At 43.3% G+C, this 72,089-nt stretch overlaps 2 protein-coding genes and 1 pseudogene across 2 annotated transcripts; 1 reads left to right on the forward strand and 2 right to left on the reverse strand.

Moving 5' to 3' along the window:
- The first annotated feature begins 22,806 nt into the window (after positions 1 to 22,806).
- LOC115561033 (heat shock 70 kDa protein-like) lies at positions 22,807 to 27,609 on the forward strand (annotated as a pseudogene).
- Positions 27,610 to 30,722: 3,113 nt separating this feature from the next.
- LOC115532862 (heat shock 70 kDa protein-like) lies at positions 30,723 to 35,123 on the reverse strand. Its single transcript, XM_030342852.1, has 4 exons — positions 34,442 to 35,123; positions 31,537 to 31,625; positions 31,115 to 31,225; positions 30,723 to 30,746 (listed from the first exon to the last, which is right to left on the reverse strand). The coding sequence occupies exons 1-4, from the start codon at positions 35,094 to 35,096 to the stop codon at positions 30,723 to 30,725; spliced, it is 879 nt and encodes a 292-aa protein (XP_030198712.1). The 5' UTR covers positions 35,097 to 35,123.
- Positions 35,124 to 37,641: 2,518 nt separating this feature from the next.
- On the reverse strand, positions 37,642 to 38,051 carry LOC115532870 (heat shock 70 kDa protein-like). The gene has a single exon (XM_030342862.1). The coding sequence runs from the start codon at positions 37,912 to 37,914 to the stop codon at positions 37,642 to 37,644; it is 273 nt and encodes a 90-aa protein (XP_030198722.1). The 5' UTR covers positions 37,915 to 38,051.
- Positions 38,052 to 72,089: the final 34,038 nt, after the last annotated feature.

Consider the following 72,089-nt stretch of genomic DNA (forward strand, 5'->3'; position numbering starts at 1 on the left):
CCGCATCCTGGGGGAGAGAGAGACAGACACACAGGTTGAGAGCAAGACAGGCAGGAGGACATACAGATAGACAGATGACAAATGGAAAGGAAGGCGGGCAGACAGACAGACAGACAGACAGACAAGACAAACGCACAGAGAGGCATACAGACAGACATGCACATGGCGAGGCTGACACAAACAGACAGATTGAGAGGCAGCCAGACAGGCAGACCATATATAAACAATCAATTAATACACAATATCAGTGGCGATTTTGGTTTGGAAACTCTGGTGGGGCCCATGCAGGAAAATATTATAACGCAATCCAGAAATACCACATATTACTACCATCACAAAAAAAAAAGTAGCAAGTGACAGAGGGGACCAAAATTGCAGCTGAATAATGCCATCACTCAAACGCGAATCTGACGACATATATTAGGCTATTATAGCAATAGCACCACCAAATGGCAGCGTTCAAGATCTCACAATATCAAAACTCAAGAAAACAACAACGTGGCAACAATAAAAACACAACGGCGCACACCCTTTACACAGCAATCAATATACAAAGCCACCACTCACAATATACCAAAAAAAGAAGAAGTATGGTTTAAGTTGCATTAAGTTTGCAGGCCACCATACTGTACAATTAACAATGAATCTAGCCTGATAGACTGTATGCCTATTCAGACCTGGATAATCCTGGGTGAAAATTTAAGTAAGTTTGGGCTAAGATGGTAATTACCTGTGCTTTAAGGACAGTGCTGTCTCAGGTCTCCTTTGTGTGGCTGAGGTGAAACACAAGCATTTTTTTCCGCTTGAACCACTCCTGGTTGAACGATCTATTCTTGTCCTTTCCCTCTTGAATAATGATTAAATCCGTCGGGCGATGTGGTCCCAAACGTTTTATCTCCAACTTCTGTTCAAGTGCTAAATCTCACATGAGACAGATACTCAACACGATTCATCATTTAATGAATGAAACGTCCATTTGTTGTTATTTACTGTAACAGTAACTACGTTAGCCAGCTAGCAAGATCTGATCGGCTCCCGCCGTAAACCCCGCCCTTTCTACAAATCAGCCAATGAGAAGAGCTTTGGGGCACTAAACTTCTGGCCCCACCGCCGAAACAGAAGCGGGCGCTGCGCACGCGCTTGCTCGCGCAACAGCACCAGTTTTCTACACTGCAGCAGACAGGGCCATAGGACAGGGCCATCTCGGCTGTGCCCCACCGAGCGGAAGCGGAACAGACGAGACGGAGCAACGAACTATTTCACACACAACTACTACACTACAACAATTGCGTTCATCAAATTAAAACTGCGGACATGTAATCAATTATTAACAATTAACGTATTATTAACTTATGCTCAATGACATTTTTGAAAAAAAAAAGAAAAGTATAATCGTGCCCTGCACGGCAGCGTTCTATGGTGGGGCCGTGCCCCACTGGCCCCTAATGCAAAGACGCCACTGCACAATATACACAATATTATTCTGTACACCTTATTACTTTTAGGCATACTCAGTCAGGGGGTAACCAATATACTATAGCGGTGGTCCCACATTGCCAGTAGCTGCTGTTGGTGGACATTGGACAAACTGCTGGGTTAAGCCCTGCTCCGGCGCCCTCTGGTGGTCCACAGGCTGCAGTCCACAGCCTGCGTTGCGTTCCTGCTGCAATACAGAACAATCCGTTTTGTTCATTTTTTAAATATTATTAGTCACACGCGCATTAGCGAACTGGAGCAGAAGTCTGTGGTAGCCGTGAACTGCTTTGAGTCAAGGCATCCTCATGTGTGAAACAGGTAACATAACCGTGTCATTAAAATATACAGATAAAGGATATGCAGGGGATATAGATGTGCTATATGGGAGTTTACAGATAAAATATAAGTGTTAGAATTTAGGGTTATGTCTTCATAATAGCAACATTTATAAAGAAATTAACAAAATGTTGACAGTTCGGATCGTTACATTTAAACAATAATGTAATCTGAAAAAAAATGTTGAAGTTGAACACAAACACGCACGCACGCACGCACGCACGCACGCACGCACGCACACACACACACACACACACACACACACACACACACACACACACACACACACACACACAGCGGCACACCAAGTTTAATACAATGAACACACAAAGCATTTTTAATTTACAGCTAACCCGTAAATAATATAAATATTATAACCATGACCAAAGTGACGAGGACACCAGCGAGCGAAAGAGTTGAGGAAAGCCCTATATACAATTTCCTTTAATCGACATTTTTGACTCATTTTACACTTCGTATTTTAGTTTGTGCAAACATTTTAATGTCCTGATTGTTATAAACAATTAAAATGTGCCCGTGGTGTCTGAGCAGCAAGGTACGTTTTATTACTCTGTTTCCTGGGAATAATTGACGCAAGCAGAAACCAGAAAACAAGCCGTTTTTTCGTTTTTTCGTTTTGACAAGAAAACGAAAATCTAAATTTCAGTTTGTTTATTCGTTTTTTGGTTCTTACTGAGCGAAACGAATTTACCACTCAATATCTGGTTTCCGCCGGTGGGCGGGTCCTCTTATTGGCTAGCGTGCTTCATTGCCCTGTGCTCTTCATAATAAAAGTTATTCTGTTTGATAATGTCGACAAAAATATTACTGTATTATAGACACTAGCAGACACAGAGGACCACACCACCCACAGTCAAGACTGACACGGCTTCAAATAACAATAATAGTATTCATAATCATTTGAAAATGAGAACTTATGAAGTTATGATGACTTCAGTGCAGTTGATGTTTAGCCACAGTTAAAGGCACCCAGTGCAACTTTATGTAAACATTCAATGAAAAATAAACATTCAATTTCTAGTCTTTTTTACACGTAGTAAGTTTCAATAACTCCATACCATTACATATTAACATTCAAGGAGCAAAGATGAGATGTCGCTGTGTGGTGAGAACTGATAGAAAATCGTAAACAACAACAATCGCCGGTGGGGAGAAGCCATTTTTCCATTGACTGGAAGCCTGCTTTATTTATTGTAGGTTACAAAAAATAAAGAAAATGGCGGCATTGCTGTTGTTATCGATTTTCTATCAGTTCTCACCACACAACGACGTCTCATCTTTGCTGCTTGAATGTCGGTATGTAATGGTATGGAGTTATTGAAACTTACCACGTGTAAAAAAAGACTAGAAATTGAATGTTTATTTTTAAGCCTCGAAAGTTGCACTGGGTGCCTTTAATACATGCAGAGTAGACCTGAGGGCTTTACTAAGACATCATTGTCCGGCTCTGAACTATGCGCTCTGTGCGCGTTCACATCAATGGAGCTGCGATCGCGGGCTGCTGATTTCCTCAGTGATTACAACACATTTCTGACAGCTGAACATTGCGCAGGGCTCTCCGTGAGACGCACGCAATTCAACCCATTCACACGCCACACAACTTGCGCCGCTATTTAACAGTGGAAGGGTAGGAATCAAATGCGTCCGGGCGAAATTTCAAAATCGTCCGGGATTTTATTAAAGCCTCAATACATGTTCACATTTAATTTGCGTTGCGTTCCTCTGGGTCTGTCACAAACTAGTTGGGCTACGCCCTCCCCTACTCAGTTCTGTTCGCTTTGCATTGGTGGAAGTGAGTAGGGGGAGTGGTTAAGTAAAGCCTTCAGATTGGACGGTTTGACTTCAGAGTTACCGTCATGTTTTCTCTCTCATGTTTTGATTTTTCTACCATTATTGTTTTATAGGGACAAACATTAACACATTTCTCCATTCTCCTGCAGGGGATTGATAAAGTTCTATCTATGTAACAGAAGGAAACACTTACTCATATCCATCAAATATTCATACTCATACTATGCACACTTTACCACAGCATTGGCCTACTGAATGCCACAGATATATTTTTAAGCATTGGACTGAATGCCACATAAATATAATGTATGTTTTGCACGTTTGCAACGTTTAAAAGTTCAGGGAAAAGTATATGCCTCTACTGGTGTTGCTTAGGCCAATATCCTTTTGAGGCAGTGTTGTTTCTGAATATTAGTGTTAAGGGCCAATAATGCCTACTATCATACATTAGTCACCATGTCTGTGGACAAATTTGTATGCAGTCGCATATTAATATATATCTCACTCTGAACTCAGTTCAAAAATGGAGAGCCCTGCATTGCGCATCTGTTGACCTTTATCCATTTACAGTAAACAGATAATTTTTTCTTGCTGGAAGATATTTTATATTGCTTTCATATTATTATTAACTGACAGTGATTACAGAATGCGAGTGTGTGTTATATTGAAAGCGAGGCTGGGTGTGCCTATGAATATAGGCTACAGTGAGTTTTTTAAGGTGCTGTACAAGCAAATCACATTGACTACAGTGACAAAGAGTGTACAGTAACCTACTTCATTCAATATTGAATAGGCTTCTGTAGCCTACACTATGTACAAATGGTTTTGCTCTTTGCTCATGGCAGTTGTGACAGTCATTTTAACATGTCAGCAGGCAAGCTTCACTCATTCCAGGATGTATTATGCTTTGTCATATAGCCTACTTGGAACGTGTTTTGAAATGGATCTATAGTAGCCTATAGAAATTTGCCAGCTGGAATACAAAGCAAACTCCTTCAAATGCACATTCATGGAAGTCTTGTATTGTCATCCCCAAATAATGCTGCAATGTAATAATATACATCTTTAAATGAACAATAATGAGTCATTATTTTTATTATGACTTATCAAAGATTTTTATTGGCTCCCAGAATGCAGGTCTGTTAGTGACTCCCAGTATCTCTAAAAACAGACTGGGAAGTAGAGCAATCAGTTACTGGGCTCCTTTACTGTGGAACCAGCTCTCCCCATGGGTCAGAGAGGCAGACCCCCCCCCCCCCCCCCCCCCCCCCCCCTCACCTTTCGCACCTTGTAGTTTGAACCAGTCTGAACCAACTGCAATTTTTCCCCTTGATTTTCCTGGGAGTTTTTACTCAGTCGATGTGAGGGCTTAAGGGAAGAGGATGTTGTTATGATGCTCATGCTATGTAAAGCCCTTTGAGACAAACTGTTTGTAAAAACGGGCTATAAAAATAAAAATGCCTTGCCTTGCCTAACCCGCTTGGACTGTAATTAGGGGTCCAAGCCAACAGGTTGGATCCCTATTGTTTTTGTAAGGATTTTTATTAGGGGTCCAAGCCAACAGGTTGGATCCCTATTGTTTTTGTAAGGATTTTTATTATTATTATACTACCTCCCCTTGAAAGTGGAACCACAGCCCAAACCGTAAATGGTGCCGACATGCCAATTGCATGACTAGATCCAGGTCCGGCACCGCTACTCAGATAACAAAATCCAGACATGCCGGCCACTAGGTGGCGCTATACCAAGGAATACGCGTTTGGGGCTATAACTCCCACACCGAACCTCCCACATTCAAAACCTTGCACACACAGATTCACTGGAGTCTGATGCATCTTTTGGCATAGGCCACGCCCATTTGCGTCTAAATATTTTTTTCGCAAAATCGCGAAAACCGCAAAAATGTTTTTTCCCTACTCCTCCCACATTTCTTGACCAATCGACACCAAACTTTGCACACGACATCTTCAGACGCACACGCAAAGGTATCGTGAGACAGTTTTTTGATCCGACCTTCGACGACGAAACGGTAGAATTTTGAATATTGGTTTATGAGCTAAATTAGACGTGGAAAATCAAAAATCTAAAGAAATCCGAAATTAAATATCGGAACGAGTCCAAATTGTACACACATGTTAGTGCTAACCTAAATGTCGTACGATAAAAAATTCGGAAAATTTCGCCATTAGGGGGCGCAATAAACGAGGAAATTGTATATCTTCTAATTGGCCAAAGGAATGTTCTTCAAACTCAAGGGAAACCACCAAGGGGCAAACCCGAGTCTATATAGAAAATATGGCCAAGAATTATTAATGTGGGCGGGAGTTATTTGGCAAAGGAAAATTGTCTTTGGAAAATTTCGCCACAGGGCAGCGCCAAAAAACGACGACATTGTCCATCTCCTATTTGGCCAATGTTCTGAAAACGCGTTTTAGGCTATAACTCCCACACCGAAGCTCCCACAGTCAAAACCTTTATATCCACATGTTGTTCACGGTAGCGTTTTGAATACTTGCTTCGCGTTGTGCCGGCGAAATGCACATTTCTTGTCGCGTTGTGCCGGCGAAATGCACACTTCTTGGACCCCTGCATAACTGCTTGCAGTTCTAGTTATTATTCCCGCGCTAAAAGTGGGCCCACAGCCCAAACCGTAAATGGTGCCGACACGCCAATTGCATGACTTGATCCAGGTCCGGCACCGCTACTCAGATAACAAAATCCAGACACGCCGGCCACTAGGTGGCGCTATACCAAGGAAAGACGCGTTTGGGGCTATAACTCCCACACCGAACCTCCCACATTCAAAACCTTGTACACACATATTCACTGGAGTCTGCTGCATCTTTTGGCATAGGCCACGCCCATTTGCGTCCATCATTTTTTTTCGCAAAATCGCGAAAACCCCAAAACTGTTTTTTCCCTACTCCTCCCACATTTCTTGACCAATCGACACCAAACTTTGCAGACAACATCTTCAGACGCACACGCAAAGAAAGCACGAAACACTTTTTTGATCCGTCCTTCGATAACGAAACGATAGCGTTTTGAATATTGGTTTATTAGCTAAATTAGACGTGGAATATGAAAAATCCAAAGAAATCCAAAATTAGACATCGGATCGAGTCCAAATTTGACACACATGTTGGTGTTAACCTTAATGTCGTTCGATAAAAAATTCGGACAAATTCGCCTTTAGGGGGCGCAATAAACGAGGAAATTGTATATCTTCTACAAAATTTCGCCGCGAAAACGCTACACTGACTTCTCGCTACTCCTACCACAGTCAAATCCTTTGTATCCACAGGTTCAGGGTAGCGTTTTGAACACATGCTTCGCGTTGTGCCGGCGAAACGCACATTTCTTGTCGCGTTGTGCCGGCGAAATGCACACTTCTTGGACCCCTGCATAACTGCTTGCAGTTCTAGTTAGGGGTCCAAGCCAACAGGTTGGATCCCTATTGTTTTTGTAAGGATTTTTCCTATTATTATACTTACCTCCCTGAAACTGTGCCCACAGCCCAAACCGTAAATGGTGCCGACACGCCAATTGCATGACTAGATCCAGGTCTCTTCGGACTATGCAGACGACAAAATCCAGACACGCCGGTCACTAGGTGGCGCTATACCAAGGAATACGCGTTTGGGGCTATAACTCCCACACTGAACCTCCCACAGTCAAAAACTTGTACCCACATATTCACTGGAGTCTGCTGCATCTTTTGGCATAGGCCACGCCCATTTGCGTCTAGAATTTTTTTTCGCAAAATCGCAAAAACCGCAAAACTGTTTTTTCCCTACTCCTCCCACATTTCTTGACCAATCGACACCAAACTTTGCACACGACATCTTCAGACGCACACGCAAAGGAATCGTGAGACAGTTTTTTGATCCGACCTTCGACGACGAAACGGTAGCGTTTTGAATATTGGTTTATGAGCTAAATTAGACGTGGAAAATCAAAAATCCAAAGAAATCCAAAATTAGACATCGGAACGAGTCCAAATTTTACACACATTTTGGTGCTAACCTATCTGTCGTTCGATAAAAATTCCGGATTTTTTCGCCATTAGGGGGCGCAATAAACGAGGAAATTGTATATGTTCTAATTGGCCCAAGGAATGTTCTTCAAACTATAAGGAAACCATCAAGGGGCAAACCCGAGTCTATATAAAAAATATGGCCAAGAATTATTAATGTGGGCGGGAGTTATTTGGCAAAGGAAAATTGTCTTTGGAAAATCCCGCCACAAGGGGGCGCAAATAAACGACGAAATAATATATCTCCTAACTGGCCAATGGAATGTTCTGAAAACGCGTTTTGGGCTATAACTCCCACACCGAAGCTCCCACAGTCAAAAACGTTATATGCACAGATTCACTGGAGTCAGTGGCATATTTTGGCATAGGCCACGCCAATTGGTTTTGAACACATGCTTCGCGTTGTGCCGGCGAAATGCACATTTCTTGGACCCCTGCATAACTGCTTGCAGTTCTAGTTATTAGGGGTCCAAGCCAACAGGTTGGATCCCTATTGTTTTTGTAAGGATTATTATTATTATTATTCTTACCTCCCTAAAAGTGTGCCCACAGCCCAAACCGTAAATGGTGACGACACGCCAATTGCATGACTAGATCCAGATCTCTTCGGACTACGCAGACGACAAAATCCAGACACGCCGGCCCCTAGGTGGCGCTATACCAAGGGAAAACGCGTTTGGGGCTATAACTCCCACACCGAACCTCCCACATTCAAAACCTTGAACACACAGATTCACTGGAGTCTGATGCATCTTTTGGCATAGGCCACGCCCATTTGCGTCCATAATTTTTTTTCGCAAAATCGCGAAAACCGCAAAACTGTTTTTTCCCTACTCCGCCCACATTTCTTGACCAATCGACACCAAACTTTGCACACGACATCGTCAGACGCACACGAAAAGAAAAACTATATACTTTTTTGATCCGACCTTCGACTACGAAACGGTAGCGTTTTGAATATTGCTTTATTAGCTACGTTTTACGTCGATACGCAAAAATTCAGAAAATACCAAAATTAGACATCGGATCAAGTCCAAATTTTAGACACATGTCGGTGCTACCCTTAATGGCGTTCAATAAAGAATTCGGAATATTTCGCCATTAGGGGGCGCAATAAACGACGAAATTGTATATCTTCTAATTGGCCAAAGGAATGTTCTTCAAACTCAAGGGAAACCATCAAGGGGCAAACCCGAATCTATATAGAAAATATGGCCAAGAATTATTAATGTGGGCGGGAGTTTTTGGCAAAGGAAAATTGTCTTTGGAAAATGTCGCCACAGGGCGGCGCCAAAAAACGACGACATTGTCTATCTCCTATTTGGCCAATGTTCTGAAAACGCGTTTTAGGCTATAACTCCCACACCGAAGCTCCCACAGTCAAAACCTTTATATCCACATGTTGTTCACGGTAGCGTTTTGAATACTTGCTTCGCATTGTGCCGGCGAAACGCACATTTCTTGTCGCGTTGTGCCGGCGAAATGCACACTTCTTGGACCCCTGCATAACTGCTTGCAGTTCTAGTTTTTATTAGGGGTCCAAGCCAACAGGTTGGATCCCTATTGTTTTTGTAAGGATTATTATTATTAGGGGTCCAAGCCAACAGGTTGGATCCCTATTGTTTTTGTAAGGATTATTATTATTATACTTCCCATCTAGAAGTGGTACCACAGCCCAAACAGTAAATGGTGCACACGCGCCAATTGCATCACTAGATCCAGGTCCGTGAACACTACGCAGACGACAAAATCCAGACACGCCGGCCACTAGGTGGCGCTATACCAAGGAATACGCGTTTGGGGCTATAACTCCCACACCGAACCTCCCACAGTCAAAAACTTGTACGCACATATTCACTGGAGTCTGCTGCATCTTTTGGCATAGGCCGCGCCCATTTGCGCCTAGAATTTTTTTTCGCAAAATCGCGAAAACCGCAAAACTGTTTTTTCCCTACTCCTCCCACATTTCTCGACCAATCAACACCAAACTTTGCACACGACATCTTCAGACGCACACGAAAAGAAATACTCAAACACTTTTTGATCCGACCTTCGATTACGAAACGGTAGCATTTTGAATATTTGTTTATTAGCTACGTTTTACGTTGAAAATCAAAAATCCAGAAAAATACCAAAATTAGACATCGGATCAAGTCCAAATTTTACACACATGTCGGTGTTACCCTTAGTGACGTTCGAAAAAGATTTCGGAAAGTTTCGCCATTAGGGTGCGCAATAAAAGAGGAAATTGTATATCTCCTACAAAATTTCGCCGCAAAAACGCCACACTGACTTCTCGCTACTCCTACCACAGTCAAATCCTTTTTATCCACAGGTTCAGGGTAGCGTTTTGAACACATGCTTCGCGTTGTGCCGGCGAAATGCACATTTCTTGTCGCGTTGTGCCGGGGAAATGCACACTTCTTGGACCCCTGCATAATTATTATTCTTACCTCCCTAAAAGTGTGCCCACAGCCCAAACCGTAAATGGTGACGACACGCCAATTGCATGACTAGATCCAGATCTCTTCGGACTACGCAGACGACAAAATCCAGACACGCCGGCCCCTAGGTGGCGCTATACCAAGGGAAAACGCGTTTGGGGCTATAACTCCCACACCGAACCTCCCACATTCAAAACCTTGAACACACAGATTCACTGGAGTCTGATGCATCTTTTGGCATAGGCCACGCCCATTTGCGTCCATAATTTTTTTTCGCAAAATCGCGAAAACCGCAAAACTGTTTTTTCCCTACTCCGCCCACATTTCTTGACCAATCGACACCAAACTTTGCACACGACATCGTCAGACGCACACGAAAAGAAAAACTATATACTTTTTTGATCCGACCTTCGACTACGAAACGGTAGCGTTTTGAATATTGCTTTATTAGCTACGTTTTACGTCGATACGCAAAAATTCAGAAAATACCAAAATTAGACATCGGATCAAGTCCAAATTTTAGACACATGTCGGTGCTACCCTTAATGGCGTTCAATAAAGAATTCGGAATATTTCGCCATTAGGGGGCGCAATAAACGACGAAATTGTATATCTTCTAATTGGCCAAAGGAATGTTCTTCAAACTCAAGGGAAACCATCAAGGGGCAAACCCGAATCTATATAGAAAATATGGCCAAGAATTATTAATGTGGGCGGGAGTTTTTGGCAAAGGAAAATTGTCTTTGGAAAATGTCGCCACAGGGCGGCGCCAAAAAACGACGACATTGTCTATCTCCTATTTGGCCAATGTTCTGAAAACGCGTTTTAGGCTATAACTCCCACACCGAAGCTCCCACAGTCAAAACCTTTATATCCACATGTTGTTCACGGTAGCGTTTTGAATACTTGCTTCGCATTGTGCCGGCGAAACGCACATTTCTTGTCGCGTTGTGCCGGCGAAATGCACACTTCTTGGACCCCTGCATAACTGCTTGCAGTTCTAGTTATACTTCCCGCGCTAAAAGTGGACCCACAGCCAAAACCGTAAATGGTGCCGACACGCCAATTGCATGACTAGATCCAGGTCCGGCACCGCTACTCAGATAACAAAATCCAGACACGCCGGCCACTAGGTGGCGCTATACCAAGGAAAGACGCGTTTGGGGCTATAACTCCCACACCGAACCTCCCACATTCAAAACCTTGTACACACATGTTCACTGGAGTCTGCTGCATCTTTTGGCATAGGCCACGCCCATTTGCGTCTAGAATTTTTTTTCGCAAAATCGCGAAAACCGCAAAACTGTTTTTTCCCTACTCCTCCCACATTTCTTGACCAATCGACACCAAACTTTGCACACGACATCTTCACACGCACACGCAAAGAATGCATGAAAACACTTTTTTGATCCGTCCTTCGATAACGAAACGGTAGCGTTTTGAATATTGGTATATTAGCTAAATTAGACGTGGAATATCAAAAATCCAAAGAAATCCAAAATTAGCCATCGGATCGAGTCCACATTTTACACACATGTTGGTGCTAACCTTAATGTCGTTCGATACAAATTTCGGAAAATTTCGCCATTAGGGGGCGCAATAAACGAGGAAATTGTATATCTTCTACAAAATTTCGCCACGAAAACGCTACACTGACTTCTCGCTACTCCTACCACAGTCAAATCCTTTGTATCCACATGTTCAGGGTAGCGTTTTGAACACATGCTTCGCGTCGTGCCGGCGAAACGCACATTTCTTGTCGCGTTGTGCCGGCGAAATGCACACTTCTTGGACCCCTGCATAACTGCTTGTCTTATTAGGGGTCCAAGCCAACAGGTTGGATCCCTATTGTTTTTGTAAGGATTTTTCTTATTAGGGGTCCAAGCCAACAGGTTGGATCCCTATTGTTTTTGTAAGGATTTTTAGGGGTCCAAGCCAACAGGTTGGATCCCTATTGTTTTTGTAGTGTTTATTATTAGGGGTCCAAGCCAACAGGTTGGATCCCTATTGTTTTTGTAAGGATTTTTCTTCCTATTATTATTAGGGGTCCAAGCCAACAGGTTGGATCCCTATTGTTTTTGTAAGGATTTTTCCTATTATTATTTTTCCCCCCTAGAAGTGGGTCCACAGCCCAAACCGTAAATGGTGCCGACACGCCAATTGCATGACTAGATCCAGGTCCCTGAGTTCTAGGCAGACGACAAAATCCAGACACGCCGGCCACTAGGTGGCGCTATACCAAGGAAAGACGCGTTTTGGGCTATAACTCCCACACCGAACCTCCCACATTCAAAACCTTACACGCACAGATTCACTGGAGTCTGCTGCATCTTTTGGCATAGGCCACGCCCATTTGCGTCTATAATTTTTTTTCGCAAAATCACGAAAACCGCAAAACTTTTTTTTCCCTACTCCTCCCACATTTCTTGACCAATCGACACCAAACTTTGCACACGACATCTTCAGACGCACACGCAAAGAATGCATGAAACACTTTTTTGATGCGACCTTTGACGACGAAACGGTAGCGTTTTGAATATTGGTTTATTAGCTAAATTAGACGTGGAATATCAAAAATCCAAAGAAATCCAAAATTAGACATCGGATCGAGTCCACATTTTACACACATGTTGGTGCTAACCTTAATGTCGTTCGATAAAAATTTCGGAAAATTTCGCCATTAGGGGGCGCAATAAACGAGGAAATTGTATATCTTCTACAAAATTTCGCAGCGAAAACGCCACACTGACTTCTCGCTACTCCTACCACAGGTTCAGGGTAGCGTTTTGAACACATGCTTCGCTTTGTGCCGGCGAAACGCACATTTCTTGTCGCGTTGTGCCGGCGAAATGCACACTTCTTGGACCCCTGCATAACTGCTTGCAGTTCTAGTTCATATTCATGCTACTAGTTTGATCATTGACTGACTACATGAATAGAGATTCTTATAGAGGTCTTATAGTCAAACGGTATAGGGTATATACAATTTTTTATGTGTTTAGGCCAGTTATGAGATCTAGTTAACATCATTAAAAGTCATTTCCAAACACATTAAAGAAAAGAAAAAAACAAAAGCAAAGAGATTTTGCAGCAGTAGCACACTTTTACTTAAACAGAGTGGGATAGGAATCACGTTAACAAAACATAACATATAAGTTGTCTAACACATTACCAACGCAACATTGAAACATCATAAAACATCACAAAAAAAACAGCTGGAATACAAAGAGTTTGCTTTGTATTCCAGCTGGCCTGTTATGAGCAAATTTCTATACGCTACTATAGATCCATTCCAAAACATGTTCCAAGTAGGCTATAGGACAACGCATAATGCATCCTGGAATGAGTGAAGCTTGCCTGCTGACACGTTAAAATGACTGTCACAACTGCAATGAGCAAAACCATTTGTACATAGTGTAGGCTACAGTAGCCTATTCGATATTGAATGAAGTAGGTTACTTTACACTCCCTGTCACTGTACAGAGTAGACAATATGATTTGCTTGTACAGCACCTTAAAAAACTCACTGTAGCTTATATTCAAAGGCACACTCAGCCTCGCTTTCAATATAACACGCACTCGCATTCTGTAAACACCATCAGTAAATAATAATATGAAAACAATATAAAATATCTTTCAACAAGAAAAAATAATTTGTTTACTTTAAATGGATAAAGGTCAACAAATGCGCAATTTTCAGCTGTCAGTAATGTGTTGTGATCACTTGTAGGCCTATTCCTCATAGCTCTCAGGCTTTGAGGAAATCAGCAGCCAGCGATCGCAGGTCTGCTCTGCATGTATTAACTGTGGCTAAACATCAACTGCACTGAAGTCATCATAACTTCATAAGTTCTCATTTTCAAATGATTATGAATACTATTATTGTTATTTGAAGCCGTGTCAGTCTTGACTGTGGGTGGTGTGGTCCTCTGTGTCTGCTAGTGTCTATAATACAGTAATATTTTTGTCGACATTATCAAACGGAAGAACTTTTATTATGAAGAGCACAGGGCAATGAAGCACGCTAGCCAACAAGAGGACCCGCCCACCGGCGGAAACCAGATATTGAGTGGTAAACTCGTTTTGGTAAGAAGAACCAAAAAACGAATAAACAAACTTAAATTTTGATTTTCGTTTTTTTGGACAAAACGAAAAAACGAAAAAACGGCTGGTTTTTGGTTTCTGCTTGTGTCAATTATTCCCAGAAAACAGAGTAATAAAACGTACCTTGCTCCTCCTAAATGCATGGGCAGTTTGGTTTAAAATGTGCTGGGGACAGAGATGCATTCGGAAGTGCATTTTCAGAAGTGCTGGATGCACTCGTTTTTCTCTCTTTAGTGCAGTCAATGAAAGATTCTGAAAGACGGCATACCCATGTAGCTAATACTAAGGAATACACAAAATCTGTCTGGCACGTTTTATGAAGAAAACGTTTCCAAAAAATATCGGACATATGACCCACTATGTTCTGCTCCATGTATCCAATGTTGACAACGTGACATGACATGGCCAAGGGCGTAACCATGGTTTAGACATTGGGGGGGTCCAATTTTTTATTATTATTTGTTAAGTGCATTGCCTACAATTCTATATTTATATATGAAAATGTGGACATTTAGAACATAGTTTCGAGGACTACATTGACCATTTGAATTCACATCTAAAGGAATAGTGTAATAATGTAATGTCTGCCCCGCCCCTTTCAGCATGCCTGTCTCTCTCCCTGTCTCTCTGTGATGCCTGCATTGTGACCACACGTCATTTTATCAGAAAAAACAGCGACTCATATTTTAATTAGGCTACTCGTTTTATTTGCTCACACATTTAGCTCGGTATCAAGCTACTAATTGTCTGGAGAAAAAAAAAACGTGTACGCTCGGCTGCTGGTCCAGTTTTATCCGCTTTTTAAGTAACCTTAAATTGTTCGTTACCTCCTCTCCAACACGTTAAATAACGTTACTTACATTCAAATGACTCACCTGATCACCTGCATGTTCAGAGCATGTCCCTGTCTGGCCAATGCTTTCAGCATGCCTGTCTCTCTCCTTCTCTCTCTGTGCTGCCTGCATCGTAACCATGTCATTTTATCAAAAGAACAGCGACTGACCTTCATGAGCTATATTAAATATTCTGCTTTTACGAGGCTACTCGTTTTATTTGCTTACTCAAAGCTCGGTATCAAGTTACTTACTGTCTGAAAAAAACTGCGTATGCTTGGCTGTTGGTCCAGTTTCTTCTGCTTTTTAGGTAACCTCAAATCCTCCATTACTCAACTTTACTTTCTTGGCTCTCACTGAAGAAAGAGTGTGGGGTAACCATGACGACGCAGAAAGTCGCGAGGTGGTTTCAAACTAAATCGCACAAGTGTACAATTCACACACTTAACAAACGGAAATAAATTGAAAATAAATAAGGCATAACAAGAGACCGATCCATTGACAGGGTTCATAAAAAGAGAACATATATTTTACATTTTATCCTGCTGTATATTGGGGGGGACAGGTTAGTATTTTCTCAACATTGGGGGGGGCACGACCCCCCCAAAGAATGCGTGGTTACGCCCTTGGACATGGCTAAGCTACCAACATAAACAAGAGGAGCTAGGAAAGGAAATTAACTGCGTGTTCAAGTTCAGAATGGGGCAAACGTGCACACAGCACTACAAAAGTCGTCAAGATTGTATTTGGTGCTGCTTAGTGTGAGAGAGAGAGCCAGAGAGAGAGGCCTGATTCACAAATTAACAAATGCCAGTGACAGTAAAGGTGTTGGCATGCTGTAACAAATATGCATTAGCAACCTTTGCTGGTTTAAGTGAATTCACCATCCCAGTGGCGCAAAAAGTGGGTATGCACTATATGCGGGGCATAGGGGCGCCGCACCAGAGGGGGCACCAAAGCGATGGAAGTAAAAAAAATTAAGTCGGCATTTTCTGTTTTTAACAGCGTTTGTGTACGTGATATGATGATCAATAACAGAGGAACGTCACTGATAAGGCGCCCCCCCCCGCACCTTCGCGTCCCTCCCCCCCTCCTCCGCACACGGCGCTCCAGTGGGCGCCCCCTCGACCACGCCCTGGAGGCGAGCGCCAGAGTGTCTTCATTTGAACAGTATTGTCATCTGATGACACGTACCTCAATATGGAGAGGCAGAGAAGAAAGCCCTCAGGGTCACAACATAGAAAAAGAAGGATTGGGAAGGAGAAAGGGTGCGCAGGGATGAAGAAATCTTTTCAAAGTGTTTGAAAGACGTTTTTATCAGTGTATCAAGTGGAGGCTTGTAAATATTCAGGTTGGCTAAATCTACTAGTAAAACAACAGGTTACTGTTGTCTTGCAACTGTGTACTGATCAGAATGGGGCCTACAATATCACGGATCATTACAAGAAAAATAATGGAACTTGTTTGTGGTTATTTTGTTTTACTTCAATCTCTATGCAAGTCTTTGTTTTATGTCAATAGACCCAGCAAACCGGTTTGGTGAAGCTAGAGTTGCTGACACGCGCCTTGTGGTGGGGAATAATAACTGGCAGTGTCTTTCAAAGATACTGAAGCACCATCAAACAAGTGGTTACCACATAAATGCTTATCTGATGTGGAAAGAATTGGCATCCCGCTTATGCCTAGGTAAAACTATTAGCGAATTGCAGAGAGCCTGTTGACTCGAGTGATCGACTGCATACTCTTCCTTGCAGAAAGAAACCTGCCACTGAGGGGGACAAAATGCACAGTTAGGAAATCCTAGAAGTGGACATTTTCTGGGTATCCTTGATCTCTTATGCCGCGTTTCCACTGCAGGGTGCGGAACGGATCGGTTCGCAAAGGTGCGGTAGGGAGGGGACTGTATAGCCCAGCTCAGTTCCGAGGTCGCGTTTCCACCGCCGACAGTACCCTTTAAGGTAGGCCGGATGTCGATCAGCTACGTAAACATCGTAAACAACGTCTTCCTCCCCAAGAATGCAGAGGAACGTCTCCACCTCCTTGTTCACCCAAGCAAGCATGACATTCAAGCAGAATCCTGTTAGCACCCATGCATATAGTGTAGGGTTGTCAAAAAAATTTATACTCAGATACTAATCGTTTAAAATTAAAAAAAATAATGTCGGATTAGATACTTATGTGCAACAGTATCGATACTAAAATCGCTGTCTTCATCATCTTCATCTCTTTTTTGTTCTCGCCTCCTTCAGTTGACACACAACTTTACACAGCAGCGTTGCAGTTGCTAATATAGCAATATAATAATTATTAAGTCAAGTTTCATTCAAGGTTACAAAACATTGTATAATGTATGTATTCATAGATTAATCCATAACTCAGAAAACATTTAGGTTATGTCCTTGACATGTCTAATTCTTTAACAGTGCATCATTCAATACGGCTAATGGTTCCACCATGAGATTAGCTCAGTGCGCTCTCTCGTGAAACTCATCTATGTACTTATTAAACAAGTGGTTGAAAATATCAGAAAAATATCGATGTTTTCTGAGAGGTAACAAAAGTTTTGGGGTGACTTCTATTTAGGTCCATGAGATAGATGCACCTGGGTGGGTTTTACTCAACATTGGCAAATGTGATGGTTATGCAATAAAAAATGTAATGGAAGTAAGAACTGGCTGGATTTTGTGTCTTTGTTGTGGTGGTGCAGGTGTTTGTTTGTGTGTGTTTTGTAAAAAAGGCAAAACATCAATGAATGTAATGTGGAAAAAAAAGGACTGGATTGGTTGAAATATTGAGGAGCACAAAATGTTATATTTAATTTAAAAAGTAAAGGAAAACAGAGCTCTGAAGTATATGTGTGTCAACCTTTTCCTAATTTCAAGTCTTCCACACTCCCAGACTATTTGGTCACATCCAGTATTAAAGTGTTTTAAACATCCATCCCCAAAAAGGTCTTCAAAATTAGGTGCTAGGTATTGAGATTTTGCTCTCAGAGTGCACCAGATTAATGCATGTTCAAAATCTTTGCCTGGGGGGGGGGGGCGGACTCCGCCCCCAGGCATTTGTCCCCCCCAATGTTGAAACCATGGCTACACCTCTTCATAGGCGCAGCGGCCATATACATTGGGGGGTACAAGTCCCCCCCAATGTTCAGATATGCCCAAAATGTCCCCCCCAATAAATCGCTGGGAATAGGGATAAAGCAATTCAATATTTCTATGGGTAGAACACTTAGGTTTTCCCTGAAGTACACTCCGTTCGCTGAACGCATCTCTGCACAGAGTGCGCGCCGCACACCCTAAATAACTCAATCCGATTCCATCTACAGCTCTTACAGCCAATGAGAATATGGCTGTTCGGGCTAGCTAGCCAATGGGATAGATCCATGATTTGATTCGTCCCCGCACGTGCGGCTCGGTGACGGTGACTTGTCACTCGATTGCATTGGTCATCAAGCGTCTTTTTTACATGACCACGGAATCAAAAACATCAACAACAGCAAATGAGTGGCGTGTTACGATCGAAAACACTGGTAAGTTATGAAGCTTTTGATAGTGTCTCTCAAATTTCGTGGGTTGTTGTCACTTCTCTAGCGAGCAGCATCATTAGCTATGTGTTACCTATGTAATAAGCCAGCTAGATGACGTTGGCCCCGGCCCCATTCCGTAATTCCAACGCCTCATTATGCCGATGTCTCAATGTTCCGAAATGTTCCCCATTAGATCTAAATGCATGGGCAGTTTGGTTTAAAATGTGCTGGGGACAGAGATGCATTCGGAAGTGCATTTTCAGAAGTGCTGGATGCACTCGTTTTTCTCTCTTTAGTGCAGTCAATGAAAGGCTCTGAAAGACGGAATACCCATGTAGCTAATACTAAGGAATACAATGTATACAAAATCTGTCTGGCACGTTTTATGAAGAAAACGTTTCCAAAAAGTATCGGACATATGACCCACTATGTTCTGCTCCATGTATCCAATGTTGACAACGTGACATGACATGGCTAAGCTACCAACATAAACAAGAGGAGCTAGGAAAGGAAATTAACTGCGTGTTCAAGTTCAGAATGGGGCAAACGTGCACACAGCACTACAAAAGTCGTCAAGATTGTATTTGGTGCTGCTTAGTGTGAGAGAGGGAGCCAGAGAGCCAGAGAGCCAGAGAGAGAGGCCTGATTCACAAATTACCAAATGCCAGTGACAGTAAAGGTGTTGGCATGCTGTAACAAATATGCATTAGCAACCTTTGCTGGTTTAAGTGAATTCACCATCCAAGTGGCGCAAAAAGTGGGTATGCACTATATGCGGGGCATAGGGGCGCCGCACCAGAAGGGGCGCCAAAGCGATGGAAGTAAAAAAAATTAAGTCGGCATTTTCTTTTTTTAACAGCGTTTGTGTATGTGATATGATGATCAATAACAGAGGAACGTCACTGATAAGGCGCCCCCCCGCGCTCCTTCGCGTCCCTCCCCCCCTCCTCCGCACACGGTGCTCCAGTGGGCGCCCCCTCGACCACGCCCTGGAGGCGAGCGCCAGAGTGTCTTCATTTGAACAGTATTGTCATCTGATGACACGTACCTCAATATGGAGAGGCAGAGAAGAAAGCCCTCAGGGTCACAACATAGAAAAAGAAGGATTGGGAAGGAGAAAGGGTGCGCAGGGATGAAGAAATCTTTTCAAAGTGTTTGAAAGACAGTCGTTTTTATGTCAGTGTATCAAGAGGAGGCTTGTAAATATTCAGGTTGGCTAAATCTACTAGTAAAACAACAGGTTACTGTTGTCTTGCAACTGTGTACTGATCAGAATGGGGCCTACAATATCACGGATCATAACAAGAAAAATAATGGAACTTGTTTGTGGTTATTTTGTTTTACTTCAATCTCTATGCAAGTCTTTGTTTTATGTCAATAGACCCAGCAAACCGGTTTGGTGAAGCTAGAGTTGCTGACACGCGCCTTGTGGTGGGGAATAATAACTGGCAGTGTCTTTCAAAGATACTGAAGCACCATCAAACAAGTGGTTACCACATAAATGCTTATCTGATGTGGAAAGAATTGAAATCCCGCATATGCCTAGGTAAAACTATTAGCGAATTGCAGAGAGCCTGTTGACTCGAGTGATCGACTGCATACTCTTCCTTGCAGAAAGAAACCTGCCACTGAGGGGGACAAAATGCACAGTTAGGAAATCCTAGAAGTGGACATTTTCTGGGTATCCTTGATCTCTTATGCCGCGTTTCCACTGCAGGGTGTGGAACGGATCGGTTCGCAAAGGTGCGGTAGGGAGGGGACTGTATAGCCCAGCTCAGTTCCGAGGTCGCGTTTCCACCGCCGACAGTACCCTTTAAGGTAGGCCGGATGTCGATCGCCGCGGCAGCTACGTAAACATCGTAAACAACGTCTTCCTCCACAAGAATGCAGAGGAACGTCTCCACCTCCTTGTTCGCCCAAGCAAGCGTTTTACGGGACATGTTAATTGTAAAGGATAATACCTCGAGGCTACTGTTTGTTTGTTTTTATCCCCGCGTCGCCCAGAAGTGATGATTCTGTCGACCAATCAACGGAGGGGGTGTGTAGCTAGAATTTCCCGGGACCCTTTCAGGCATCTCGTCTCGTTTTCAGTACCCCACAGTGGAGTTCTGAAAACGAGGCCAAAACGGGTACAGCTAAGTCCGGGTGTTACCAGAATGAGCCTTGCGGCGGTGGAAGGATTGGAGGCAGTGGTGGGATGTGAGCAAGGCCGTTGGCCTGAATTTATTCAGGTACAAAAAATGGTCCGTATGGAGGCAAAAATGAATGACCAAAAACCGAAATCAATAATTCAAAATAACTCAACATCTAAACATTCAATACTCCAAAAAAACGTCTTCCCCTCGGCACTAATGAAGCCCTTGGCTGGCCTAAGAGCCAGGTGTTGTCACCCGCTCACCTCAGACCCTTCTGCCCCACCTACATGATTTGGACCTGAATATATCCTACCCGGCCTGACCCATACCCCTCTTAATTCAATTAACCCTCCCCTACACATTTCCGATTTACCTATACCCACCCCTAGTTACCCACCTTACCCCAGACCTATTAGTCTAAAACCTATCCTTACCCTCTACTTCCCTGACACCTTAAATATTCCCCAAGTACCCCAACACACCCCTCTCCTCGCACACACTTGGTCTCGCCCGTCTGACGTCACCCCCACACTGCACAAATGTTCTTCCGGACTTCACGTCGGGTCCTCCCGCAGCCCCCGGCACCCGGAAGCCAGCGCAACCGTAACGTGAGTGTTTTTACGTTGTCCGTGTTTGTACCGTGTCCCCTGACCGGCTTCCTCATAACGCATGTTTTTTTGTGTGTTGCAGGTGGCGTCATGAACGTGTTGGAATGATCTGTGTGTGTTGAAATAAAAGGGTACTTGTAAATCCCGGTGTCAGTCCTGTTTTTGTCCATTGCCTGTGGTAACGGGCAGCCGCACCGTTACACCGGGTCACGCCCACTTTTGGCGGTGGAAACGCAACCCGTACCGCACCTTTGCGAACCGATCCGTTCCACACCCTGCAGTGGAAACGCGGCATTATAGCACAGTATGATGTTACTCTGGCAGAGCATCTTAGAAAGGTTGCCTCTAAAAAAAACACTGGATATCTGTCCTGGTGCACTCAAAATGAATTTTTGATTCAATATCAGAGTGTGTTTTAGGTCAAATTTGTTCCCAGATCAAAGAGGGGGGGGGGGGGGCGCCTGCTATGTGTCTGCATACCCCCCAGAAAGTAGGCAGTTGCGCCCCTGCACCATCCTCTTTAGGGTAACTAGGCTTGGAGGTGTGGAGAGCGAAAGAGAGGAGAAGAGCAAGGGATTGGGAGTAGGAGAAGGGAGGTATTGATGATAGTAGAATCTCATGTTAGCCAGGCCTGCCTCAAAATTGGCTCTGTGTCGCACACACGCACTTGTGTATGTCACCATGGGTAAACCTTTCACATGCACTGTAGGCCTACAAAGTGCACAACCATTCTCAGCACTCCATTTTAGGAACTATCAATGTTGTACATTGTAACAACAAGCCTGCGAGAAGTTTTAACTTGTCTCTCATGATGTTAGTGCTGCTTGTGTTATTTCAGTCGTCATGAGCAAGAGGAAGCAAGAGGGTTGCAGAGACATTCGGCAATGTTTTGCCTCGTCTCAGAAAAGAAGCAAAGTAAGTAAAGAGGGGTGATAAAATGAGAAGTGTTAACCTATCAGTTGTAGCATTACAGTACAGTAGAGTTAATAGACTACAAAAAACTAGTCATAGAATTATTGTCATTCAGATCAAAAGTGGTTTGTTGACTATCTGAGAAAGGAACAGTACTTGTTATCTGATAATATTTCTTCCCTGTGGCATATCCACTTTGGTGGATGAAAGGATAAAAGCAGTGTCAATCTGGTAGTGACATAGAGGTGAGTAGCCTAGAGGAGTTCTGGAAACTAGAGCCTTGGCTTTTCCTATGTTCAATGCAATTTGTAAGTTACTTTGGATAAAAGCGTCTGCAAAATGATTGTCAAAGAGTAAATATTAATGGTTTAAACCGAATTGTGACATTAGAGCAGAATCCTGTTGGCAGTGGCACTGATGTCTATAGTGTGTGTAGATATATATATCGTGCCACGATATCTATTTAGCCTAGTTTCTCACAAGGAAGGAACTTATCAGACAGGATGACACAGCATTAAAAGAAGGCTATGCCTTATGGCCTAGGCCACGTCACCCATGTGGGCCATGTGGGCGCTAATTAGGACCATGGTTTAGTATAAAATAACCAACAGTGCTGTCTGCTGACTACAAGAAGCCTGAAACGATCAACAAGACTGAGAAATCCAACAAATGTAAGTAAATCCTTATTTCGACATTCCATGTTTCGTTAAACAATAGGTCATTCACTTGAGACTGGAGCTATGCGATTTTGATTACATTCACTGAACTTACATTTAATTGAGAATATTGGAGGTATTTGTTTTCCTATTACCCCTGTTATGTACGCTATCTTTCCTCTGATGTGGCTGAGTTCTCTTTTTATGGATGGTATTTGGAAGCAGAGCTGCAAGCTCAGGAATCAATGTGACATAAGGAAGAATCAGAAAGATTCATGATTCAAGATTCATATTTAGATACACAGAGCACAGTTTGTTCAAGGGAAGATCCTGCCGCTGGCATGAAGACTCAAGAGTCTTCACAGTTATCGTACAGAGCTTTAGAACAGGCACAAATAAAGCTCACCTTTCTCTGTTGATTCGCCGCTCCCTTGCGTTTTTTAGTTGCGCGTGAAAAGTTTTTAGGGAAAATAGCACTACGGTTGTTCTTATTTCGTTTTGATTAAAAAACACGCGTTTTGGAAGAAGAAAATACAGTGTTGGTTAAGGTCTGAGGGTGCAAATAAATGCCTCAAACTTGTGCAGTCATTTTTAAAAAAAAAACAATGTTACGTTGTTTTACTACTGTTGTTTTTTTAATGCAATGAATTACTCCGCTATTGGGTTTCATTTAGGCCTATTATTAGAGCATGTAGCCTACTGCTCAATGCTTCACCTATAATTATGGCCAGGTTATCAAAATTAACCAGAAGATCTATGTGATTCCCAACATCTGAACAAGAGAGAAAGATGGCGAAAAGTTACCCTTTCAGAGAACTTCTCTTAAATGGCATGATCAATTAAAAAAAACCTCTTCCAGTCTCTCTCTCTCTCCCTCCTTCCATGTTGTCTCTCTACCTCTCTGTGTGTGGACTGTGGACCTTGTTGGAATTAAACTGGTTAGTTTGGCGTTACTTAGCTTATATTTTATTTACATAACCAGGGCCTTTCGAGCTAAGCACGGGAAGAACAAGTCAATATAGGCATTATAATATGGGTTGCCAATTGTAAAAGTTTGGTTCCAATAATTAACTGATACGTTTTCAACATTTAGCTCACTTTCCTCACATTTAGCGCATTTTCCTCACATTTGAGACAGAAATTCATGTAAAACCACACGTTATATTTAAGCAATAGATCACGACAGGCTGTGGTATGTGCTCATTATACCACTGTTAAGGGGCGTTGTCCGGCCCCGACGCGCAGCTTATTTGAAGCTGCCCCGACACCCAGCTTCAAATAAGCTGGAACACAGCTTATTTGAAGCTGTGTTCCATAACATTTAGTTCGTTTCTACTTCTAGGCACGGAGTGATATGCAAACTTTTACAAAAATGATTGAGCGTCATAGCAGTTAGGCTATGTATACGCTCATTATACAACAGTTAGGAACCAATCCGATCTATGGATTTAAGACACCCGTTGTATAAGGGCTACATAATCCATAGGCTATGTAACAGTTTAAAATAATTTAATCAGGAGATAGCATTTGAATTCTGATTCAACATTAATTCCATGTTATTATTATTGTTGTTATATATTTATTAATATTTCGTACTGTTCTATTTGTTCTTTTCATTCATTTACTTATTTAAAAAAAGCACTGAACAAGATCTGCACCTTAATTTCGCTGTGTAAATACACTGTATTTAATCCAATGACAAATAAAGATTCTATTCTATTCTATTCTATGTTGTTACTTTTCAATATCTGTCTTTTGTCAAAATAAAGTCACGTTTATCAATGAGCGGGGTCCAAGTAACCTATTCTCGCAATATAGATCCTAAAGGTTTTCTCATGGATTGACCTGCCTCCTCAAAACAAAATTACAAGGTTTCTTAATGAAGTCGAGGCTATCATCCAATAACCAAATTACTAAACTAATTAAAGGACATGATGACACAGTGTGACCTTCTGTTAAATTCCTTCTTTCTGGGTCGGACTGGGAATAAATTCTGAGGTCTTGCTATATCTATAGCAGCAGGTGTCTGACTCAGTGTACAGCTATGTTCCAATGTCAATGCATGATTAAATGCATGATTAAAAAATATCTTCACACATGTTGAATGTCCTACGTCAACAACAGCCAATGGCTTATATATAAGCCGTCCTTCAATTTGTTCAAACTACGTAAACGAGGACTGTTAGGGTTATCAGAAATGTTGGCCGGGCGCACGCTCCGCGCGTGACCACTGATATTTTGCAGAGTCTCACTCCAGCCAAAGTCCCAAAGTTGGCAACCCGGCTGCATATGTCGAAATATAGTTAACATTTTATGTATAAATAGATATAAAATCAATACTCCGTATAGATTATAAAATCCCTTTTTTAATTTAAAGTTTTTTATTTTTAACACAATTATAATTTCTAACGCTTGTCTTTTAACTGCTAACTCCCTGACAGCTATCGTCAGGAAGATGTCTGCTGTAGCAATCGGTATTGACCTGGGCACCTGCTACTCCTGCGTGGGGGTCGTCCAGCACGGCAAAGTGAAGATCATCGGCGACGACCATCGCAAACGGACCACCCCCAGCTACGTGGCGTTCACAGACACGGAAAGACTCATCGGAGCCGCGGCTAAGAACCAGGTGGACTCGAACCCCACCACCACCGTGTTCGACGCCAAGCGCCTGATTGGCCGAAAGTTTGACGATGCGGTGGTGCAGGCGGACATGAAGCACTGGCCATTCATGGTGCTGAGCGACGCGGGGAAGCCCAAAATCCAGGTGGAGTACAAGGGGGAGAAAAAGTCCTTCTACCCCGAGGAGGTGTCCTCCATGGTCCTGGTGAAGATGAAGGAGATTGCCGAAGCCTACTTGGGCCACAAGGTGGAGAACGCCGTCATCACGATTCCAGCTTACTTCACAGAATCCCAGCGTCAGGCTACCAAGGACGCAGGAGAGATCGCCGGCCTCAACGTCCTGAGGATCATCACCGAGCCCGCAGCTGCCGCCATAGCCTACGGTCAGGATAAAGTTGGGCGCAGCGAGCGCAACGTCCTGATCTTTGACCTTGGCGGGGGCACCTTCGACATCTCAGTCCTGAATATCAAAGACGGCAAAATTGTGGTGAAGTCCACGGCCGGAGACACTCATCTGGGTGGAGAGACTTTGACACCCGCTTGGTCAACCACTTTGTGGATGTGTTCCAGATGAAGTTCAAGAAGGACATCAGCCAGGACAAGAAGGCCATGAGGAAGCTGCGCACGGCTTGTGAGCAAGCCAAGAGAACCCTGTCGTCCGAATTCAATGCCTACATCAACATCGATTCTCTGCACTTGGGCTTGGGCTTCTACACCTCCATCACCAAGGCACGCTTCCAGGATTTGTGTTCAGACCTCTTCAGCAGAACCCTGGAACCCGTGGAGAAAGCCCTGATGGACGCCAATATGGACAAGAGCCAGGTCCGCATCGTCCTGGTGGGAGGCTCCACACGAATCCCCAAGATCCAGAAACTCCTGAAGGTATTTTTCAACAACACGGAGCTCCACAACTACATCCAACCAGACGAGGCTGTGGCTTACGGCGCCGCCTTGCTGGCCGCCAAACTCAGCGGCGACACGTCAGCGAACTTGCTGGACCTGCTGCTCCTGGAAGTGACTTTCCCTTTCCCTGGGAATCGAGTTGGTCGGAGGAATCATGGCGCCCCTGATCAAACGGAACGCCTCCATCCCCACCAAACAGACTAAGGGGTTCACCACCCACAGCGACTACGCAACCGTTGTCCTGATCAATGTCTTTGAAGGAGAGAGATCCATGACCAAGGACAACCACCTGCTGGGCAAATTCAAGCTGTCGGGAATCCCGCCCGCTCCAGCAGGGGTGCCTAAGATCGATGTCACTTTCGACATTGACGCAAACAGCATTTTAAACGCGTCTGCTGTGGAAAAGAGCACGGGCAAACACAACAGCATCACCATCGAGATCGACAAGGGCGGCCTGAGCAGGGAAGACATCAACAGGATGGTGCAGGATGCAATCCGATACAAAGCAGAAGACGAGCGACAGAGGGAAAGGATAGAAGCCAGGAACACCCTGGAGTCCTACACCTTCAAAATTAAGAGAAGAGTCAATATGAGTGAGGAGGTCAGGAAGAAGAATGAGGAGACCATCCTCTGGCTGGAGAACAACCAGCTAGCGGAGAAAGAGATGTACCAATACAAGCTGAAGGAGTTGAAGAAGCTGTGTGAACAGTAGGCCTACTCGAGTTTAGGGGGGATGGGGTCGGTTAGGGTCTCTTGGCACCTCTCGACTCAATTCCGATTATGAGGTCAACGATTAGATTCTAAAACGATTATCGATGCAACAAAAATGTGTACATTTCCATGTGTGATTTTCAATATATACACGTGAAAATAGAGTTAATTTTTTTTGCTGATCACTTCCTACTATTGTGATGATCATTTAAGACATCACAGATTAATTACCTTATCTAATATTTCATCAGAGAAAAACCTTTTGTCAAAAATATGACTAAAGAAATATGAATATTTCTATGACCAATGCAATAATCAATGCAGCTGGCGTTACAACACAATAAGGAATTATGTGAAAAATAAAAAACTGAATTGGTTTTATTTTCTTTCTAATCTTTCTCTTCTATGTCATTAAAGAAAAAGCTGCTCTTAGTACATTAGAAGGAGTTCTTGTGTCTGGCTGTGGATTTGAGTGCATGCTATACGCTGAATCGCAATTGTGTCAAGACAAATCCGATTGCCCAGTACACACTGAAGATTAATTAAATAATTATAAAATTACTAAAATTATCCCTCTCCGGTGAACATAATGTTGCAGCAGGCGAACAAATAAAAAAAAAGGGGATGTTTTTCGTTCCGGGCGGGGTAGCGTGGCAGCGGGCGGCGGAGCATTTCAGAAGTTAACAGGGCGCATGTTAAGGCTCGGACATTAAAGACGCAGTACACACACACGTTTAAAGACAAAGCACACACTGCGCAAACATGGAGAAGGGTCTTTGGTGAGCTTGTGACAACACCTAGCTGTTGGACAAGCCAATCGTTAATTGTGAATGCCAGAGTGAAGAACTGTTATTTTTGAGGTTTTATTATTGAAGCTATTCTGATCTGAATGGAAGAGCCCGGAAAATGTTCATTAATGAATTCATTCATTCATTAATGAATTGCTTCTCCTTTTTTGTCTTTTGTTTGGCCACTTCAATTTTAAGAAATGTCATGTATAATTTACAGATTTTGTAAATGGTACATTTGTTTACTCCATTTGTTCTTCACTTGAGAGGATTCATGTTCATTTACAATGTTTTGTGAGGTTTGGTTTCAACATTTAATAGATGAATTTCCAATAGATGTATGTATCATGAGTATGAAGTTGCACTTCTACCCAGTGGGAAAATTTGTCCTCTGTATTTACCCTAACTATGTAGGGGACCAACTCCAATTCTGAGGTGCCTTGGTCAAGATCAATGACAAGTGTATCTGACAAGTAATATATCAATAGCATGCATGTTGTTTTAGAGTAATATAATATAATAATTATTATCCATTATTAGTTATGGATTAAAAGGTTATCTCTTGGTGCCCCCCCCCGTGGTTCACCGTGTAGAGTGCGTACCATTAAGACCTCTCCTGGGTGATGTCCCACAGCATCCAGGAGACTCCTTACCACAGCGACCGGGGTTCGATTCATTTTTTGGTATTTGCTGCATGTCTATTTCCCATACCTTTCTGTCTATCTCAATCGTCAATAAAAAGGATAACATTTTCACAAAAAAAAGAAAAAGGCTATTTCTTTCAAATGCTGCATAATGATTAAGCACTCTGCCACATGTTCACGTGTGATGTAAAAACCATGCAAGGCCACAAAATCAATAAATAGCTGTATAACCAGAACTAATTACTATTTTTTTTAATTTCTATTATTTACTAATATTTATGCTACTGATTTATGAACAATGTTACATCTTTCAATTTTGTTCAGTCTGTGTGTTGGCCAACGCATAACCGAGGCCATACACTGCACCTTGTTTTTACCCTCCGTGTAGAAATATCCACTGTTAACTACTCCCTGGACATGACTATTTCTGACCACAAATGTATAGCTTTTAGCTGTAATCCACCTGCTATTGAAAGGATCTCACCCCGCTCCTCCTGCACCCATATCTTCAATGAGGTTAGTGCCCCAAAATTCTGTGCATTATTTGATGGCCATTATCCAACTTTATTAGAACATCTCTGTACTAATGATCTTACTGAGCATTTTAATTCCATATGTTTATCTTCTCTTGATATAATCGCACCTCTTAAAATCAGAACCAAGTCGTCGGAGAAAAAACAGCCTTGGATTAACAAAAATATTTGTAGCTTTAAACGGGAATGCAGGAAAGCAGAGCCTAGATGGAAAAAGTTTGATCTCCAACGTCCAAGCTATTTGGGAACTTATTGTATAACTCCCATTGAGCCACTGATAAACCTAAACTATAGCCGCATTCACATGGGCAAATTTTTTATTGATAAGCATACAACATCCAGAAACCTCCAAGCACACTTTTCTCAAGTGAATTAAGGGTTTTCTTAAAAGTATATAACTGAACATTTTTGAAATTCTGGGGAAATTAAACCTTTGTAGTCAAGAACACTAACGGAAGAAATGTAAATATGACAGTTAATTATGATGGAAAATGGTTAACGAAGAAGTTCCCCTAATGCCATAATGTTTCTTGGCAGACCGATTCTTGGAAACTAATGAGAATGAATGTTGATTGCCTGATGAATTTCAAGTGCTGTTCAATGTTGTGTTTCTTAAATGAGTGGCAATGACAGAATGTCTAGTTCAGCTTTTTCTTAATACTTTAATCAGGATTCGATCTCTCAACCTAAGGATCACCAGTTCACGGCAATATCCCGTTGAGACACTGACATTACTGAACTGCAAGAAGCCTCATTCTTATCGTGAAAATGTCGATTGATAAGCACACAACATCAAGAAAACTCCAAGCACACATTTCACAAGAGAATTAAGGGCTTTCTTAAAAGAATACAGATCTGAAAATTTGCACTGTTAATGGTATTCACCTACTGAAAGCCGTATGGTGGTTATACATTAACGAAATTTGGTCATATAGGCAAAATGGGTTCAGACTGTCGATGTTTAGCTTTTCTATGAAATTGTGGGAAAAGTAAAAAAAATTAGAGCAGAAGACCAGGGTGGAAAAGATGCATCTGATTTTAGAGATTAATATGATGAAAGAATTTTGAGTCCAGGTCAATCTCGTAATGAGAAATTAGGGTAGTTCATAATTTTTTTAAAAAGCGCCACCTTTGGGTGCAGTACCAGATTTTGGGTTTATTAGTAGTGGGGGGTATTGGTATCCACATAAAAATGGTTGTATGTTTTTTTATACAATAACAAAATGATCATATAAGAAAAATGGGCTAACTGCTCCAACTTATTGGCCAATATTCCTCAAATGGAACTAAGTAAAACAAATTCTGTGTGATGATTTTTGTGAGGGTTGGTCTAAAGATTTTATGTTGCGATTTTGGTGAATTTTCGATTATTTTTGTAGCCTGTGAATCTTTTTTATCATGTTTAGCTTGAATATGACATTTTGGGAAAATTTAATTATAAAACAGGGTTTTATAAATGCGTCTGATTCTAGAGATTAATATTCAGAAAGAAGTTTGAGTTAGATGCAAAGTAAGAACCAAAACCTGCCGGTTATGTTGGTATTCCAGATGATTTGAACCTTAAAGTGACATCTTTTTGTCAAGACATCGTGTAACTTGAGTATAAGGGCCTGAAACAGACACCTAAATCATTGTGTCTTGGTCTAACTGCCATGTAACAGATTAATCTAGACAAGGACAGGGGGCAGCATGAGACAGTTGTCTGTCTAGACCAGGGGTCACCAACCTTTTTCAACCTGAAAGCATGCCAGGCGGCTAGGTGGTGCTGTGCTACACTATCACACAACACCGCCATGTCTGAGTGCATGCGTAGAATCTTCCTTCTTCTCTTCTCCTAAACGAACGGTCCAACTTCTTATCATACCAAACATATCCCAAATCCATTTTACACCGGATTTGTCCTCGCTATGTAAATATAAATACGTTCATGCAAGGTCACAAAATGACTGCATAAAGTTGGACTGAGTGGAATGTTTGCAAAAAAAGAAAAGGATACATTATGAGACATGACACTGGGGATCAGAGTGAGCGCTACCTCGGGAGTCATCCTGCTGATGGTGGGAACGTCGTAGCCAGAGTTGATGAAGTTCCCCGTGTACTGCTCCAACTGGAACTCCCTCAGCCACAGGTAGATCGCCTCCGCATCCTGGGGGAGAAAGAGACAGACACACAGGTTGAGAGCAAGACAGGCAGAAGGACATACAGATAGACAGATGACAAATGGAAAGGAAGGCGGGCGGACGGACAGACAAGACAAACGCACAGAGAGGCATACAGACAGACATGAACATGGCGAGGCAGACACAAACACAGATTGAGAGGCAGCCAGAAATGCAGACCATATATAAACAATCAATTAATACACAATATACACAATATTATTCTGTACACCTTATTACTTTTAGGCATACTCAGTCGGGAGGTAACCAATATACTATAGCGGTGGTCCCACCTTGCCAGTAGCTGCTGTTGGTGGACAAACTGCTGGGTGAAGCCATGCTCTGGCGCCCTCTGGTGGTCCACAGGCTGCCTGCGTGGCGTTCCTGCTGCAATACAGAACAATCCGTTTTGTTCATTTTTTAAATATTATTAGCGCATTAGCGAACTGGAGCAGAAGTCTGTGGTAGCCGTGAACTGATTTGAGTCAAGGCATCCTCAAGTGTGAAACCGGTAACAAATAACCATGTCATTAAAATATACAGATAAAGGATATGCAGGGGATATAGATGTGCTATATGGGATTTTACTGATAAAATATAAGTGTTAGAATTTAGGGTTATGTCTTCATAATAGCAACATTTATAAAGAAATTAACATAATGTTATCGGTTCGGATCGTTACAACATTTAAACAATAATGTAATCTGTAAAAAAAAAAGATTTGAAGTCGAACACAAACAAACACAGACGCACGCACGCACGCACGCACGCACGCACACACACACACACACACACACACACACACACACACACACACACACACACACACACACACACACACACACACACACACACACACACACACACACACACACAGTCTCACTCCGCACTCCAAAACAAAACCAAATAAACAGATCAGTCCAAGGGGCTGATCCTGCTGCTGGGATGCATGGCGCAGAACCAGATCTGTGACAGAAACAAGAAACGTGACTTACTGAATGATACAGGCTTCATACGCCCTGTCACCATACAGGAAATTGAGAGATAACTGATAACTAATCGTCCAGCGGCATAGGCCTACCAAGTTTAATACAATGAACACACAAAGCATTTTTAATTTACAGCTAACCCGTAAATAATATAAATATTATAACCATGACCAAAGTGACGAGGACGCCAGCGCGCGAAAGAGTTGAGGAAAGCCCTATATACAATTTCCTTTAATCGACATTTTGGACTCATTTTACCCTTCGTATTTTAGTTAGTGCAAACATTTTAATGTCCTGATTATTATAAACAATTTAAACGTGCCCTTGGTGTCTGGCTCCTCCTTGGTTATTCACTGTTGCTTTCCACCCGATCAGAGGGAATCCTGTAGGTTTTCTCTTTCCTTTCCCCCCAACCTCCTTACATATTTTCATATTTTTTACATATGTTTATTTTATTTTTTTACATATGTTACATATTTTTTTTACATAATGTTTCCCAGTTTTATTCAAAGGGAGTTATTAAATGGAGAACCCTATCCAGAAGGGTGTCGGGGAAATCCAGAGGGAACAGCGCCTCCCCGAGTGCCCCCGAGGCAATGACCCCCTCATGTGTGAGAGGTTATTCTTCATGCTCAGTGTGTATGATCATGGCAAGCTGCATTATAGGAATAAGGAATAGAGAACCAGATCAAGGTTCTAATTTCTTAAGATGGAATGTGGGATCTACCGGAATTTTCCACATTGAGTGTGAGCAGACGGAAATGTATTCTCTTAAAATGTGTGTGTTAACCTTCGTAATAACAAACACAAACGTCAAACCCCATTTTAATGCTGGATCCATCTCAAACAATTGAATCCAACTGGGAATATGTCAGACATATTTGCTTTTTCAAACAGAAACAGTCACGTGACATAGACGCAGGCCTATAAAAAAGCATGGGCCAAAAAAATGAAGATCGATTACTTATGTTATTATATCTCTAGTTCTATAATTGTCGGCTTAGCCATCTAGGCTTCGCCTTATGGGCATGTCCGATGCACGTGCTCGCGCAAGAAGATTTAAAACATAAAATGCTTGTAATGGTTTAATATTCTTATTGTATTTTAATGCTTATATTTTTGTACGTTTACCATGGTTAATTTTGTTGAGAATTTGCTTTACAGAATGGTTCTTGGGTAAAGTATGAAAACTAGAAATGTTTTTGAGTTATGGTAAAAGATGTGTACAAAATGTATTCAATTTAAAAAGTTTTATTTTTGATAGAACAAATCAAATTTGGTTACAACAGACATAGAGTCTTGAATAATGCCAGCCCCCACCAACACGTGGCGGGCTGTGGGGTTTGTGTACTCTTTCTTCTGAGCTGCTGGTCAGGCTCTACTTTACATGTTAAAAGTGTAGATGAACATTTAGTTTATATTTACATTTAGGGCATTTAGCAGACGCTTTTATTCAAAGCGACTTACAACAAGTACATTTGTCAGAAGAAAAGTGTGACTGTTTGCTTTTCCTTCATCGTCTCTTGGTTCCTATAAAATCCTTTTACACACTTAAGTCTTGCACTCAAACAGGAAGGTCCTCTCCTAAGCCGGTGGTGATTGGAGGAAAGGTATTGGGATTTGTGGTAAAATGGATGCAACGATGATCAGAGCGGGGGAAAGGGTCAATGGATGTAATTCTTACATCAATATCCCTAGTAAAAATTAAATCCAGTGTATTTCCTAGGTTGTGGGTGGGTTTATCCACACGCTGAATAAATTCCAGGTCATTAAAAACATTCAGGAAAGGCTTACAAGGTTTCTTGTTGACATGGAAATTAAAATCCCCAACTATAATGATTTTAGAATGTTTGGGCCACATGCGGGACAACATTTCCCTAACCTGAAGATAGAAGTCTTTATTAGAACATTGGGGTCTTTTTGGTTTACTTTTGGGTGGCCGATAGACAGTCACAGTAAGCAGGTCTTCAGGCAGTTCGATCTTCAATGCTATGTATTCAAACGAAAGAAATGACCCAAATTGAAGTGGTTCCGATACTGAATATCTCTCAGAATAAATAACGGCGACCCCACCATTTTTTCTAACTTGTCTATTGACGTGATGAGAGGTGAAACCATTCGGACAAGACGCTCTCAACGTATTGTCAGCATTACTGTCTTTAAGCCAGGTTTCAGTTAAAAACATAAAGCTAATATTTTTTTCAGAAATCAAACCTTTCAAATGAGCCATTTTATCATCATAGAGGCCTCGAAGATTCAAAAGTGCAAAGTTTATCGGCATGGGGATGATGGGCTGACACAGCTTCTCCAACTCCTTCAGCTGGTGTTGGTACTCCTCTTTCTCCGCTCGCTGGATGTCCTCCAGCCAGAGGATGGCCTGCTCACACTTCTCCTCCACCTTCTTCCTGTCCTCCTCACTCACTCTGTCCTTCAGGTTGTCCTCCCGCAGGCTGCTCTTCGTGTTGAAGGCGTAGTATAGCAGGGTGTTCTTGGCCGCTATGTTCTCCCTCTGTTGCTCGTCTTCTACCTTGTGTTGGTCTGCTTCCTGAACCATCCTCTCAATGTCTTCCTTGCTCAGGCGGCCCTTGTTGGTGATGGTGATTTGTTTTCCCGTGCTCTTGTCCACAGCAGACACGTTCAGAATGCCGTCTGCGTCGATGTCGAAGGTCACCACGAGCCGATGTACTAATCCCAGAGCGGGCGGGATCCCCGACAGCTCCAACCTGCCTAGCAGGATGTTGTCCTTGGTCATGGCTCTCTCTCCTTCAAAGACACGGATCAGGACTCCGGGCTGGTGGTCGGTGTAGGTGGCGAAGTTCTGATTCTGTTTGGTGGGGATGGTGGTGTTCCGTTTGATCAGGGGCGCCATGACTCCTCCGTCCGTCTCGATGCCCAGGGAAAGGGCTGTCCTGCCACGGATGGGGTAGGCAGCCTGCATGGAGGCCTGCATTGCGGCACCATAAGCCTTGGATGAGTAAGGGAGTATGGGGATAGCTGTATGGGAGTTTACAGTTAAAAGATAAGTGTTAGAAATTCTTAATCGTTATGTCTTCATAATAGCGACATTTATAAAGAAATTAAAAGAATGTTGACAGTTCCAATAGTTACAAAATTTAAATAATAATGTAATCTGTAAAAAAGTATGTTATAATCTATAGGGTTTATCTAATAATACAGCTATACCAATATTTTTCGAAGTATGATTATGCATCTATATTATTAGATTAACTGACTTTTTAAATCGAGAAAACTCTACGCTAGAGAGAGGTAGAGATGCATAGTGTCAAACTGTTAATAATCAATCTATGGCAAGTCTTTCAAAATTCACTTTTACTTAAAAATAAAGCGTTTCTTTACCTTTAAGCCTGCAATCATCTTTCAAGATTGTCTAAAATTTCAAAGGACTTTATTGGCATTGACATATTAGGCCAACATTCACATTGCCAAAGCACAAAATGTCAAGTAAGATAAGCAAGCAGCATAAGATACAAAACAATAGTCATTAATTTTCTTGAAGAAAATCCTCATGTAACTTGCAACTAATCAATGTCCTTGTCCGGACAATCTCAACTTCTGTACCAGACATGTCACTCTCATATCTCACGTATGTGTCATCTCTTTCATGACCGTGTGTGCCAGTAAATTTCCACACTTCTGTGTACACGTCCATTTATCTTCACTCTTATTTGTTGGCACTGAAACTCTGTGGCAGTTGTAAAATTGTAGACAATAACTGTTTAGAGTCTTAACTGCTTTCGTCCACAGCTTTAGAACAGGCTCAGGAGTTTAAACTATAGACTCTTGAGTCTTCATGGCAGGGGCGGGATCTTCCCTTGAACAAACTGTATACATGCTTTGTGTATCTAAATACACTTTGAATCTTTCTGATACTGCCTTATGTCACATTGATGATGACAATCATCAATTGTCAATATTCTAAATTAAATTTAAGTTCAGTGAATGTTATCAAAATTGCATAGCTCCAGGCTCAAGTGGATAAATAACCTATGGAAATATGCTTGTTTAACAAAACGTGGAACCTAGAAATAAGGGTTTGCTTACTTGTCGGTCTTCCGGGTCTTGTTGATCGTTTCAGGCTTCTTGTGGTCAGCTGACGGTACTGTTGGTTCTTTTATACTAAACCTTTGTCCTCTAGATCGTCCTCATTACATCCTAGTTAGTGCCCACATTAGGGTGACGTAGGCCATAAGGTGTAGCCGTCTTTTAATGATGTGTCATCCTGTGTGATTAGTTTCTCCCATGTGAGAAACTAAATAGATATCGTGCAGTTATTAATTTGTTTCTTAAGTCTGCAATAGTAATCATATTTCGATAATGAGTCGTTCGGCTTCACGGAACAATCTGGGCGAGACATAACCGGAACAACCTTAATAAAAAAAAAGGGTAAAAATACAAACCAACAGAGGTGAGCATCAGAGAGAAAGGATGACAAACCAGCAGAACAGGTTCACCAAATCACCTTCCATCCCGAGAGAGCGAGATCGTCAGTCTAAAACAATCATTGAATAAGTTAAACACTGCGCCAGCAGCACTTTTTCCTCTCTAAGCATGTTTAAAGTAGCTTTAAATCGTTCTAATGGGAAAGAAATAGACCACATTTTCACACATAAGAGGTCAGAGGAATGAGAAGAAACAGAGGTACATTCTATAAACAGTAAGCAGTGGCAGATCTAGGGTGTGGCCAGGGGACTGCATCCCGGCCACCCCATTGGCCACCCCTGTCGTATTTGCATATTTTATTTGTATATGTATTCAGGCAGACGCCAGGGAGAAGTGAGGGGAGTGGTGATTGAAGGGGGATATTTGGCAGCCTGCTGGCTCCACTCCCAAGCCTTTCATGGACTTACTCCCGTTAACGATAACGAGGCAGGAGTGCTTGGGGTTAAAGGGGAGAGCAGGTTACCACAAGCCAGAGCTAGGGCTAGCAAACTTCAGAGAGTATCTGAGTGATCTTCTGTAAGCATTGTACCGCCAACGAGAGAGTGAGAGAGAGAGTGAGAGAGAGAGAGAGAGAGAGAGAGAGAGAGAGAGAGAGAGAGAGAGAGAGAGAGAGAGAGAGAGAGAGAGAGAGAGAGAGAGGATATAAAAACTAAAGGTTGGTGAAATCAATTGACCCTTATAAGGGATAAAAAGGAAACCTTTTTTAAATTCCATTCAGGCCAACTTTTAAAGTCATTTTGTGTCCTTGCATGAATGCATTTACATCACATGTGGCCGAGTGCTTAGTCATTATGCAGCATTTGAACGAAAAAAAGGTTTTATCCTTCTTATGTAGAGTGAGGTAGACAGGTAGGTATATAGAAAGGTAAAGAGTGGAAGACCTGCAGAACCACGAGGAGGGGGACCAAGAAATAACCTTTTAATCCATAACGGTCATATTGATCATATTCCATTCAGTCCATGGGGCTACACAGCTTCTCCAACTCCTTCAGCTGGTGTTGGTACTCCTCTTTCTCCGCTAGCTGGTTGTTCTCCATCCAGAGGATGGCCTGCTCACACTTCTCCTCCACCTTCTTCCTGTCCTCCTCACTCACTCTGTCCTTCAGGTTGTCCTCCCGCAGGCTGCTCTTCATGTTGAAGGCGTAGGACTCCAGGGCGTTCTTGGCCGCTATATTCTCCCTCTGTTGCTCGTCTTCTTCTTTGTATTGGTCTGCTTCCTTCACCATCCTCTCGATGTCTTCCTTGCTCAGGCGGCCCTTGTCGTTGGTGATGGTGATCTGGTTCTATTTGCCCGTGCTCTTGTCCACAGCAGACACGTTCAGAATGCCGTCTGCGTCGATGTCGAAGGTCACCTCGATCTGAGGTACCCCTCTATGATTATACTGTTAGTCATAGAGTTTAGTTATATCAGACACCAAAACGTCTCTGGCCGGTTAATATATATACGATAAACAAGATAAGAATGTGTATATCCTTAATCTCAGTTTAATCCCTCGTCATAATTACATTGTGTATGATGTTTAATCCCAAACCTCCAACCTGGAATTCATTTCACTTAAATTTATTAAATGGGCAGCATGATCAGGAGGTAGAGCGGGTTGGCTGGTAACCGGAAGGTTGTAACATTTTAACTAGCTTGTATCTTAAAATGAGCTGCTGACCGCTGCAATGCTGGCCAGACTGTATCTTACTATCTATGACCCTCCCAAAACCTCTCCCACACGTGCCACCCAGCCAGTCAAGATATGCTAGTTCACGTCACAGCGACACAGCCAGTTAGAGTGGACAGAACACTGTTATTGAGTTATTTCAATTCAGTGATGTGCAGGGTGAAGTAGGACGGACCCAACAAGGACACATCTTCCACAGAGTGGAAGAACGGCCTATTTTAAAAAAATATTGATTTTGCGGCATCCTCAGGAGGTGGAGCCAGTTGGCTGGTAACCGGTAGGTTGCTAGTTCGATCCCCTTGAGGTGGTCCTGAGCAAGACCCCTCTCCCTTACTGCTCCCGATGAGCTGGCTGTCGCCTTGCATGGTTGACACCGCCGTCTGTGAGTGAATGTGGCAGAGATTAGTGAATTTTAGGCAACACTGTAAAGTGCTTTGACTGGCTACTAGTTAGAAAAGCGCTACATAAATGCAGTCCATTTACCATTTTTATTTTAGCACAATCAAAATCATCATTAAAAAACTTCTCGATTAGACTAGACTACTTGTAGAGGTAAAACATTATACCATTATGTTCCTGTTATAGTGGCGGATCTTCCATTAGGCAAACCTAGGCAAGTGCCTAGGGCCCCAACCAAATCTGTCTTTATTAGGGGCCCTCAAATCTGACCCCCCCAGCCATTACTTATGTAAAGTAAAAAAAACAAACACATTTCTAGTAGAAAAAAATAACAAAAATATCAACATAACGCCGAACTAATGCCTAAATAATAATTTTCCAGCACACATGCCCCCCTCCATTGTGCATTGGACTAGTCCAGAATATGATTACTCAGTCACTCACTCACATACTCTCTCTCTCTCACTCACACACAGACACACACACACACACACACACACACACACACTGTTTTACTCACATGAAATGGTGAAGGCAACAGGGAAAATGGACATTTGAAGATGGAGAACTTAACCACTTGCACACCCCTCTCTCTCTCTCTCTCTCTCTCTCTCTCTCTCTCTCTCTCTCTCTCTCTCTCTCTCTCTCTCTCTCTCTCTCTCTCTCTCTCTCTCTCTCTCTCTCTCTCTCTCTCTCTCACACTGAACCACTGCTTTGCCTGTCTCTCACTCACACACACAGCCACTGTTATTCCTGTCCACACACAAAATCTTTTCATTAGTCCTGTTTAAATGTAAATGGTGGTTTTCATAGACTCATATCCATTTTGTATTTTAGTTCTGTTAAGTGCAAGATCATTTTGTATCTCTGGCAGAGAATGGAAATTCTAATCTCTCTCTCTCTCTCTCTCTCTCTCTCTCTCTCTCTCTCTCTCTCGTTTGAATAATAAACATGTAATTTTGGCAAAGGCTGGAGAAATCTGAAACTGATTTTACTGTGGAGAGTTGAGTGGCAGTGCACTATGGGTTTATTGCGATTCTAAGAGTATTGGGATGGTTATTTGTTTTGTGTACGTGTTTCAAAAATGAGGGCCCCATGTCTATATTTTGCCTAGGGCCCAAAAATGGCTAGATCCGCCCCTGGTTATAATAAATTATTGAACAATGAATTTGTATGTGTATTAACAGCTACAAGATAAAATAAACTACAACAAAAGGGATCTCTATTTTATTGCTTCTCCAATGTGGAATAAATTCACGCTTATAAGGGAAAAACTGGAAAATGTCTCATAATGTATCCTTTTCTTTTTTTGCAAACATATTCCACTCAGTCTAACTTTATGCAGTCATTTTGTGACCTTGCATGAACGTATTTATATTTACATAGCAAGGACAAATCCGGTGTAAAATGGATTTGGGATATGTTTGGTATGATAACGAGTTGGACCGTTCGTTTAGGAGAACAAAAAACGTATGCAGACGCATTCTTCAGTTGGCTGTTTTTAGCCGATTCTATCAAAACGCTATAAACTTGGAACGATAGGGGCATGTGTTATGGTAAAAACTAAATCGCTATTTTAAACCGCTTAAAAGGCTAGCAGTAGAATATAGAAGTTAGATAACTTTGTAAGTGTACAGATTGTTTATTAAAAAGGACATTTTATGCACACAATACCATCAGTAGATTATATAAAATGTCCTTTTTAATAAATATCTGTACACTTACAAAGTTACCAATGCCTCGTTTTATATGTTAAGACCCTTATTATACTACCAAAGAAGTGTCGGGCTACTTCTAGCCTTTTAAATGGTTTATAATAGCGATTTAGTTTTTACCATAACAAATGCCCCCATCGTTCCAAGTTTATAGCGTTTTGTTAGAATCGGCTAAAAACAGCCAACTGAAGAATGCCTCTATACACTTTTTTGCTCCCAAACGAACATCCCAACTCGTTACCATATTAAACATATCCCATATCCCAGATTTTACCCCGGATTTTTCCTTTAATGGTACGCGGTCTACGCGGAAAACCACGATGGTGGGCCCCTGGAAGCCAGCTCTGGCCTGCTCTCCACAGCTGCCTGCTGGCACTCCCCCCTGGTGGGAGTACCACAACGTGACACTGGGGATCAGAGTGAGCGCTACCTCGGGAGTCATCCTGCTGATGGTGGGAACGTCGTAGCCAGAGTTGATGAAGTTCCCCGTGTACTGCTCCAACTGGAACTCCCTCAGCCACAGGTAGATCGCCTCCGCATCCTGGGGGAGAGAGAGACAGACACACAGGTTGAGAGCAAGACAGGCAGGAGGACATACAGATAGACAGATGACAAATGGAAAGGAAGGCGGGCGGACGGACAGACAGACAAGACAAACGCACAGAGAGGCATACAGACAGACATGCACATGGCGAGGCAGACACAAACAGACAGATTGAGAGGCAGCCAGACATGCAGACCATATATAAACAATCAATTAATACACAATATGCACAATATTATTCTGTACACCTTATTACTTTTAGGCATACTCAGTCGGGGGGTAACCAATATACTACAGCGGTGGTCCCACCTTGCCTGCTGCAATACTGAACAAATCTGTTTTGTTCGTTTTTTTAATATTATTAGTCACACGCACATTAGCGAACTGGAGCTGTGGTAGCCGTGAACTGCTTTAAGTCAAGGCATCCTGAAGTGTGAAACAGTTAACAAAAAAACATGTCATTAAAATATACAGATAAAGGATATGCAGGGGATATAGATGTTCTATATGGGAGTTTACAGATAAAATATAAGTGTTAGAATTGATGGTTATGTCTTCATAATAGCAACATTTATAAAGAAATTAACATAATGTTGACAGTTCGGATCGTTACAACATTTAAACAATAATTTAATCTGAAAAAAAATATGTTGAAGTCGAACACACACACACACACACACACACACACACACACACACACACACACACACACACACACACACACACACACACACACACACACACACACACAGGCTCAGACCGCACAAACAAAACCAAATAAACAGATCAGTCCAAGGGGCTGATCCTGCTGCTGGGATGCATGGCGCAGAACCAGATCTGTGACAGAAACAAGAAACTTGACTTACTGAACTATTCGTCCAGCGGCACACCAAGTTTAATACAATCCAATCCAATCCACTTTATTTATATAGCACAGTTTAAACAAACACATAGGTTTCCAAAGTGCTTCACACAGAAAAAGAGATAAAATAAGTATAAAATAAGTAAAAACACATGACCCACCCAACACTTCTACATCACATCAACACGCCATCTAGTGTCCAAAGGCCAAATAAAAAAGGTGCGTTTTTACCAAGGTTTTAAAGAGACACAGGGATGTAGTTTGTCTAATATGGAGTGGCAAAGTGTTCCACAATTTTGGGGCTGCTACCGCAAAGGCACGTTCTCCTCTGTGTTTTAGCCTGGTACGGGGTGTGGCCAAAAACAGCTGGTCAGCTGACCTAAGAGAACGGCTAGGAGTGTAGGGTTTTAGCAGCTCGGAGAGGTATGGTGGGGCAAGGCCATTTAAGGCTTTAAACGCAAATAAAAGTATTTTAAAATGAATCCTAAAACGTACAGGTAGCCAGTGCAATGAAGCCAGAATAGGTGTAATGTGGTCGTACTTTCTAGTGTTAGTCAAGAGACGAGCTGCGGCATTTTGAACTAATTGGAGGCGGGCAATGGAGGCCTCACTAATCCCCATGTAAAGTGCATTACAGTAGTCCAGCCGGGTGGTCACAAACGCATGGATTACTGTTTCAAGATATTGTCTCTGAAGCATTGGTTTAATTTTTGCCAGCTGCCTTAGCTGGAAGAAGCTGGACTTCACCACAGCTTTTACCTGGGTGTCAAATTTGAGGTCAGTGTCCACCTTAACCCCCAGGTTATTTAAGATTGGCCTACGGAACTGTTCCAGGTAGCCTAGGTCAACCAGGGGGGACACACCAGAGCCACTGAAAACTATAACCTCTGTCTTTTTTTCATTAAAATTTAAAAAGTTTAGGGACATCCAAGCTTTAATGTCTTGCAGGCAGTCTAACAAAGGCTTAATACTGTATGCTTCTGCCTTTCTAAGAGGAACATAAATCTGGCTGTCATCAGCATAGCAATGAAAAGAAATACCATGCTTCCTAAGAATTGAGCCAAGTGGGAGTAAATAAAGGGAAAATAAAAGGGGGCCAAGCACCGAACCCTGCGGAACCCCATGTAATAGCGGGACAGTGGAGGACACATGCTCAGCAAGGCTAACACAGAAAGACCGCTGGGTTAAATAAGACCTGAACCATTGTAGTGCTGTGCCTCTGACACCCACCCACTGCTCCAGACGAGCAATGAGGATGTCATGGTCTACTGTGTCGAAGGCTGCAGTCAAATCTAGGAGCACAAGGACAACACTATGGCCAGAGTCAGTAGCTAAAAATATATCATTAAAAACTCTAAGCAGCGCTGATTCTGTGCTGTGTAATGTTTTAAAACCAGATTGGAAAATCTCTATAATGTTCTGTCCATTTATAAAGTCCATGAGTTGACAGTGAACAATCTTTTCCAGGACTTTTGACAGAAAAGACAGTTTGGAGATAGGTCTGAAATTAGACAAAGCAGTAGGATCGAGTCCAGGTTTTTTTAACAAGGGTTGCACAACAGCATGTTTAAATTGAGCCGGCACGACTCCCGATGATAGGCTACTGTTAATGACAGCAGTAAAAGAAGGTCCAATAGTTGGAAAAATCTCCTTAAAAAGTCGAGGAGGAACAATATCTGCTGGAGAACCTGAGGGCTTCAGGTGGCCAACAATCTCCTCCACAAAGGACAAGGTTACAGGCTCAAACATCTCTAAGAACACAGAGCATGGAGCTGAGACTGAGGGATCAATAGCAGGTGGAGAAATAAGTGCTCTAGCAGATGTCACTTTGTCAATGAAAAACCTGAGAAAGTCTTCACACACAGCAGGAGACCCCTCAATTTGCAACGCCTGTGGTGCATTCAGAGCAGAGTTAATTACCTTAAACAATACACGAGGTTTGTGAGAATTTAACAAAATGATCTCAGAAAAATATTTTCTTTTGGCCTCTCTCACAGACGACTGGTAGTGGCGCCAGCAATCTCGCATAATTTGGAAAGACACTTGTAGTTTGTCCTATTTCCACTTTCTCTCAGCTCTTCTACACTCCTGTCTAGAAGCCCTGGTGGTTTCATTCAACCAGGGTTCAGCCTCCGATTTAGTTTTTTGCCATCTGATTTTATGTGGAGCCACAATGTCTAAGGCAGTTTGACAGCAGTTGAGAAACCAACAGTTCAGTGACTCAGTATCATCTGACACATTTTCAGGAATAACACAGTTCTGGTTGAAAACAGTGGAAAAACGTGCGGCAGTGGAGGGGTTCATAACCCGACATTTGCGAGCGACTGCGCAAGGTTTAGCTGTCAAACGGTTCACAGCGGCTTCAAACAGAACAGGCATATGATCAGAGAAAAAGGCATCACAGATCTCCAGATTGCAAACGGGCAAACCATAGGATAAGACGAGGTCAAGTGTATGACCGCGTTCATGTGTCGGCCCAAGTACAGCTTGGACAATGTCAAACGAGTCAATGATATTTAAAAAGTCTCTCGCCAATGAGTTCTTCTCAGGACAACAGACGTGAATGTTAAAATCCCCCACGATGAGGACCCGGTCATAATTCGGCATAATATCCGACAGGAATACAGAGAAGTCCATCAAAAAGTCTTTGTTATATTTGGGAGGACGATAAATCACAGCACACAACACAGTGTGGGGATGACCCAGCTCAAATAAGCTCAGTTCGAAGCTCGCGGGGGATGGCCGCGATATTTGTTTGCATTTAAAGTCACTCTTATAAACAGTCGCAATTCCTCCTCCTCGACCAGACGACCGGGGAGAATTGAAATAGGAGCACTCGTCAGGTAGAAGATCAGAAAAGACTCCGGACTCACCCGCACTTATAAAAGCTTTATTTCCAAGTGATCTGGCGTTAACCAAGCCAAATCTAGCAGGAGCCGGCGGACAACCAGCTGACGATGGGGCGCGAGCCAGGGGCCGAAGATACTCCAGATTTGCTCCACGCCAGCCTAAACAAGGGGAGCAGGGACGGTGGGGCTGGAAGGCCTCATCGCAGCCCGTCAGCTTCACCAGAGAGGAAGCAGCAGGATCCAGGAAGCGCTGAGAGACACACAGGCGAGGGGCAGCACTAGGGATGCACCGATCCGCTTTTTTCACCTCCGATACCGATACCGATATCTGAGTTTAGTATCGGCCGATACCGATCCGATACCGATATAGAAAAACAGCGCGAAATTATGGCTACAAACTGTAAGTTTCATTGAGGGGAAAAGACTGGGATCATGAGACTTGAATTTTTGGAGGTGCTTTATAAGGTTTGTGGTATTAAAGCTAGAAGGTTTAGTACCACCCCTCGGGACATTTACTTTGCATATGTTGCATGTAGCCGTGGAGCTTGCTGGCTTAGGTAAAGTGAAATAGCTCCAGATAGCAGATCCTTTTGCTCGCTCCATTTTGCAATCACTGTAGGCTCCGCACGGCGTGTTGCTTGTTTATGACGTCACTCACAGCGTAGAAACTCACAGCATAGAAACTGAATAGATCAGCCAATAGATAGATAGATACACTTTTATTAATCCCGTGAGAACATTTTCGTGGGAAATTCAATTATCAAAGCAGCAAGGTAGCAGGAATAGGATTCAAGTATGTACATAAACGTAAAAAAAAAATATTATTATTTTTTTTAAATATGGATCGGCCCATTTGTCACCGATACCCGATCTAGAAATGTCTTCAATATCGGTACCGATACCGATACAAATATCGGATCGGTGCATCCCTAGGCAGCACCATATCGATCAGGACGTGCCAACCCCAACCTCAGCTTCACGAGATAGCCGCTACGTTTCCCCCGTCGCCGGTACCTTCTTCTCCGAGGTAGTGGAGCAAGCGTGCGGCGGAGGTCGGCCGGGAGATCCGGTGGGAAAGGTATACCCCCTTGAAAATTTATAGCAGCATTTCTCAGATCTAGCAACGTTTGGCGATCATAGACCAGAAGAGCGTTGATGTTATGTACAAGCGTTAAAAGCAGCAAAAACAAACACAACAGGTAGAGCACCTGACGGCGAGCCTGACACACTGGCGCTGCCACACTAAATTTGTACCGGCTGCCAAATTTGTACCGGGCGCGTCATCCATACGTAATCCACTCCAAATCTGCCTGGCAACGGATGATCGCTTCGTCCGTTGCCATCGCGTCGAATGACGTGAACATTCGCGAACCTTCTATCTAGCGATCCGTTATCTGTATTGTGCTATTTCGTCCTTGACCTTCTTTAAACACTCAGTTTACTTGCTAAATTTGATTAAACAATTAAATACAACACAAATATAAAGTAAAAACAAGTGTTATCTGTAATGATATCAACATCAGTTATTAGACCGTCACACGGAGCATGCGCAGTTGGATTGGCGCGCTGCATGTTGATGTCTGTTCCAGGATACATCGTGTGTTTATTAAGGAACCCAACAAAACATTACATTATCTAGCGGTCCGTTAACTGTATTATGTTATTTCGTCTTTGGCAACATGAGCGCAAATGTTTTGAAACCTGCCCGGCAACGGACGACGCGATCATCTGCTGACAGGCAGGTTTGGAATGGATTACGTATGGATGACGCGCCCGGTACAAATTTGGCAGCCGGTACAAATTTAGTGTGACAGCGCCATCACGTCCACACCCAGACACACCCACACACAATGAACACACAAAGCATTTTTAATTTACAGCTAACCCGTAAATAATATAAATATTATAACCATGACCAAAGTGACGAGGACGCCAGCACGCGAAAGAGTTGAGGAAAGCCCTATATACAATTTCCTTTAATCTACATTTTTGACTCATTTTACACTTCGTATTTTAGTTCGTGCAAACATTTTAATGTCCTGATTGTTATAAACAATAAAAACGTGCCCGTGGTATCTGGCTCCTCCTTTGTTATTCACTGTTGCTTTCCACCCGATCAGAAGGAATCCTGTAGGTTTTCTTCACCCCATTTCCCCCCCAACCTCCTTACATAGGTTTCTCAGTTTTATTCAAAGGGAGTTATTAAATGGAGAACCCTATCCAGACAGGTGTCGGGGAAATCGAGACGGAACAGCGCCTCCCCGAGTGCCCCCGAGGCAATGACCCCCTCATGTGTGAGAGGTTATTCTTCATGCTCAGTGTGTATGATCATGGCAAGCTGCATTATAGGAATAAGGAATTGAGAACCAGATCAAGGTTCTAATTTCTTAAGATGGAATGTGGGATCTACCTGAATTCTCCACATTGAGTGAGAGCAGACGGGAATTTATTCTCTTAAAATGTGTGCGTTAACCTTCGTAATAACAAACTCAAACGTCAAACCACATTTTAATGCTGGATCCATCTCAAACAATTTAATTCAACTGAGAATATGTCAGACATATTTGTTTTTTCAAGCAGAAACAGTCACGTGACATAGACCCAGACCTTTAAAAGACTTTACAACTATAAACATAAAAGCTTGTGATTTTTTAATGGTTTTATTGTATTTGAATGCTTGTTTTTTTGTACGTTTAACGTGGTTAATTTTGTTGAGAATTTGCTTCAGAGAATGGTTATCGGGTAAATAAACTAGAAATGTTTTTGAGTTATGGTAAAAGATGTGTACAAAACGTGTTCAATTTTAAAAGTTACAACAGGCAAAACAAACGGTCCTGAATAACGCCAGCACCCACCACCACGTGGTGGGCTGTGGGGTGTGGACTCTTTCTGCGGAACTGCATGCCAGGCCCTACTTTACATGTTGAAAGTGTAGATGAACATGTCTTTTATATCTACATTTAGGGCATTTAGCAGACGCTTTTATTCAAAGCGACTTACAATGAGTACATTTGTCAGAAGAAAAGTCTGGCTGTTTGCTTTTCCTTCATCGTCTCTCTGCTTCTGTAGCACACTTGAATAATTAAACTCAAGAGTGACTTGAAGAATAGTTTTTTTTATTGGGTTCTGTAAACATACAGAACAGACATTGCGACACATTTGTCAATGACGTTCTGTCCGCCATGTCTCAACACTGCTCTACAACATGTGTAGGTTTTACTATGTCTGTTTACATCCTAACTAATTATTAAACAGTTCACAAAAATACATAGCCTATTAATGCACATGGTAATTACTAACAATGGAAATACATAAAAGAAAAGTACATTGTGGCTCCTGATAATCAGTCCTTGGTATACAAAGTAAAAAAGCACAATAAATGTAGGTACTGCCACCGGACCCTAATACAACATTCACGGCAGAGGTAACCAGCCAACTCTTCGCCACATATTTGTATCCTTGCCAAGCTCATTCTTACGATGGCTCATTGCATTCACTCAATAATAAAAATGTCACCAGGTTATCTCATAATAATGAGATAACTGGTGTTCTGACCATCACTAGTGTTGCCAGATTGGGCGGTTTCCCACCAAAATTGAGCTGCTTAGGATGGCCGTCTGCGGGTAAAAATGGGTGAAAAGGGTATTTGGGTGGGTTTTTCTGCAGATTTCTGGCCATAGAAAGCAATAGAATTTAGTTAAAATTGGGCGGGATTGGGTGCTTCCAGGTGGATTTTGAGCATATTTGGGCTGGACATCATCAGTCTCACCTGGCAACCGTGCAGTTGCACTAGTCCCAGGCTTGCTGAGGGTTGCTTTCGTGATATAGATGTACGTGCGTATGTCACGTAGCTAAAATGTTGCTTGACCATTTTGTGTCAAAAATTGTCCTACGTACGCAGCTATGCGCCTGTGGCTGCGCTGGATTTAGGAGTCCCAGGAAGGAAACCCAAACGCCGCCGAGATCGCCATCTCTGTGCCGAGTTCCAAGTACGGGCGTTGTGACGTATATCATATGCGTCGAGAGCAGCGAAGAGCTGTAGTTCACAAAGCGGCCTCACATAAAACCTAAAATTATCAATCTTCTTCACGAAAATTTTTAGTTTTCTTTGCATGAAAAATTATCATTCAAATCCACAAACAACATATGTGTAATCCAGGTTATATAAAGACTGGGTCCAGAAAATAATTATTTTCTCTCCATTGACACCCATTCATATTTTTCGATCTCATAGGTCCCATGAGCTCTACCGGAAGAGGCGTGACTTCGCCACTCTATTTCACCGGACAGAAAGTGCACCAATGGGTCAAAGCCACCTTGTGGCGGAAATGCGGTAGGCCTACTTCATGCATTACATTATGCCTGTGTAAGATAAGTGGAGCACAATGTCAACTTTAAGATGAAACAAATGACAAGAAGAATGACCATTAAACTAATAACTTAACTAATAACTTAAAAAATAAGGACTTCACACAATAAAATATAGATATATATGGGGGATGTACTTATCTAATAGACACTATTCTAACACTTCTGTAAAATCGTTTTGCAAACTTGATAAATCTTGGAGACTGCAAGCAAGGTCATCTCCTTAGCCGGTGGTGATTGGAGGGAGGGCATTTGGAATGGTGGTAAAATGGATGCAATGATGATCAGAAGGAGGGAAGGGGTCAATGGATGTAATTCTTACATCAATACCCCTGGTAAAAACTAAATCCAGTGTACCTTCTAGAATGTGGGTGGCTTCTTTCACATGCTGACGAAACTTTCGATCATTAAAAAGTTTCAGGAAAGGTTTTGTTTGGACACGGAAATTAAAATCCCCAACTATAATTATTTTATCATCGTTGGGACACATGTTCAACATTTCTCCAAACTGAGAATAAAATGGTGCTACTGGATTATTGGGCGGCCGATAGACACTCACAGTAAGTAGGTCTTCAGGCTGTTTGATCCTCAATGCTACATGTTCAAACGATGGAAAAACAACAAGGTCAAGTTGGTCCGATACTGAATATCTCTCAGAATAAATAACGGCGACCCCACCCCCTTTTCCCTGTCTATTGACGTGATGAAAGGTGAAACCCTTTGGACAAGACTCTCTTAACTTATTGTCAGCAGTATCGTCATTAAGCCAGGTTTCAGTTAAAAACATAAAGCTAATATTTCTTTCAGAAATCAAGTCTTTCAAACGATTTCTTTTTTTAGAGAGGGAATTAATATTCAAAAGTGCAAAGTTTATCATCATGAGGGGAATGAGGGGTATACACAGCTTCTTCAATTCGTTCAGCTGGTGTTGGTACTCCTCTTTCTCCGCTAGCTGGATGTTCTCCAGCCAGAGGATGGCCTGCTCACACTTCTCCTCCACCTTCTTCCTGTCCTCCTCACTCACTCTGTCCTTCAGGTTGTCCTCCCGCAGGCTGCTCTTCATGTTGAAGGCGTAGGACTCCAGGGCGTTCTTGGCCGCTATATTCTCCCTCTGTTGCTCGTCTTCTACCTTGTATTCTTCTGCTTTCCGTACCATCCTCTTGATGTCTTTCTTGCTCAGGCGGCCCTTGCTCAGGGGGCCCTTGTTGGTGATGGTGATTTGTTTTCCCGTGCTCTTGTCCACAGCAGACATGTTCAGAATGCCGTCTGCCTTGATGTCGAGGGTGACCTCGAGCCGATGTACTACTCTCCGAGCGGGCTGGATTCCCGACAGCTCGAACTCGCCCAGCAGGTGATTGTCCTTGGTCATGGCTCTCTCTCCTTCAAAGACATGGATCAGGACCCCGGGCTGGTAGTCGGTGTAGCTGCCAAAGGTCTGAGTCTGTTTGGTGGGGATGATGGTGCCCCGTATGATCAGGGGCTCCATGACTCCTCCGTCCGTCTCGATGCCCAGGGTTAGGGCTGTCCTGCCATGGCTGGGGTAGGCGGCCTGCATGGTGGCCTGCATGGCGGCACCGTAAGCCGTGGATGAGTATGGGAGGATGGGGATAGCTGTATGGGAGTTTACAGTAAAAAGATAAGTGTTAGAAATTATTATTAGTTATATCTTCATAAAAACAACATTTATAAAGAAATTAAAAGAATGTTGACAGTTCCAATAGTTACAAAATTTAAATAATAATGTAATTTGTAAAAAAGTATGGAATAATCTATAGGGTTAATCTAATAATACAGCTTTACAAATATTTAATAAGTATTATTATACATCTATATTATCATATAGATTAACTGACTTTTTAAATGGAGACAACTCTATGCTAGAGAGAGGTAGAGATGCATAGTGTCATACTGTTAATAATATTTATGGAGATGATTAAAGAAAAGTCTTTCAAAATGTACTTTTAATTAAAAATAAAACGTTTCTTTACCTTTAAGCCTGCAATCATCTTTCAAGATTGTCTACAATTTTAAAGGATTTTCTTGGCATTGACATATTAAGCCAACATTCAAATTGCCAAAGCAGAAAATGTCAAATAAGATACAGCATAAGATACAAAACATAGCACAAATTAATTTTCCTGAAGAAAATCCTCATGTAACTTGCAACTAATCAATGTCCTTGTCCGGACAATCTCAACTTCTGTACCAGACACGTCATTTTCATATCTCACGTACGTGTCATCTCTTTCATGACCATGTGTGCCAGTAAATTTCCACACTTCTGTGTACATGTCCATTTATCTTCACTCTTATTTGTTGGCACTGAAACTCTCAGTGCCAGTTGTAAAGCTGTAGACGATAACTGTTAAGAGTCTAAAGAGTTATCGTCTATAGCTTTAGAACAGGCTCAAGTGTCTAAACTTTAGACTCCTGAGTCTTCATGGCAGGGGCGGGATCTTCCCTTGAACAAACTATGCTTTGTGTATCTAAATACACTTTGAATCTTTCTGATACTGCCTTATGTCACATTGATGATGCCAATCATCAATTGTCAATATTCTAAATTAAATGTAAGTTCAGTGAATGTAATCCAAATTGCATAGCTCCAGGCTCAAGTGGATGAACAACCTATGGAAATAGGCTTGTTTAACAAAACATGGATCATAGAAATAAGGGTTTGCTTACATTTGTCGGTTTTCTCAGTCTTGTTGATCGTTTCAGGCTTCTTCTGGTCATTTGACGGTACTGTTGGTTGTTTTATACTAAACCGTGGTCCTCTAGATCGTTCTGGAACATCCTTGTTAGCGCCCACATTAGGGTGACGTAGGCCATAAGGCGCAGACGAGAGCATCAGAGGAAGGATGACAAACCAGCAGAACAGGTTCTTCACATCACCTGATCATCCAGAGAGAGCGAGATCGTCAGTCTGAAAACAGTCATGAAATGACTGAAACACCGTACCAGCAGCACATTTTACCACGTTATAATGGGAAAAAGGACACCACATTTGTACACATATCAGAGGATGAGAGGAAACAGAGGTTCAATTCTACAAACAGTACAAGCAGTGGCGGAACTCGGGTGTGCCCCGGGACTGAATGAGTTAACTCTCGGCAACCCCATCCACCCTATTTGTGTATTGTATTTGTATACACATACGTATTTTGCATTTTTGAAGAGACTTTATACGTGTATGTCGGGACTCTCTTATGATCACATCTGGTAAACATGCCCTCTAATATTGTGGAACTCACAAAGATCATTGAAACATACAAAGAGGTATTCTATGAGCTGTTCAGGTTATGCAAAGGCACCATTGCCATACCTGTGAGTACAGCTACCTGTGAACGAAGCATTTCCACACTTAAATCTCAGCAATACCTACCTTAAATCTACCATGGATGATGTTTGAATCAATTTTTAAGTGTAGAGTCAAGACGAGCAAAAGCCCTGGCTTTTGGTGATTTTGTGAATCGCTTTGCTACAAACCACAATAATCGCAAAATACGGCTGTTGTAAGATGAATCGGTAACACTTTATAATAAGGTGCCATAATAAATGGCAAACTAGTCATTACCTAACCCTTAGTTTCTATTTGTAAATTGTTACTAAAATATCTATTTGGCACAAGTTAATAGTTTTTTCATCATTAATTAAATATTAGGGTTAGGGCCCTAACCCTAACACACGGCGCTAACCCTAACCATATCACACCTAGCCTTAACCCTAACACACAACATTAACACTAACCCTAACAAGCGACACTCTGTGGTAGGGGTGTGACCGGGTACACGTGTACACGTGTAACCGGTTAGTAAATCATAACCGTTTAGGAAAATACAGTAAACGAAAACCGAAAAAAAAAAAAAAATAATAATAATTTTATCAAAAATAACACATAGGCTACTATTTATTTAGCGATTAATAAAGCTACAAATGTTCCACTTGGACAACATTAAGGAGCTAATAAATGCATGCGATAAATGTTAGGTAATTGAACACCGGGCATAGGCTACGTCATATAACGTGGCCACTGAGTCACATGTGTAACGTAACAGCCAATCAGCGTTCAACCGTCAAACTCAGTGCAGTGCAGTCCGGGCGAACTGCAGCTTGGAGGAGAAAGTGAATGTTGCCGTTTGCGACTCCCGGAGCTCTATATATAATATAATAGTAGGCTATATAATATAATATTTGTATATATAATATCACGGCCAAAAGCTCTGTGCGCCTCCGGATGGCCGTAGCGCGGGGAGCTCTCATAGGGATTGGGCTTCTCTGGGTTTGTTTACCGGCGTTGCTATGTTTCCGGTCTTGTGTGTTCCAACGGTTCCAAATGTGTACAAAGTTACACATGCATGAAACCGGGCTCGGGCTCATAAATACAGTCAATGTGTCGGGCCGGGCTCAGACAGAACGTGCACGGGCTCGGGCCGGGTCGGGCTTGATTTTCTGGGCCCGATCTAAACTCTACCCTCCATTGGTCGTATAGCGCGACTGCGGTCCACTTAAAAAATAAAGAAATAAAAAACGGTTAACCGTGTACACGAAAAAAAGGGGTTGTGTAACCGTTTACATTTTTTTGTAACCGTTCACACCCCTACTCTGTGGTCAGTGAAAAAAAAAGATTAACTTGTGTCAAATAGAGATTTCAGAAACAATTAACAAACATTAACAAAGGGTTAGGTAATGACTAGTTTGCTATTTATTATGGCAGCTTATTATAAAGTATTACCGATGAATCTATGGCAAGTTAATGTATTTTGCAGTGGCGTTGGGTAGGGATGGGAATTGAAAGGAATTTCACGATTCTGATTCTGCTTATCGATCCGATTCCTTATCGATTCTCTTTTCGATTCTCATTGGGTGAGAAAATAAGTACAAATGTGTTTGTTTGTATTAAATCTGATCAGAAGTGCGTCTAGTATTAGGAAATTGTACATTTTCAAATCAATTGGTCTAGACAAAAAAATATATGTTTGGCTATTTAAGCCCAAATGCCATCATTATGTGCCATAAAACTAAAAACACAGACTGAAAACAGAGATGTATTAGATGGGAATACCTAATAAACCGTTGGAACACACAAGACCGGAAACCATAGCAACACCGGTAAACAAACCCAGAGAAGCCCAATCCCTATGAGAGCTCCCCACGCTACGGCCATCCGGAGGTGCACAGAGCTGTTGGCCGTGATATTATATATACAATTATTTATATTATATTATATACTATTACCGTATTGGTCCGAATATAAGACGACCCTGATTATAAAACGACCCCCCGTTTTTCAACACAAACATTTAGAAAAAAAGATTTGCAGACCAGATTTGCAGAACAAAGAACAGTGAATTAAACACTTGTTATATTAATGACAATAATAATAATGCCAGTAAAGGCCACGGCACTTTCAAGGCAAAATATGTACAGTATGATTCAAAATTAATATCAAGCAATAATCAAGCAACATTGGGAACATTTTTAAATAACATAGAAAAATACAGGCCACATATTTAACTAAACTTAACTAAAATTCGCCAAACTTCTCCTCCGATCTCTCTCTATCGCTCACACACGTCCTCTGCCCCGCTGTGTTTGCACTCGCTGTCATCGCTCCCCAGTAGCTCCGCTTCCACCGGCTCCGCCCAAAGCGCGTTTTCTCTGACGTATTCAAACACTCTCCTGTCAACCTCACTGAAACGGCCACTTTGAGGACCACGGTAGGATTTGCGCTGACTGTTGACGTCTTTGAGACGTTATTTTGGTGCTCGCCATCTTCTTACGTTACACTCCGTGACCCCAAACTTCTTGGCAGCTTGGCAGTTGTTACTTGACTCTGCCTTATTGAAGACCATTATTTTAAAATTGGCATCATAGCTCCTCCGCTGTTGTTGATTGACCTGACCCACTTTTGAGCCACTTGTCTCTAATGGTCAGCCTGTCTTTAAACACCGGTAAAGGTCTGGTTGTTAAGGACGCTGGACTACTTCTTCCCGGAACCAATTTCTGGCGCAACCGTCGGCCGCGAATGTGTATTGACATTTAAAGGGAGAGGCGAAGAAGAGAAACTGCGCTCTGAATACTAGACCCCGAATATAAGACGACCCAACTTTTTCAGACCTATTTCGAGGGGAGAAAAGGCCGTCTTATATCCGGACCAATACGGTATATATAGAGCTCCGGGAGTCGCAAACGGCAACAATCACTTTCTCCTCCATGCTGCAGTTCACCCCGGACTGCACTGCACTGAGTTTGACGGTTATACGCTGATTGGCTGTTACGTTACACATGTCACTAAGTTGTCACGCTGTTGAACGCTGATTGGCTGTCATCACGCGAAATTCACGTCAAAGTTGGAATACTTCAACTCGAGCGAATTTGTCACGGCACAAATCCTCGTGAACGCGCTCGCCTGTGCATGGCGAAAGTGTGGCGCGACAAATCAAAACTTGTCGCCGATACACGTCTCTACGTTCAATTTGTATGGGATCTTGTCTCCCTGTCGCGTTTGGTGTGAACGCACAATGCGCTTCTTCCTCGCCGGCGCCATGTTTGCTGCGTTCTGAACCAAAACAAAGCAGCATGTGTGTGACGTCATGACGCATTTGCCGCGACCGGAACCGATAAGCGGAATCGTTAAGCAGGCTTGCTAATGATTCCAAGGAATCGGTTGACTCGGCACCGGTTCTTGTTCAGAACCGGTTCTCGATTCCCATCCCTAGCGGTGGGTCAATAGAGGGTGCTAGGGCGCCGCCCCTCCGTGAAATATTCAGTAGAAAGTATCTGCCAACTATGATGAATGAACCATTACAAATACGAAATAAATCAACAAAAATGCATTGCGTTTATCCTCGTTTAATTGTGTGATAGACCGTACTTGCCTTGCAAGCAACCATTTAAATGCTTCTGAACGTCAATTCTTTGGGCTAGGCTTGTTATTGGTCATTCGAAATAAAGCCCTCCTTCAAGTCAGGGGTGCTGTCACGTTAAAATTGTACCGGGGGCGAAAATTGTACCGGCCTACGTCATCAGTTGTTTGCATCTTGACAACCTGCCTGGCAACAGACGACGCGATCGTCTGTTGCCGGGCAGGTTGCAAAAAACATTCGGCTCATGTTTCCAAAAGACGAAATAACATAATACAGATAACGGATCCCTGATAAAACTTGTTTTTACTTTATGTTTGTATTGTATTTAATTGTTTAATCGAATAGCAACAGACGACGCGATCGTCTGTTGCCGGGAAACGGGCGATCTCGTCAAATGACGTAGGAAGGTTCTTGAACATTTGCGTCCTACGTCATTTGACACAATTTTAACGTGACAACGCCATTATCGGAGGAGGGGCTAGGAAGCTGCGCACGCCGATATCAGTAGCCGATCTCCGGGTAGACTCGCTGAAAAGCTGCTCCCGACCAGGTTTGGTTGCGAGCATAAGTCACCATGGTGATACAGCGACGCTTAAAGAGATCGACTTTCATGGTACAGCTAACCCAGGATTCAGCTCAACATACCTCGCTAACCCTCTAATCGAGCTTCGTAGTACAGGCCCTGGATTGGGCTTCGCTGGTTTGTTTACCGGCGTTGCTATTGTTACCGGTCTTGCGTGTTCCAACGGTTTATTAGGTATCTAATAAATCGCTGTCTAATCAATACTTCATTCAGTGCCTCTTCCGTGGTTATTACAATATTATGAATAGACTGCTCTGTAAAAAAATAAAATAATTATAATTATACCAGATACATTTTCAGTCGCACCGGTGCGCCCAAATAAAATATTTGGTCGCACTACCTCGAATTCTAGGCGCATGTGAGCCCAAATGAGGCGCACTCTGGAGCCCTGGGGTGGCGTATGCGCCGGTTGTGTCACACTAAAAATGGTCCGTGCGGAAAACTGTGACCTCAGCTGTAAAATTAAATAAACGATGACTCGAGGCAAGAAAAATTCATCGATCCTTTTTTGTAATCGAATTATTCGAATCAATCGATGAATCGTTTCAGCTCTAAACATGAGTAAGAATTTATCAAGTGATGTTTATAATTGTAAGCTGTAATGTACATCATTTGGTTAAATGATAATGCAGTTTGTTCATTAAGAGCCACCGGAGTCACCGTACTGTGTTGCGTAGGAATGGGAATTGATAAGAATTTCACGATTCCGATTCCGATTCTGCTTATCGATCCGATTCCTTATCGATTGTCTTATCGATTGTCTTATCGATTCTCATTGGGTGAGAAAATAAGTATAAATGTGTTTGTTTGCATTAAATCTCTTTAATATCTGATCAGAAGTGCTTCTAGTATTAGGAAATTGTACATTTACAAAATCAATTGGTCTAGACGAAAAAATATATGTTTGGCTTTTTAAGCCCAAATGCCATCATTATGTGCCATAAAACTAAAAACACAGACTGAAAACAGCCAAGTAAGAGCTTGTGCCTTTTGGAATGCTAACAGTGCTCATTTGCATTCAACTTGTAACAAAATTCAACTGACATAAACAAAATGAAGCATTGATTAGACAGAGATTTATTAGATGGGCCTACCTAATAAACCGTTGGAACACACAAGACCGGAAACCATAGCAATGCAGGTAAACAAACCCCGAGAAGCCCAATCCCTATGAGAGCTCCCCACGCTACGGCCATCCGGAGGCGACAGAGCTGTTGGCCGTGATATTATATAGACAATTATAATATATTATATACTATTATAATATATAGAGCTCCGGGAGTCGCAAACTGCAACAATCACTTTCTCCTTCATGCCGCAGTTCACCGGACTGCACTGCACTGAGTTTGACGGCTGAACGTTGATTGGCTGTTACGTTACACATGTCACTCAGTTTTCACGCTGTTGAACGCTGATTGGCTGTCATCACGACAAAAACTTGTTGCCAGTTTTCTCCCGCGAAAAATTCGCCCTTATACGCGTCTCTACGTTCACTTTGTATGGGATCTTGTCGCCCCGTCGCGTTTGGTGTGAACGCACAATGCGATTCTTCCTCGGCGGCGACATGTTTGCTGCGTTCTGAACCAAATCAAAGCAGCGTGTGTGTGACGTCACGACGCATTTGCCGCGACCGGAACCGATAAGCGGAATCGTTAAGCAGGCTTGTTAATGATTCCAAGGAATCGGTTGACTTGGAACCGGTTCTGAACAAGAACCGGTTCTCGATTCCCATCCCTGTTGCGTCATCCAATCAGAATGCCCGGCCTGGTTCATTTTTACTTGGTCTGTATCGCAATTCAGTTATGCAATGCTTGGATTACAGTCGTACACTCGGTTGGATCCTTGACTCATGCAAACCCATACAAACTCTCTACATGGTCTCAGAAGTCAGTACGGACTTCTCAGCAGTGTTTTTTTCGGTCGTCATTGGACAACGATGTTTTCCTTTCCCCGACGTGATGGCGGATGGATTTCGCAGACCAGACCCGCTTGTTTTTTATGAAAATATCGCAGAGAATTGGCGTATTTTTGAGCGGAATTACGGTATTTTTTATTGCTGCCGCACACTCAGACAAGTCAGCAAAGACCCAGGCTTATATCCTTCTCAAAATTGCTGGTCCAGAAGCCATCGAACAGGAGCGGTCTTTCACCTACTCTGCTGAAGTGCGCACGCCAGGAGATTGTTACGTATTTTAAGCACATAAGCTGCCCCCACATAGCCACTAGGAAGCAGGATCGAACACACAAGCTGCATTACCCTCACATAGCCACTAGGAAGCAGGATCGAACACATAAGCTGCAATAACTACTCCAGTCACAGATGGCAGCACCTTTAGACATGTGAGGATGGCGGAGCCATTACGTCACACCGGCCACGCCCACTTCACATAGGCCACGCCCACTTGATAGAAACCAGGACAGAGTTCAGATTGAGGGGAGAGAATCAATAGGAGCCCCGCCGAGAGGCCTGGGCCTTTGCCCGTGACTCGAAGTAGTGCCCGATATTATACGCGTTAGATACAATTCCCTCCCTTATGCTTCATAGTTACCATACCGAAATATGCCTACTTTAACAATTAAAGTGAGTTAAATGCGACCAAGTATTGGACTCCTTTCTTCAGAAAAAACGCAACAAGATGTTGGGGGGATCAATTACCCTAGCTGAATCTCGGGAGGACCCTGAATGTTTAAAGAAAAAGTTTCGTGAAATCTGCAATCCTCAAAACAACAGGACTATAGAAAGGCACAAGTTTCATACCAGAAGTCAGAGACAAGATGAGAGCATCGAATCATTCACAAGTGACTTTTTAGGCTAAATGCTGCCATTTTGGAGTCCTGACCGACGGGCTGATCTGTGACCGCATCGTGTGTGGCGTTACCAGTGACACTTTGAGGAAAGCTCTGATAAGAGATAGCGATTTAACACTTGCTAAAGCACTGTCTATCTGTCGGACACACAAGATGACAGAGGAAAGAAGCAAGACGTTTGCAAAACAAAGTAATACTGCCAAAAGTGTAAATGCAGTTAAGTTATTTCCAAATAGAATGCATTGGCCAAAGCCTCAGCCCCATTCACAGACCGTCGTGAGATGCAATAATTGTGGCGGCAGCCACGAAGCCAAGCGGGAAAAATGTTCAGTATTCGGAGAAGGTCATGGAGTATGTAACAGTGTCACAGCTACCAAAAGTTTAACCACTACAAAAGTGGCAGTAAGTCTAAACCATGCAGCCAAAATAGGCAACATCCCAGACAGAAAACCATCAGACATGCTGTTAACGAGCTAGAAATGGAGGAACAAACATGCGAAGATGAAAGGTTTTATGTGGATGGTGTTGAAGTTGACAGTCATGTTGACTGTGTGAATCTGAAAGCCAGTGAAAAAGATGAAGGATTTGTCACAATGCACATAAACGGCAGGCCCACCGAGATGAAAGTAGACACTGGAGCGAAATGCAATGTGATGTCACTTGACACTTTCAAAGGACTTAATAAGGCAAACAGCTTGTACATCAGAGAAAGCATCTAGCCTTGTTGCTTATGGAGGCACAAGAGTTGAGACCAGTGGCATCACCCAAAGCTGCAAACTTGTCGCTTTTCGGCGACAATCGCCGTTTTCTTGGTCAATTTGGTAATTCACGTGAATCGTGTAGAACCGGAGAGTTTTGTTTTGGGGAGGGGGGGGGTCCAGAATTGCGAAAAATTATTGGATCATTCTTATAATTGACATTTCTCTGGGCCAATCGGAATCTCAGCACTTGCTTCAGAATCTTTCTTATAATTGACATTTCTCTGGGCCAATCGGAATCTTGAAGCACACAGCGCCAACTGAGCTCGCCTTTGGATAAGACGGTCGCCTGGCTACCGCGCATGCGCATCCGCATCCGCATGCGAATACATGCGGCCGAACAACGCAAGAGAGCTTGCGAAACACTCGTCCAGAGGGTGTTCCACGAACGGAGGTTTAACAAACACTGAGTTAACGCTGAACTCTAGGTTGATTTACCCTGTGCCGACTAACCCAGAGTTTTCGGTTCCGCAGCAGCGGTTATGCATAAAGGCCGATTTATGCTCAGTTACGTAAGCGTAAGCGCAAGCGGAAGAGGCCCTTGCGCGCCCTTGCGCACCCCTTGCGCGACTTCTCACGTCTTGCGTGCGTCGGGCGATTTTTCTAGACTTGCGTAATTTTTTACATAAGCTTTTACGCGAGCCGCGCAGCCTGCAAGGCTGTGATTGGTCTGCTGGTCTGGTTACTACTTCCTGTCTGGAGTATCACATTTCCTGTTTTCATACCGCAATTTAAAAGCCAGAAGGCAAGGACGACCCGGCAGGCTCATATACAAAAGCATTAACGTGAAGTGAAGTTAACTTTGCTGCCAACACATTATGTCGTTTTAAAATGTAGAGAGATATGCACATTTATACAACCCCAATGATCAACAACTTCATCACCCCTGTTCCTCTGTCTGTTGCCATCATTCACTGTGTATGGGGAGAACACGATCTGGCACATAAACAAACCAACGACTCCCACAGACAAAGACGTCATTCTCGAGGTCGTCTTCAACGAAAAACTTTACTCCACATATTACTCCACCTACTGTTCTGGCGGTAAATTGCTTGGCAACACGCGCAACACGCGCAACCTAAAAGGGAGCATGAATTGCTTTGAGTAAATTTTGCGCAACAACGTAACACCAACGCTGAAGCATGCAGCCGCCTTTAGTTCAAATCAACTCGGTGTTGGTTAACACAGGGTTGTGCGCGTCCACGCCAAACCTAAAAAGACGATGTATGGATCATGGAAACCCTGATCGAAATGGCGAAACGGGCCGCTTATTTCAAAGAAATGGAACTTCAGGTTCCCCTGGAGAGCTATGACGAGGAGAAGGACATTATCACAAGAAAAGGGAACGCTAAAGCCTCTGCAACCCGGAGAACCAAAGCCTGGCAGCGGATCGCTGACCGCGTAAATGCGTTAGTTACACGTCAAAAGCATGATCCTTAATATTTCAGCCATGAATATATAAATATCCCAGTTAAGCATTCTTAAAGATCCTACTCCACATAACCTCTTTCTTCTAAAAAAATATGTACTCCGATGGCTTCCAGCGGATCAAGTATAAAAAACATACAAACTGGTAAGCTTTTCCCACCATCGTATTGGTATAAATTTAAATAAGCCATTTTTTTAAGCCAATCGTGAAAAGGCCGGCAGTCGGCAGACTGGATCTGGCCCTCAAATTGTCTTGACCCCGGTGGAGGAGCTGTTAATAAACATAAATTCAGGGCGCCCTGGCATGGAGGGGGTACCTGGAGGTACCTACCTCCTCAGAGAGTCAGGGGCCATACCCCACTGGTTGAATGTAGGTTTTTGTGTTTTCTTGTATTTTATATATTTTTTGCCTTCGAAGTAACACATGCAAACCATGTGCTTGCCACAGCGCATACTATTCCAAAAGTTTATTTTTTTGGTAACTGGGTAGAAAACCTAAAAGTGACAATTCATCAACTTCACAGATCAAGATGGATTAGTGCGTGTAACGATCAAACATTCTCCAGTGGATGCAAGTCCACTGGAGACTATAGTATAAAAGAGAGACTATAGTATAAAATAGTCCTCCACTGAGGACTAATTTATACTTTGTGTTGTAAGTGCCTCTCGGCATAGTACTCAGACAATATTGCTCTTTGTATGATAGGAGGCCGATACAAATCTTGGATGGGTCATCTGAAAGGACTGAGATGTGCTCAGCATCTCCAACATTATAGCCTAGATAAAACTACCTTTTGCAAAAAACGGAGGGCTACGCAAATAGTCTGGAGAGAACTGAGGACAGGTCCTCGATTGGTAGTGTTGGCTATGTAAGGCTATTTAAATATATTAAAGATTTGCGAGAGAATCTATAGGCCTATCTCTCCACTCCAGCAAAAAGTCATTTGATATGCCAAGATGTCGAGCCGTGGTCTTATCAATCGCTCCCGGTGGATTGCACGTATAATTTGCGCTCCGATATCAGCAGTTCTCTCATCAAAAGGGCATGCCATTGTGAACACATCTGCGGTGAACGCGGGTTTGAATACCCAAAACCGGGTTATGTTTCAAACTTAACCTGCGCAAAACCTGCTCCGACCAGGTTTGATTCAGAGCATATGTTTCTATAGAAACTTACATACCGTGATCCTTTTGGAACGGAAAACCTAGGGTTACAGCAAACCCTGGGTTAACTTACCCGGTTATGTGATAAAACCGGCCTTGTGGAACACCCCACAGGCTAAGAGTCCAAAAATTTTTTTTCTGACAGTTGTAAATAGAATATATTTTTTAAAAGCCTCAAGGATGTTTTCACTTTGATTTTTGATAAAGTATGCTGAGTTTTGTTAAGTCACGCTCAGACTAGTGTAATTTGCATATTACAATAAAAAAAAAATCCCCCCGTGACACTGTCACCTTTTTTCCTCTGAGGAGTTTGCAGGTCTGATCACCACACTGCAGTGCTGCTTAAAGGAGCAGAACCACTCATTGCCGTTTTTCATTGTGGACAGAGCAGTGCAACCACTGCTGGGATTTCATGCATGAATGAAACGGGGGTTGTGAAAATAAGTCCAGACGTTGTTGGGCAAAATAACCTGCTGAATACATCACATGTACATTATAAATATAGCTAACTCCTACCCTAGATAACACATACATGAGAATATAGTCAGGTCAAGGCCGGAGCCGAAGGCCCCATTTCCCAGGCTGGCAGATGGTAGACACTCAGACAATGCACCAGTCATCCTCAAGAACGGGAGGACCACAACAGGAGATGCTCTGAAGCTCTCCCCCGTGAGGAGGAACACAAGAAGATATGCATGCATACACTAGTGCCTGGGAGCCAAGGTCAAGTAAAAACACACAGAACCACACACATCTCAAACGCACACACCTCATCACAAGGAGATACAGCATAAGACTGTATCACTCTGAGACTCTTCACCTTCTTCTGAAGCAGACCTTCCACGGAGGCGAAGCTCCGGACGAACCATCAGCGCTGATTAGGGACTTAGACATATTCGATTTCTCACGCTTATGACTCTGTATAACCGTTGCCACTTTACTTAATAAATCCAAGGTCCTCGTGCCGACAGAATTTATTACCTCTCCGTCTCATTTCATCTGGTCCAGTAACCAGACAGACCGTTTTTCCCTTCAATTTGGTGACCCACGACGTGATTTTTTCTGAATTGGACCGCAACTGGGAAACGAGAGACGGAGAACGGCACGGCCTCGGGACCCCGGAGCACCGGACCGATTCCTGCAGTCTCACCTCGCGGCCGCCCAACAAAAGGTAGGCAGAACCTGTTGATAAAATCCAAACTCTGCATAGTTATATAGGAACCACATTAGGAGGTGAGACTGTGAGAACGGTTCGCTACGGGATATCTCGTGGGGACTAATAGGACTGCACCCCAGCATTTCCCCATAAAACCCTGAATGCGTGACACATCGAATATCGGCTCGTTGCATGGTGAAAGAATACCCTCGAGACCATAGGGCCTATAAGAATCGGTCATAGTGATACAAGACTACCGATGGCCAAAGTAATAAATGCCTGGGCCACAGAGTGGACTCAGAAGGATGCCTGGACCGAGGGTGGAACCAGAGGGAATAATAAATACCTGGGCCATAGAGTGGACCCAGAGGGATGCCTGGCCCGAGGGGGGAACCAGAGGGAATAATAAATGCCTGAGCCACAGAGTGGACTCAGAAGGATGCCTGGACCGAGGGTGGAACCAGAGGGAATAATAAATACCTGGGCCATAGAGTGGACCCAGAGGGATGCCTGGCCCGAGGGGGGAACCAGAGGGAATAATAAATGCCTGAGCCACAGAGTGGACTCAGAAGGATGCCTGGACCGAGGGTGGAACCAGAGGGAATAATAAATACCTGGGCCATAGAGTGGACCCAGAGGGATGCCTGGCCCGAGGGGGGAACCAGAGGGAATAATAAATACCTGGGCCATAGAGTGGACCCAGAGGGATGCCTGGACCGAGGGTGGAACCAGAGGAAAAAACTAGGCTCGTTGCATGGTGGAAAAATACCCTCGAGACCCTAGGGCCTATAAGAATCGGTCATAGTGATACAAGACTACCGATGGCCGAGTATTGGATGTGTATTAAATAATTCTATGTGGTGAGAAGGTTGGAGTCCTTTATCAGGGTTAAAGTCCCTTTGCAAAAAGAGACAGCGTGTGTATGCGCGAGTGGAAGAGAGACAGCGTGTGTATGCGCGAGTGAACGAGAGACAGTGTGTGTGTGTGTGTGAGAGAAAGAAAGAGAGCGAGCGTATTTTTGGGCCGGCTGAAATATGTGCGAGTGAAAGAGAGACAGCGTGTGTATGCGCGAGTGAAAGAGAGACAGCGTGTGTATGCGCGAGTGAACGAGAGACAGTGTGTGTGTGAGAGAAAGAAAGAGAGCGAGCGTATTTTTGGGCCGGCTGAAATATGGAAATAAATCAATCAGTGATAACCCGGCTATGTGTGCAACGCTTGCCTGCTTTGCTATGCTTAACGCTATTTTGCCGTGTCTAATGATTGTGGGTGCGGGACACAGAATGAGAAGTCTGTCGATATGTTTCTGTGTGCGTCTGCGAGAAAGAGGGAATCTGTGAGTGAATCAGTGGGTGTGTATGCGTGATCCGCTCTATCTTTGTCCGTTAAAACGGGTAAATGTAGGAATAGATAGATTGATAATAATGAATAAATGTCTCTCTGACGTATTGCGTTGCTCTATGGCGTAACCTGCGGAAATAGATAAATTGACAATGATAAATAACCTTTTTTTACTGTGTCGCTTCAATTTACTGTTTGAACCATTGAAACTAGACCTAGACAAGTTGACAAGGATAAATGATATCTCTTTTTTCTCTGTGTTTCTTTGAATTACTGCCGGACCTGTCGCATTGATAAACTATGATACTAAACAACATCTCTTTTCCGTGTTGGTTGACGGTTTAGTCTGTTGAACCAGATTAATCAATAAAGATAGATAACGATTATTGGCGATGAAGAATATCTGGATGTATTGAATAACGTCTTTAGGCCCTGTTGTTGTTTTTTGCTTCCCTCCCCCCTGTTTTTTCCTCCTTTTTCTCGTTCTCCTCCTCCAAGAGTGACAAGAGTTACCCCCTAGTCTCTCATCCGCTCTCGTGTGTTAGACAGGCCACACAGAGTTATAGCATCACGGCCGCCATTTTTTGAGTTCTCTCACTCAGTCCCAAGCCACACCTCCCCCTCCGCCAAAGTTGGTCCACTCCAACTCTACCCTTCCCCAACTACAGCGCCCCTACTGGACCACTCCAACCTTACCCTTCCCCAACTAGACTGCCCCCTACTGGACCACTCCAACCTTACCCTTCCCCAACTACAGCATAGTAGTTGGGGAAGGGTCTAGTAGTTGGACCACTCCAACCTTACCCTTCCCCAACTACAGCGCCCCCTACTGGACCACTCCAACCTTACCCTTCCCCAACTAGACTGCCCCCTACTGGACCACTCCAACCTTACCCTTCCCCAACTACAGCGCCCCCTGCTGGACAACTCCAACCTTACCCTTCCCCAACTAGACTGCCCCCTGCTGGACCACTCCAACTCTACCCTTCCCCAACTACAGCGCCCCCTGCTGGACCACTCCAACCTTACCCTTCCCCAACTAGACTGCCCCCTACTGGACCACTCCAACCTTACCCTTCCCCAACTACAGCGCCCCCTGCTGGACCACTCCAACCTTACCCTTCCCCAACTACAGCGCCCCCTGCTGGACCACTCCAACCTTACCCTTCCCCAACTAGACTGCCCCCTGCTGGACCTCTCCAACCTTACCCTTCCCCAACTAGACTGCCCCCTGCTGGACAACTCCAACCTTACCCTTCCCCAACTACACCGCCCCCTACTGGACAGCATCAATACCAATCCAACCCCGACTCTTGATCACCCCCTGCTAGAAGAATTATCCCAGTTACTAAAAAAGTTAAGAAGACAAACCTCCCCGCACCCGGCCTTCAGTGCACGGGCGTCCACAACTCCGACCACCCCCATTTGTCGACCTACACCATTAAGGCAGTACAGAGAGACACACTAACACACAGTACAGAGAAAGGAAATAGAGAGTGTGTTCAACTGAAAGCGTGTGGTGGCCATACGCCATAAAATACCACATATCCAAGGAATACAGGTAGAGCTCTGTTGAGTTTTCAGGCTTTGATAAATTTGTAGTTCCCCGTCTGCCATGTTTGAAGTTCTTTGTAGTCTCTGTCCATAGGTTTCACCTGAACAACCCCTCTGCTGGCCGAGAAAAGGAACTACCACTGGTTTCTCCCACACCCAGCCCCCGGAGCACGCTCGCTTCAAGGCGTTATGGCCGCACCCAAAGTGGGAGGGAGACACGCAGGGAGAGAGAGCGTGTTCTCCTGAAGGAGGGAGAGGGTCACAGGGAGACACGCAGTGGATATTCACATTATGGCTAATTTGTTTTTCTTTAAGTTTAGTTTTTATTTTGTTTTTTGTCTTCCTAGGACCACAGTAATGATAATCTAATGCAATTGGACTAAAGAAGGTGTTGCTATTAACTAAGTGATTATAATTATTTTCACACAGGAAAGAATAATTGAATAAATATGGATATGATAAAGATGAGGATAATAATTAAAAATATATACATAAAGTAAAAACGTAATCTTGATAAACTGTACAATTAGGACTACACCAATTAAAATATAGGGTAAATCTCTTTGGTCAACGATGACGGGGATTAGCGCTACATCTGCTGGGAAGGGATCCTACATGCTATGTTATCAATTTGGATTCGGAAGTAGTGGGTTTACCTTTCAAATGCCACTACTGCTGCTGCAACACTTTAATAATTTTAACTCTGATAAATGACTTTTTGTTTTATAGTTTCCCTGAGGTGTATCTTTTACGCACACACACGCTGCATAGGGCAGAAGCGGCTGAAGACTCTGTCTCCATCCCTCCACCTTGCGATCTATACCACCATATAGGTGGGGATTGATCGTATCCCAGGTACGGCATCCTGCAGCGAGCCAGTATGGAAGGCTGGTTAGCCAACGACGGGTAAGATCCCACCTTGACACCCGGGACGACCTAAGGCAGGCACCGTCACGATTACTTGGCAGAGTCGCTGTGGGCACTGGCTTACTTGATCATGAAGTCACAAGCTGCAACAATCATAGGAAGTGCCGGGTGGGGTGTAGGGGGGAGGAGGAACAGGAGTCAGATATGTCAGCTCTTGCAGCAGAGGTGGTCTTGGAACGGGGCATGTCGCGTTTTATTTTATTTTATTTTACCTTTGTGGTATAGAAGGCCACTACCGCATGTACGTTTTTTCGGTTTAGTGCATGACTTTGGAACAGCGTGGTCTCAGGCGGCTGATGGTAAACCCACCCATATTGGGCTTTGGATTTGGACATACTGGTTTCGATTTCCCTTCCCAAAAGATTGGCTTTAATTTGCTGATGGTTAAGGTTAGACGTTTCGACGTTGGTTGTACCAACGGCGTTCTTAGATTTGCTTATCATTTAATGCGCATGGTTTTGACCATTGCCCAAGGGGGGAGGTATTGAGGAGAATTTAAAAAAAAAAAAAATAATAATAATAATAATTAGAAAACAAGGTTTTTCTTCACCATACTTGCAAACAATGATTGACATCCAGCTAAATGAGTGTGAAATACAGTGTTCAACAGATGGGTAGAAGCAGTCCCATCAAAAGACCAAAGTGCGACTACAGTAATCAAGTTTCTGACTGGAGAAGTCAAGACAAGCAAGAGAAACACAAAGTTCCAGGGCCAGAGGAGGAGCCAGATGCAGACACGCCCGGAGCCGACCAACTACCCAAGGATGATGCCATCAGATTTCGGCAGGGTTTGAATCAGTCCTGTTTTGGTGGTCCACTATTAACAAAAATGTTGATTGGATAAATAATATATACTATAATCAGCAACGGTTTGTCAATTTTTCCACGGATAAGGTCAAGGGACTATATAGATATAGATATGCTATTGGCAGAGCAAGGAGGGGTGTGTGGGATGATAAGGACGACATGTTGTACTTTTATCCCCAATAACACAGCACCGGATGGGTCGGTGGCCAGGGTGCTGGCAGGGTTACAGTCCCTCAGATTAGAGTTGGCAGAGAGCTCCGGCATTAATGACCCCTTCACAGGATGGATGGAGAGCCCAATGAGTGATGGGCGCTACAGGTGCAGCAGGTGCCATCCAAGCTTACCTGGGGATCGAGTATACACCGGAGAGTTTGGACGAGGGACCACCAGAGGGGCCCGACCTGATCTGGCTGGAGAACATAGAATAGACCTCCTGCACCATTGTCCAAGAGCCCCCACGCCATGCAGCGCACCAATACATGAAGATCCCCTGACCCCCCCCCCCCCCCTTTTCCCATCCCAGCCACTGCAAACGGACCCCACCACCAACTACAGAGGTAATTTCCGACCCAAACCCCTTGGCCGTCACCCTGACACTGACTAGCCCTTACACACACACAATCACGTCTGAACCAGGCCCAAAAGACTGTCTCTGGCCTGGGGAAAGATGAAGCCTGAATCGACATCATTCAGTATGGATACCAGCCCTGGATTGTGGTTTATGCTGGGATTGATAGTGTGGTAGAACTTTTCATTTTTTCCAGGCGATGTTAAGTGATTTTGTGCTATCTTCCATAAAAGCGAACGGTGGTGTAGATATCTGTGCAGGAAAACCATGGTCGGACAGGATAGATGGTGAACACTAGCATGTTGTGGTTATTTGATAATTTTTGTGGTGTTGACTTTCAATGCATGCTGAAAGTGTAGGACTTTGCGTCACATATATTTAGAGTTATTTGTTGTGATTTTGATTCTTATTTTGTTTATGGTTACACCTATATGTATGCCCTTTTGGATTTACTTATTGAACTATTTGGTTGTTGATTTCTTATTGCTTTGCTATTTACTATTTGGTTAATGATTTCTTCTTGCCTTATTACTGATTATTGATTTACTATTTGATTTATTATTGCTTTACTATTTCATTATTAATTTCCCAATCATTAATTGTTGACAGTGGTCTGTATTTCCTGTGCAAACTTTGACTGTGAGTATGGCCTCCCTCGCCCTGCAACCCCTGACTTTGAGTGCGAGCTCCCCTACACACTCCCAACCCCCGCCATCGACTGTGTCCCCGCCGAGCCGGACATCTACCCGTGAGTGCTAGTGGCCTCTCCAGGTGCACGGCCCCGGTGTCCTGTCTCCATCACCGTCGGCTGACACCCCACCGCGACACCCCTTCCCTCTCTCCCCCCCCCCCGCCTGTGACGTGCTAGTAACCTCTCCAGGTGGGCTGCCCCATTCCCGTCCCCGCCAACGGCATCACCCCCCCTCCCACCTGAGGCACCCACGACGCCCGGACCAGGGATCTGCGTTCCGGTACCAGGGGCTGCGGCCCGCTCCCTTAAGGCTTGAGGGCACCCCTGGCTGTATTCGCTTCTGTACGCTTCACTGTTTTTAGCCGCTCCCATATCTATGCCCGCGTCTACGCAACCGACGCCGGGAACGTAAATGTTGTTGTTTATATCGCTGTCCCACTAGATGGAGCTCGGGGATACACACGGGCGAGATTCCAGGGGCCTTGATTGCCCGTTTATCAGATGAGGTCCTGAGCGCAGTTGAATAAAAGGGTCTAATGCTCAGGTGGCGCCTTGCGACCACCTGCCCATGATGACGCTCAGGACTATTCCATGGTTTCAGTTGTTCCCGTGCCCCGAGCCTACCCTGGATGCCCCATGCGTGTGATTGCTTGTTGTAACACGACCGGTCAACTCCTCCTCACATCCTTAGTGTGTGGTCCTCTAGGGATGGGTTGAGGGGGATTGCCATTCGTTATCCGCCTCATATCTTCGCTATTATTTAGGGACACGTTTCGTGGTTACATTTCTTTCCTGTGATCGTTAGTGTAGTATTTGTGTGATTGTTGCATTTTTATATTGTTATTGTTTACTGTTCGTTTTATTGTTGCATTTTGTTGTTATGTTTGGAGTTTGTTTTATTGTTGCATTTTGTTGTTATTGTTATGGTTTGGTGTTGGTTTTGTTATGTGGCCAGCTTTGTTGTTGGTTGTTGTTTTTTGGTGTTTGTTTTTTGTATTATTGTATGTTTATGGTATGTTTTGTGTATTATCTGCTACTATTATTGTTGGTATTGTTTGCTCGCAATGTAGGGCCGGGGTGGATGCCACCCCCTAGGTGGGGTGTGTATGGCATGCCCATGCCTGAAGCATGGGTGGCGTTTCTCCCAAGTGGTTCCCCATACACCCGGTCCAGCGAGCTGTTTTCATCCCAGGCTCATGGTTATTTGTTTTTATGGTCATTTGCCTTCTTTCTGTTATTTCTAATATTGTTATAATGGTAGTCCCGCGCTGGAGTCCTATCCCTCGTACCCCTAATGAGTAAAAGTCGTCTTGCGACGACTTGAGGGGGATATGTTGGGCAAAATAACCTGCTGAATACATCACATGTACATTATAAATATAGCTAACTCCTACCCTAGCTTAATGAGCACATCACATGGCAGTCACCTTACAATATAGTCAACTTTTAACACATAACACATACATGAGAATATAGTCAGGTCAAGGCCGGAGCCGAAGGCCCCATTTCCCAGGCTGGCAGATGGTAGACACTCAGACAATGCACCAGTCATCCTCAAGAACGGGAGGACCACAACAGGAGATGCTCTGAAGCTCTCCCCCGTGAGGAGGAACACAAGAAGATATGCATGCATACACTAGTGCCTGGGAGCCAAGGTCAAGTAAAAACACACAGAACCACACACATCTCAAACGCACACACCTCATCACAAGGAGATACAGCATAAGACTGTATCACTCTGAGACTCTTCACCTTCTTCTGAAGCAGACCTTCCACGGAGGCGAAGCTCCGGACGAACCATCAGCGCTGATTAGGGACTTAGACATATTCGATTTCTCACGCTTATGACTCTGTATAACCGTTGCCACTTTACTTAATAAATCCAAGGTCCTCGTGCCGACAGACTTTATTACCTCTCCGTCTCATTTCATCTGGTCCAGTAACCAGACAGACCGTTTTTCCCTTCAACGTCCACCAGGTCAGCGTGGAGGGCATCATGGACTTCAGCTCTGAATATTCGTGCAGTACAAAAACCTTTCAGCAACGAATTAGGAGGACTTCCTGTTACATACTCCATGACCTTGGATCCCAACATACAGCCTATGGTCCGTCCAGCTCACCGCATGCCTGTCGCAATGCAAGAAAGAGTTAAAGCTGAACTTGAACAAATGCAAAGCATAGGTGTCATAACACCAGTCACAGAACCATCCGACTGGGTGTCGTCCATGGTAGCAGCACATTAGAAAGATAAGCGAGAAATCAGACTGTGTATCAATCCCAAAGACCTCAACACCGCATTGAAAAGACCACATCATCCAATGCGCAGCGTCAGAGGTGGCAGCG

The sequence above is a fragment of the Gadus morhua genome, chromosome 2 (genome assembly GCF_902167405.1).
Source record: "Gadus morhua chromosome 2, gadMor3.0, whole genome shotgun sequence".
Classification (NCBI taxonomy): Eukaryota; Metazoa; Chordata; class Actinopteri; order Gadiformes; family Gadidae; genus Gadus; species Gadus morhua.

Excerpts from the sequence above, each read along its gene's own strand:
- LOC115532870 (XM_030342862.1), bottom strand. The coding sequence starts at position 37,914 with ATGGTGAAGGAAGCAGACCAATACAAAGAAGAAGACGAGCAACAGAGG.
- LOC115532862 (XM_030342852.1), bottom strand. The coding sequence starts at position 35,096 with ATGGCGCCCCTGATCAAACGGAACACCACCATCCCCACCAAACAGAAT. Across the intron at positions 31,626-34,441 it reads TAAAATGGCTCATTTGAAAG|CAGGAACGCCACGCAGGCAG; the intron begins GTTTGATTTCTG and ends TCTGTATTGCAG. Across the intron at positions 31,226-31,536 it reads TCCACCAACAGCAGCTACTG|GATGCGGAGGCGATCTACCT; the intron begins GCAAGGTGGGAC and ends TTTCTCCCCCAG.